The 59,337-nt window shown below is 43.7% G+C and overlaps 1 protein-coding gene across 7 annotated transcripts; it reads left to right on the plus strand.

Annotated features, from left to right (window-relative positions):
• The first annotated feature begins 13,172 nt into the window (after nucleotides 1-13,172).
• On the plus strand, nucleotides 13,173-55,807 carry SEPTIN6 (septin 6). Of its 7 annotated transcripts, XM_073361333.1 has the most exons (11): nucleotides 13,173-13,277; nucleotides 21,007-21,121; nucleotides 31,985-32,180; nucleotides 33,551-33,737; nucleotides 34,027-34,188; nucleotides 42,521-42,617; nucleotides 42,930-43,098; nucleotides 44,510-44,642; nucleotides 45,708-45,898; nucleotides 48,545-48,587; nucleotides 51,661-52,924. In XM_073361333.1, the coding sequence occupies exons 1-10, from the start codon at nucleotides 13,248-13,250 to the stop codon at nucleotides 48,546-48,548; spliced, it is 1,284 nt and encodes a 427-aa protein (XP_073217434.1). In that variant the 5' UTR covers nucleotides 13,173-13,247; the 3' UTR covers nucleotides 48,549-48,587; nucleotides 51,661-52,924. The 7 variants fall into 7 exon arrangements, with proteins under 7 accessions (XP_073217434.1, XP_073217433.1, XP_073217430.1 ...); XM_073361332.1 differs by lacking the exons at nucleotides 48,545-48,587; nucleotides 51,661-52,924 and adding an exon at nucleotides 54,787-55,807; XM_073361329.1 differs by lacking the exons at nucleotides 48,545-48,587; nucleotides 51,661-52,924 and adding an exon at nucleotides 52,931-54,607.
• Nucleotides 55,808-59,337: the final 3,530 nt, after the last annotated feature.

A 59,337-nucleotide genomic window follows, 5' to 3' on the forward strand; every position in this document is an offset into this window, starting at 1 on the left:
TTTGCTGGCTTTTATTCCTGGGGGCATTGCGGTAGCCATGGTGAGATCAGCAGAGTAGTCGCTCTTGCTGCTCTGTGTTGCTTGAAGTAAACATGGCTAATGCATGGCTAATGCATCCGATGAAGTGAGCTGTAGCTCACGAAAGCTTATTGCTCAGATAAATTGGTTAGTCTCTAAGGTGCCACAAGTCCTCCTTTTCTTTTTGCATTTGGTAGTGGGACGAGTGGCTGGTTCAGTCAGCACAGTAGAGAGGCTTCATTTATATGCAAACTTGTTATGCTGTGAGGGCCCCATCCTGTGAGGTGCTAGCTGAATTAGGAGCTCAGGATTTGTCCCACACTGACTCATTCAGTTTGAACTGTCCTGTCAACCTCTCTTGGTTGCAAACTCCTTAGGGCAGACATGGAGTTTTCCTCTGTATTTTGTACAGGGCTGAGCATGCTCTGGGTGCTTAGCAAATAATAAGGATCACCACAGAAACTACACTGGCACATTAAAGGGCTCGTTCTTGCTCCCACTGAAGTCAATGAAAGTTTTGCCCTTTACTTCCCTGAGAGCAAGACAAGCCCAAATTCCATCGTCTCTGAAACGTCACCGCTCCTGTTTTTTCTCCCATAGGTCTTTATTGTTAATTACGTATTAAGTGCTCCTCACCTCAGGATGGCTTTGATTTGCCCTGCCTTCCAGCAACCTTTTTTCCCCTCCCCCATCTCCCCTGCTCCTTGATCATCTCATTTCTCCTCTTCCTTTTTCTGTGCTACAAAAAGGGCATTGTAGGTTGAGCTAATTCAGCCAGTTACCCTTTTTACTTAGGTTACATCTCTAATACAATCTCACTGGGTAACATGCCTTAAAATCCTAAATTTAAAAAATATAAGACTGTTTGACTCGCCTTTTCAGATGGCTGCCAACCCCAGAGCAAGGACATCTATGTGATCTGTCACTTGTGCCAATGGGATCAGATCTGCGGAAGGAATCTGCTGCACAGAGAAAACACACTAACCTCTATACAGCACAGACAGGCAGGTAAATGTGATTGTGGGAGACTGCAGGAGGCAAGTAAGTGCAATGCAACTTGAAGAATTACAACCAATTTTGATCAAAACACACTCGGCTCCTCAAGGGTTTGTCCTGGGGAGAATCGCCTCTTAGCCTCTGTTTGACTCAAAGGCTGCTGGACTGAATTAACAACATGAGCAGTTTTCTTTGGCAGCTGGGCACATGCTAAAGAAATTGGTCAAAAAGGAGGGTTTGTATCTGGAATACTGAACAGCTGAGAAAGCCGTTTTGCAGAGTAGGTTTAAACCACAGCAGCTCCAAAGACAATTAAATCAGGAACCAGACTTTGCGCGATGGGAAGCGAAATGGTGCCCATCCTGGGAATGCCGAAGCACAGTGAACGATGTACGGTGGAACTGTGAAGTACTTCAGAAAGGTGGTACTCTGCCACCAGTCAGACTCCACTGAGGGAGGCTGCCCTTCTTATAGACAACCTCAACTACGTACTTTGGTTGAGCCATTCTGTGCACCCATTTTAGAGGCTAGGTGGGGAAGCCTGGATCACGTCAGGAAGCCAAAGCTAGTGAAGGTTAAAACATAAATGTCCATTGGTTTCCTCTTACGGAGCTGTGTGGTTTAGTCAGTGACCTATGGTGGTTAGAGAGGACACAGGGAGTCAGGAAAATGGGGCTGCTGGAGACTCTGAGCTGTGGGAACTTGGACAAGTTGCTTAACTTCTCCGTACCGCTGTTTTTCCCTACTGTAAAATGGGGCTATGAAGCCCCACCTTTGTAATGTACTTGGCAATCTTCTGCTAGAAGGGGCAGAATGTTATTAATTCTGATTATCGTTCTGTAATGGACACACACAGGTTTCTAGCTTCTGTGTATCTCATCATGCTAGGAAAATCCAGTACCTGGTTTCAAACCTTTCTAAGGTGGCTGGAGTGGCTTACCTCAGAGAATGGGCCAGGTACTCCATGCCTGTTGAGATCCACTGCCAGGCTGGGCCCAGTCTCTAGTTCTTTACTCAAACAAGACTCTCATTGGCTTCAAAGGGAGTTTAGCCTTCAGCGAGTGTGGGAGTTCACCTCCCTCTGGTGTTGTCAGAGAAAGCCCTTTCCATGAGGAAGTCTAAATAGTTCTATTTCCTTAGAGCAGCAAATTTGCAAAATAGTTATCTATGAGATCCTAGTCAGAGATATGACACTGACACAAGGGACAGAGGGACCAAAAGAGGAAGAGAAATGAGTGTTACACAGAACTTCACTTCCTAACAGCTCATTCTTGTTTCCGGTCGTCTCATTACTATCTGCAAAATATTACCCCAGAACAGTGAATGGTTTGATTCCATGCTATGCAGACAACTTGCCAGCAGAATGTGAGCTGGGAAAGTTGAATGGGTAGAGAAAGATGGTAAAAGCTCAATGTGATCTCTGCAAGATCATCAAACTAACAAGCTTCCTCTGGGGCCACATGAATATTAAATCATATTTGCACATGGTTAATCGTCTCTGTACACTTTAAATCCCAGGAAGCTGTTTACTCTGCATGTGAATTCTGAGTCTGCTCCTCCTGTCACACCAGCATAATTCCAGTGACTTCCACTGAATTATTCCTAATTTACACTGGTGTCTGTGGGGAGATGAGACTGGGACACAATCCTGTGAGGTTTTGAATGCCTCCTGGTTTACTCAGATTTATTCATAGATTATAAAGACAGAAGGGGCTGCTGTGATAATCTAATCTGATCTCCGGCCTAACACAGTCCACAGAACTTCCCTGAATTAATTCCTGTTTGAACTACAACATATCTAGAAAAAACATCCAATCTTGATGTCAAAGTTTCCAGTGACAGAGACTATCACAGCCCTGGGTGGGTTGTACCAGTGGTTAATCAGCTGCATTATTATAAATTTACACCTCATTTCCAGTCTGAATTTGTTTAGCATCAACTTCCAGCCATTGGACCTCATGATACTTTTGTCTGCTATTGCCCAGTTCTTTAGTGGTCATTGATTATTATTGATTTCCAATTAATTATTAATTTAAAGAGCTGTGGCTTGTAGGGGTCTAGTCCCAAAATCAAGATTATCCAGTTCAGTATCTGGTTGAGAGCCCGATGTGCACAACAAAGACATACTGAGGACAAAGCAAAACTTTAAGCAATTTTATTAGCACAGTTAATAAAGACACAAATGCTCCAAGCCACATAAAATGATGGCAGTATTATAGTATGAAGCTAATTTTTGTACCATTCCTTACATCTACTGACATCCTTTCTTGGGGATCTGGTGGTAAAATACAAAGGTCCTGCTCTGTCTCTGGCATGCCAAAAAAGTCTAGTGGTACAGATCTCTCCTTTCATGGTTGTCTGGCCTATTAAAGGGCCTATGGACTGTCATGAATATTCATACAAATATCTGGCCTCCTTTGTCCATATCTAACTTCCTCACCTTAATTATGTTGTAGTATCCTTATGCTACAGATTAGTATACTAATGGTCTTGACCTATTATCATATGTACATCAATTCACTGCCCAGGCAAGTTTATGGTTAAGCATCTGCAAACATTTCTGTCCTAAAATAGCCAAGACTAGTATCAGTTCAATGTTCGTGGTATCATTTTGTACACACTCCCCTTCCCTGCCTTCCCAAGCACAATGTTTCCAGTACTTCAAAACTCAGGGTCACTGCTGGGCCACTTATTTATGCTAAAGTTCATAGGCCTCAAAGCCATATGCTAACTGCTTAATGCCTTACAGGTTGTAGGCCTGTAGGTTCCTTGTGTGATTGTTAAATGAAATGCTAAGCTGGCTCTATAGGCTACACTCAAGAGCCTTCTTATTAAACTTCTGTCCCTCTTATAGGTAATTATAGCCTGTGATCAAGTCACTCTTTAACCTTCTCTCTAATAAGCTAAATAGATTGAACTCTTTGAGTCTTTCAGTATAAGGCATGTTTTCTAATCCTCTAATCATTCTTGTGGGTCTCCTAACTTATGTATATGGCTCTCACTAGAAATACTCCCATTCACTAATGATTCCCCATTCACAATTACATTTTGATACCTGTCTGTTATCTAGTTTTCAATCCATTTAATATATGCCTTGTTGATTTTGTATCATTCTATTTTTTAATCAAAATGTCACATGATACTAAGGCAGAAGGCTAAGTATGTTACATCAACACTATGACCTTTATCAACCACACATGTAATCTCATCAAAAAGAGATCAAGTTAGTTTGACAGATCTATTTTCCATAAACCCATCAACACTGATGGTCCAGAGAGCTCCTTGGCTGGGTCTTTTAAAACTCTCAGATGCAAGTTAGCAGGATCTGCTGATTTAACAGTGTCTGACTCTAGTAGTGGCTGTTTAACATTCTCCTGAGTTACTGTTGGAATGGAAAGTATTTCATCAACATACGATAAGAATACATCATCTGACTTTTCCTGAAATACGAAACACAAATATTTATTGAATACTTCTGCCTTTTCTGCATTATTGACAATCTTTTGGGGTTTTTGTTTTTTTAAGCCAGTGTAGCCTTCTTTCTCAGTTGTGGAATTGTGATTTTTTGAGCACCTAGTAAAATATTCTTAAACAGTTTCCAATTAGCATTCATGTTTTTTCTATTTAAATTTTCTCCCAGATGATTTGGCTCATAATTGTTTTCAGCTTTGTGAAACTGGCTCTTTGTAAAATACCAATTATATAGATATTACTGGTTTGGACTTTATTCTGTTTCCACATTACAAACATAACCAAGTCATGATCACTTGCACCAAAGTAACCACTAATTTTTAGTTCTGTGATAAAGATGAATTAATCTGTCAAGATGAGGTCTAATACAGAATTCTTCCGTTGAATGCAACACTTTTTTAATTAGGAAATTGTCATCTATAATTTTTAGAAATCCTGAGCATGCTTTAGTACTGGCAGCATGGGACCTGCAGCTTATATCACTCGGACTGATAAATATGAAGGACCAAATCCTTTCTTCAGATAAACGTGCTCATAAAAGTCAATAAGAGTTGTGCTCTTATGGCAAAGAATTTGGCCCATAGAATGTACTGAGATGGAAAAGGTCTATTTGATTATAGAGGAACTATTGCCCCTTTAAATTAATGAGGTATCTCCACTGATTTAATGGCTGTTGAACCAGGCCCTTAGTCCATCCCCCACAGGGACCAATACATTTCCAAATGTGTTGTCCTGGCTGGTTTTATGATACACTTCATGGGACATAGAAGTAAATAGCAAAACTGCTACTAGTTAGACTGGGGAAAATAAAAGACTTTTCAGTTGTCCACTGAAAAGCCGGGCACGTTTTGCTTTTTCAATCTGATGAATGAGAAATGTGACAAGTGGTTAAATATAAGGTTATGAGGTGCAAAACTGGTTGGAAAACCATTCCCAGAGAGTAGTTGTCAGTGGTTCACAGTCATGCTGGAAGAGCATAATGAATAGGGTCCCGCAGGGATCAGTTCTGGGTCCAGTTCTGTTCAGTATCTTTATCAATGATTTAGATAATGGCATAGAGAGTACACTTATAAAGTTTGCAGATGACACCAAGCTGGGGGGGGTTGGTTGCAAGTGCTTAGGAGGATAGGATTAAAATTCAAAATGATCTGGACAAACTGGAGAAATGGTCTGAAGTAAATAGGATTAAATTTAATAAGGACAAATGCAAAGTACTCCAGTTAGGAAGGAACAATCAGTTGCACACATACAAAAATGGGAAATGACTGCCTAGGAAGGAGCACTGCGGAAAGGGAGCTGGGGGTCATAGTGTACCACAAGCTAAATATGAGTCAACAGTGTAACGCTGTTGCAGAAAAGCAAACATCCTTCTGAGATGTGTTAGCAGGAGTGTTGAAGCAAGACACTAGAAGTAATTCTTCTGCTCTACTCTGCACTGATTAGGCCTCAACTGGAGTATTGTGTCCAGTTCTGGGCGTCACATTTCAGGGAGGATGTGGACAAATTGGAGAAAATCCAGAGAAGAGTGACAAAAATGATTAAAGGTCTAGAAAACATGAACTCTGAGGGAAGATTGAAAAAATTGGGTTTGTTTAGTCTGGAGAAGAGAAGACTGAGGGGGAACATAACAGTTTTCAAGTACATAAAAGGTTGTTACAAGGAGGAGGGAGAAAATTTGTTTTTCTTAACCTCTGAGGATAGGACAAGAAGCAATGGTCTTAAATTGCAGCAAGGGAGGTTTAGGTTGGACATTAGGAAAAACTTCCTAACTGTCAAGGTGGTGAAGCACTGGAATAAATTGCCTAGGTTGGACAAACATCTGGCAAGAATGGTTTAGATAATACTTAGTCCTGCCATGAGAGCAGGGGACTGGAGTAGATGACCTCTTGAGGTCCCTTCCACTTCTGTGATTCTATGATGTGGACTTTATTGCAGATTCAATGTCTGACATTGCTGGCCATGAAATGTATAGACTGAATGTTATGGTCTGGTATTTTCACAGGTGACTAAGGGATTTAGATGTTGAACTCCTCCTTTCTTTAGGAGTTGGGTACATAATCCTTCTAGGCATTTTTGTAAATTCTGGCTGTAATAATTTGCATCAGACTATATTTAAACTTTTTTAAAAAATAAGAAACAGTGAGAGACATTAATCCAGTGCCTAGGAAAGATCAAATCATTTTGATAAACCCTGTGTATGATAATCAAGGTGTGCCATTTCCTGCACATATCCAGGTTCTCTCACCCCCCCACCCCCATACACACACAAACTCACTCTCCTGCTGGTAATAGCTTATCTAAAGTGATCATTAAACTTCCTGAAAAAGCACAAGATCAAATCCGCACAGACACACCCCTGGAACCCTGACCTGGGATATTCTATCTACTACCCAAGATCCATAAACCTGGAAATCCTGGGCGCCCCATCATCTCAGGCATTGGCACCCTGACAGCAGGATTGTCTGGCTATGTAGACTCCCTCCTCAGGCCCTACGCTACCAGCACTCCCAGCTACCTTTGAGACACCACTGACTTCCTGAGGAAACTTCAATCCATCGGCGATCTTCCTGATAACACCATCCTGGCTACTATGGATGTAGAAGCCCTCTACACCAACATTCCACACAAAGATGGACTACAAGCCGTCAAGAACACTATCCCCGATAATGTCACGGCTAAGCTGGTGGCTGAACTTTGTGACTTTGTCCTTACCCATAACTATTTTATATTTGGGGACAATGTATACCTTCAGATCAGCGGCACTGCTATGGGTACCTGCATGGCCCCACAGTATGCCAACATTTTTATGGCTGATTTAGAACAACGCTTCCTCAGCTCTCGTCCCCTAAAGCCCCTACTCTACTTGCGCTATATTGATAACATCTTCATCATCTGGACCCATGGAAAAGAAGCCCTTGAGGAATTCCACCATGATTTCAACAATTTCCATCCCACCATCAACCTCAGCCTGGTCCAGTCCACACAAGAGATCCACTTCCTGGACACTACAGTGCTAATAAACAATGGTCACATAAACACCACCCTATACCGGAAACCTACTGACCGCTATTCCTACCTACATGCCTCCAGCTTTCACCCTCACCACACCACACGATCCATCGTCTACAGCCAAGCTCTGCGATACAACCGCATTTGCTCCAACCCCTCAGACAGAGACAAACACCTACAAGATCTCTATCAAGCTTTCTTACAACTACAATACCCACCTGCGGAAGTGAAGAAACAGATTGATAGAGCCAGAAGAGTTCCCAGAAGTCACCTACTACAGGACAGGCCTAACAAAGAAAATAACAGAATGCCACTAGCCATCACCTTCAGCCCCCAACTAAAACCCCTCCAACGCATTATTAAGGATCTACAACCTATCCTGAAGGATGACCCAACACTCTCACAAATCTTGGGAGACAGGCCAGTCCTTGCCTACAGACAGCCCCGCAACCTGAAGCAAATACTCACCAACAACCACATACCACACAACAGAACCACTAGCCCAGGAACCTATCCTTGCAACAAAGCCCGTTGCCAACTGTGCCCACATATCTATTCAGGGGACACCATCACAGGGCCTAATAACATCAGCCACACTATCAGAGGCTCATTCACCTGCACATCCACCAATGTGATATATGCCATCATGTGCCAGCAATGCCCCTCTGCCATTTACATTGGTCAAACTGGACAGTCTCTACGTAAAAGAATAAATGGACACAAATCAGATGTCAAGAATTATAACATTCATAAACCAGTCGGAGACACTTCAACCTCTCTGGTCACGCAATCACCGACATGAAGGTCACTATCTTACAATAAAAAAACTTCAAATCCAGACTCCAGCGAGAAACTGCTGAATTGGAATTCATTTGCAAATTGGATACTATTAATTTAGGCTTAAATAGAGACTGGGAGTGGCTAAGTCATTATGCAAAGTAGCCTATTTCCCCTTGCTTTTTCCTACTCCCCCCCCCCCCGACCTTCTGGTTAAACTTGGATTTAAACTTGGAGAGTGGTCAGTTTGGATGAGCTATTGCCAGCAGGAGAGTGAGTTTATGTGTGTGTGTGTGTGTGTGTGTGTGTGTTGCCCGGGGTGAGAAAGCCTGGATCTGTGCTGGAAATGACCCACCTTGATTATCATGCACATTGTAGGGAGAGTGGTCACTTTGGATAAGCTATTACCAGCAGGAGAATGAGTTTGTGTGTGTGGTTTTTGGAGGGGGCTGAGGGGGTGAGAGAACCTGGATTTGTGCTGGAAATGACCCACCTTGATTATCATACACATTGTGAAGAGAGTGGATGGGCTTTGGATGGGCTATTACCAGCAGGAGAGTGAGTTTGGGGGGGGGGGGGGCAGAGGGTGAGAAAACCTGGATTTGTGCTGGAAATGGCCCAACTTGATGATCACTTTAGATAAGCTATTACCAGCAGGACAGTGGGGTGGGAGGGGGTATTGTTTCATGGTCTCTGTGTGTATATAATGTCTACTGCAGTTTCCACGGTATACATCCGATGAAGTGAGCTGTAGCTCACGAAAGCTCATGCTCAAATAAATTGGTTAGTCTCTAAGGTGCCACAAGTACTCCTTTTCTTTTTGCAAAGAATTTACTGAGACTCACAGATGTAAAATACTTAAATCCAAGCCCTAAACCATGATCCAGTCCCCGAGAAGTGTTTACAAACACTGCATTAGCATAGGGTGCCATGTGTTATCCAGATTATAAACTGAGAATACACTTTTAACCAATGAAGTGTTTTTTTCCTGCAAAGTCCATAGTTTCTCATTGTGTGTGCATTCTGTTAGTCCCTTGCTCTGCCGTGGGTAGCAACAGCCCACTCTCAGATTAATACGAATTTGATTAAACTTCCAAAAAGAGTGGATTAGGAGTTTTATTTAGAAGTATAAATCAAATATTGGTAGTATTTGTTTACTGAGCTCATTGGTGGAAGTTATGTGTAAAACACAGAATGAAACATGGGATGAAATCTTGGCTCCAGTGAAGTCACTGGAAGTTTTCCATTGACTTCAATCCCACAAAGTTTAGATTAGACCTCCTGCAGTTCTGGTAGGTCACTTGCAGATTTGCATGGGCTTGATGATGCGGATCATTACTTGTGTGAGTTGCCCTTCTGCATTCACATATATTAAGAATTAAGTCCAATTTTAATAGACCAGCCACAAAGTTTTGAAAAAGGAGTTGGAAAATTAGTATCTCCTGCTGCAGGCAATCTGGACAACATCTTTTGGAATGGAACTAGTCACATTATAAGCACATCAGCAGTAGGGAAGGGTGTGTGGTCCCAAAACAATATTGTAAGCACCTGATTGCATTCACTCAAAGGACCCTATGGTTCTATGGGTTAGTGATTCCCACAAGGAGATGAATACTTTCACTTTGCATCAAACTCACTGGGAGTTGAGGGTATTCAAAACATTACTGAATTGGGCCTGATCCTGTACTATTGAAGTTGATGGATACTCAGCTGTTACAAGGTCACACAGGCTCAATCCTGCACTGGGCTCTATTAAGGTGGTCTCTCTTGTGCCCATGTGGAGTCCCACGGAAGCCACTAGGACTCTATATAGGCACAGGCTGAGACAGAGAATCCCAATGGAGGACTGGAACCTCACTTAGTTGCCTAAGTATGGATTTTGGTGCCTAAAGTTTGCCACTCAAATTTGAAAATGCTGGCCCTAGTTCCCAGACTGAGCAGAGCGGTGGCTCCTACTGGCTCCTTTGATGGTCATGAAAATGCCATTTCATGGAAAGCATCAGCTGCTTTGCACAGAGGTCTGGATTTTGCAGGCTGGCAGCTGGAAAGAGTGGCTGATAATAGACGTGACAAATTGCAGGACTCTGACAAAGTAAGGGACTAAATCCATATCCTAGTGAAGTCAGTGTGGGTTTTGCTGTTGAGCTGAGTTGAATCAGGAATTTGCCCATGATCTTTGTTTTTCGGCTGTTCTGTAGGGAAACTGGACTTCATAACTGATGTACTGTGTTAAGACACAAAGCTGATGATGAGAACACATCAACATGTTTAACTTCTGTATCTTTGCCAGTATTATCCAGATCCTTCCTTTCTCTTGGGCAGGGATGGGCAGAGAAGGGTTTCATCAAAACATTCCCCACTTCTTCTGCAATGGAGCCCAAGTAAAAGGGGGGCATGTGCTTGCACTGTGAGTGAGTGACTCACTTTGTTCTCCCATTTAGACAAGAATGTTTGATCTTAACCATAATCAAGGCCAGAGACACCCAGCATACACCAACCTGCATGGTGCTAGCCTTTTTTATATTTTGTCCCTGAAATATGCTGAGTACATGGATAATATTCCCCCCTTTTAGAATACTTGTCAGGTGTTTATTTGTCCTCTCTGGCAGGCAGGGGGCCATGAATGAGGGGATTGCTCCTTCACAGACAGGGAAATCACCCCAACTCTCCCTTCAGAGGGGTGGCAAATTTTTAACAAGGGGGCTGTTCATGGTCCCTCTTATCACATCAGTATTGTGGAGACTCGTTCTCACCATTGGGAATTCTTCTCACCCAGAGCTGCAAGCTGCTTGTTATGTGTTTACAGAATATCTGAGTTTGGCTCAAGAATGTGAGTTACAATTTTGTTTGATATGTAACTATTTATTCCCATCTCTCACACGAGTTTTTATTTGGATCTCTACTCTTTCTTTAAAACATTTCCTTTTGTTTTGTAATGGAACTCCAGTGCTGTGCATAATACAGGAGTGGAGGTCTGATAAAACTGGTAAACTAGGGCACCCTGTTCCTTTGGGAGCAGAGGCTCTCTGGTTTCTGTGGGTATCCAGTGATCATGGGTTCATGTTGAAGGGACTCAGGGATTGGGGTCCATCCATTATCAACCTGCAAGGCAAAGACAGGGCTGGTGTAGCCCAAAGGAGAGTGCTTGAGTGGCTGACAGGCTGGTTGTGCTAGGGAGCTAGCACAGGCAAGGCTCCCTCATGCTGGAGGCAGGTGGTAACAAGGAGGCGACTCAATCCTGGTGCCCTGAGAAGCATCCCAGCCACCACTGTCAATCCAAGCTGTCACCTCCCAGGTGTGCTGCAAGAACTGGTGTGATCTGAATTACAAAATGAGGCTTTGCTCTTGTAATGGACTCCTGCTCATGCGTGGGGCCCCGTGGCTGCGACGCAGCTTTGCACAGGCCCCGGGATCTGCCAGCATGCATTTTGTCACAGGATGGGGGCCTTTAGTAGATGAAAGTAATATAGTTGATGTCATATATTTGAATACAGCATTTATACCGTCTCTCATGGAATCTGAATTGAAAACAATGCATGTTGGCTTGAGTAAGAACACTAGCCTGTGGACTGAAAACTGGCCAAAAGGTGTTAAACCAAAGGTAACGATAAGCAGAAATGTATCCTATTGGCGGAGATCTGTAATGCAGTGTCATTGAGATTGAGGTCAGCACCAGTCATCCTGGGAGCAGCTCCATGCACCAGGCTGGATCCTGGGAGCAGCTCCATGTTGGTGCATTCAGTGCTTAATTTGTAACAAAAGGGGTGCTGGGGCTCAAGCACATGTTTTAATTTCATAATTGATGAGGGGCTAAGAACTGCCACGCCCAGAGGTGCTGGGATTTACAAACTGCCAAATCCAGAGGTTCTGGGATTTACAAACTGCCACGCCCGGAGATGCTGGAGTTATGAATTGCCACGCCCCGAGGAGCGGGGCCTCAGCCCTAACACCAAATAACCCCTGGAGGCTCCACCGACAGGAAACTCAAAGCTGGAGGCCTTATTTAACATCTTAATTAATAACCTGGAAGCCTGGAGTGAATTGTCTGTCACTGAGTTCATCACAGATGATGCTAAATTGGGACTGAAGCAAGTTCAGAGAACAGCAACCAACAATAAGGGGGGGGAGAGACTGAATATTGAGGAAAGATTAAAGGAGCTGACCACCCCTACTGCAGCACATGGCAGCAGCCATCCCAGATTTTAAAGGGAGTAAACACCAAGCTGGGGCAGGAGCTATTTAGTGATGTACACGGGAGAAGGGAGATGAAGGCAGGGAACAAGGCTTGAAATGCAGGAGGACTGAGGAAGAAATGGGGGCAGTGCTGCAGGATCAGCGGGGGGAGGGATGCATCTACTCCCAGCAGCAGGGCAGGGCTGAGATGGGAGTCTGCATGGCCCAGGGCTGCAGGCCGCCGTGTGCATCCCCTGCGGGCAGGTGAAGGAGGAACGCTTCCCCCCCCCGGGGGGCAGGGCGGGGGGTGCTGCAGATGGCGGAGCCTGGCCTGGGGGGGCCCCGGCAGTGGGGCAGAGCTGAAGCTGGCTGTGTGTGTGCGGGGGGGACAGCAGGGGAGCGCATCCCCCCCCCCGCGCCCCCGCGCCCGCCCCCGCCCAGGCTAGCGCAGGGCTCGCGCCAGGCGCTCCGCCGCCCAGACACATTGTAGCCGACAACTCGCCCGGGCTCGGGTCGGACCATTCCGAGCCGGGGGGGGGGGAAGGTTCAGCAGCTCGCATTTCGGGGCGCCCAGCGGGGCGGGAGCCGGCTCGGGGCCGGCCCGTGGCCACGCGGGGAGGAGGGGCGGTGCGGAGGGGCGCGGGCGCCGTGTCGGGGTCGGCCTGCGGGGCGCGGAGGGCGGGGCTGCTGCTCTCACCCCCCCCCCCCCGGGCGCAGTGGGCGGGTCCCGGGGGTAGCTCGGGCTCCCGGCCGCGCGAGGGGGCGTTTCCCCTTCGGCTTCTGGCGGCGGCGGCGGCGGGGCCATGGCGGCGACCGAGATCGCGCGGCAGGTGGTGAGCGCGGGGCCGGGCTGCCCGGGCCGGGAGGGGGCTGCGGGGAGGGAGGCCGGGGCGTTGCCGAGTGAATGGCTGCCCCGAGCGGCTCCGTCCGGCCCCGGAGCCCGGGCTGCGAGCGGGGCTCGTGCCGCCGGGGGGGCCCCGAGCTGCTCCCCGGGCCCCCGCGGAGCCCCCTAGGGGAGGTGGGCGGGACTGGAAATTGGGCGGTGCCCGGGCCCCGCGCGTCCCCCTTGCTCCCGAGGGAAAGTTTGGAGGCGAGCTCTGCCGCCGGGTAGCTCTATCGAGCTCACCCTCTTCCCCCCCCCCACCGGGGGACCCCCGCTTTCACCCCCTTCCTGGATCCCCCTTTTCCCGGGGGACCCCGCCCCCTACTTTGCTTTCCCAGCTCTCCATCGCGGAGAGGGGGGCAAGTGTGGCCCGTGTTCTGTGGCCGCAGGGCTCTGCTGCGTTTGCAGCTCATCTGCTCTCTGTCCTGTGTAGCTCTCTGTGCCTCCGTGAAAGCCAAAGGGACTCATGAACCCGACAGGAAGGATGGGTCCATGGTTAGGATGCTACCCTGGTGCTTGGGAGGCTGGGGTTCAAGTCCAGGCATGGCCACAGGCTTCCCCGTGACAAGTCACTGTGCTTCACGCCCCCCCCCCCCCCGCAAAAATGATAATAGCCCATCCCTGCTTTACAAGGGTGTTGTGATGTTGCACACAGGGCTGGAAGGCTCTCTAAGTGCATGCGGTAGCTGGATGTAAGTGGGGCAGGGTTCCTGGTAAATCCACCCTCTGTTGAGGATGAGAGGAAGTTGTATGCGTGGTTCTAGTGGCGGTGCAACTAGTACATCCTGTCACTTCAGGGTATGTCTGCTCAGCATTTTGGAGCCCGTGGGCGCAAGCCCCGCAGCTCGGACGGACCATCTTGGGCGAAGGGGACTCATGCTGATGCTCTAGAAATAGCTGTGATGTTGCGGCTTGGGCTCTGGCGCCTAGGGAGGGAGATAGCCGTTAGAGCCCAAGCTATACCTTTAAAATGCTGTCTAGACAGCTCTTTTTAAAGTTCTATCGCAAGCCCAAGTCTGTCAACCCAGGCGGGGAGGCTTGTTCCCACAGGCCCCAAAACACTGTGTAGATATCGCTTAGAAGTTAGACATGAAGGGCTTGTGAGGTCCTCTTGCCGTAGGGGGACATTGGAATAGAAGGTTGGTGTAGTATTACCACCAAGGAATATCCCTGGTTGATCCTGAGGTTCTTTTAAAAATAATGTGGCTTTATGAATAAATGTTGGCATTCGTATAGTCGCACTGTCCCTAACTCACTCTGTTATGACGAGATGTTGCGTTTATCTAATCTTGGATCAGAAGGCTTCCCAGGAAAGTGACTTGTGCCAAATCCATCATAAATGCAGTAAGAATTAACTTTTACGTTCGCAGGATTAGGGACGTTAGCCAATTTTCTGTTTATTTCTAATATTAATGGGAAAGTCTTGTGCCTCTTCCATTGCTGTGAATGCTTGTTAACTTGGCATTATTTCCCATCCATAAAGAGCCATACTTTACCATTTTTGTTCTTAGCTTATTAACGGCTCACTTTGCTAATAGACTTTTGAATCTGTCCCGCATTGCAGACATCACTTAGGACGCAAACAAGGCTCTTCCACCCTTGTCGATCTTGGGCTGCTCTTTGCATGTCCCTGTGATATTAAGCACCATACATTTTCTCTTTGTGAGTAGTATTCGATTTAGCTCCTTTTGCATTTTCCTCCAGCTGCTCATGGCACACCTGCTCTGGCTTCATTCTTCGCACATGTCCCAAATATTTCCATTTCCTTTTCTGGATAACTCTAGCTATAAGGGGTTGTGGAACCCAGATGAATCTCGGCATTTGTTATAAATCGATTTCATTTAATACTTAGTGTTTTTCTATGGCATTTACTGTTGAAGGCATTTCGACATTTGTCTGTACTTTTGGCGGATTTCCAGCTTTCGTATCCATATGTTAAGATGGAAATAACAATTGAGTTGAATGTTCAGTTTGGTTTCTAAACTGTAAATTTTCGATGACCACATCTTGGTTAAACTGGTGATTGCAGCCTTTGCCTTGCCAGTTGGTGACATTATTTCCTTCTGGACATCCCCCTTGGCATATTGTCATGGTATGAAAATTGGCACACTTCTTGTATTTCTTTGCCTTCTAAAATAAAATTCAGCACTGCATTCTCGTAAAGGGATGCTCAGAACTGTTAAGCACTCATGTGATGTGGCATGGCTACTGTTGCAAGGCAAGGTAGACAGCTACTTATTCACACTGTGTGATTTAAAAAAAAATATTTTTTCTTTAGACAGATGAAAAAATGAATGTGTCACAAACTGAAAATGTCTTTATCCTGATAGATGACTCATGCTGTCGTGGGCCCAGACTTGAGGCAGTGGTTTGTTGTGCAGTCAGTCGTAGCACAGTGGAGAAGAAGAGCACTGTTATCTTTTGAGAGCAGTTTAAATTGTATAAGAAGGGTGGGGGGTTGGATGGCACCAGGGATTCGTTGCAGGGATACATAACCTTTCATCCCTGTGTTGTCACTTTGATACCAGCCCAGGTCAGTAGTAATGGAAAATTATTACTACTTAATGGCTGTTGAGTGATCTCTAGGAAATAAGTGTGGTATTGATTCAGTTTTCAGGGAACATGTATCCACAGCACAAAAATGATTGCTGTTATTGTCAGCCTTTGCTGAGATGCAAAGAATGAACTCCCCCTTTACCTCTAGAAGGCAGTTCTTTCTGCTCATGGTTGAGGTACCTTAGCAGGGCAGTGTAGATGAGCTTCGGCTACCTTCTCTGTAGATGAATAGGGTGCAAGTCTCAGTGGTTGTGAATCTGACACCTTTCATGAGCAATAAAGTCCTGATCCTGCAAGCTGATCATCATGGGCAGAAGCCTAATGCCCATGTGGGGCCTATTTGAAGTCAGTGGGTCTCTGCTTGGATGAAGGGGTTCATGTTGGGGAGAGGAGGTCACCTTGCAGGATCAGGGTCTAGATTTGGATAGGAAGCTGTCATATGTAATTTATATAGTATAAGATTGAAAGTAATGGGAGGAGGGGTGCTGAATGTTTTTTTATCCAATTTTTTTGGTTGAGGGGAATTTTTCCTGGGAAAATATCCAAATAGTCTGACATCTCTGCAATCTTTGGCAAGGGCATCAAAAAGCGTTAGCAATGGAGCTTGAGTCTGAAATTGCAGAAGCACTTGACTGTTCTTGGATGTTGAATGGATGATCAGTGCAATCAAGTCAAAGAGGAGACGGCCATAATTTTTTCTTGGTGAATTCAAAACCACTTTTTTTTTTTTATAAATTAACCTACTGATTTATTCAGTAATAGCTGGGAAAGAAAAAGAAACATGAAGCCCTTTTCCTCCACAAGTGTAATGCAGGCATCTGAAATATAGATGTTTACACTGCCAACCAGGGATTTCTGTCATTGCATAAAAGAACCACATACTTGTACAATTCAGAAGTAGTCAGTAAAAGTGCTGTTATAGGCTGTCTTCTGATCAGAGCCAACTGGGGTCTAAATTAAGTAGGTATCATAACACAGGATCTTGCTCCCAGCAAGTGAAGTTGCTTGAAAATTCTTCTAGCTTAAAAAGATTTTCACTTCATCTTTATCTGTTAAAAAGTTAGATACTTCCTTCCTAGACATGGTTATCAAAGGACAAACTTCTTAGAAGAAACAGTCAGATAATGGCCTTACCCAGATAAGCTCTTTTTTGTACGAGATTCTGGACAATTTCTTTGTTAACAAACATTAGAAAATGTGTGCCCCAGGTTTTACATCTTGGACTCTACCTTAAAATTCTTATTAAGGGTAAAAAGAAAAGGAGTACTTGTGGCACCTTAGAGACTAACCAATTTATTTGAGCATGAGCTTTCGTGAGCTACAGCTGATGAAGTGAGCTGTAGCTCACGAAAGCTCATGCTCAAATAAATTGGTTAGTCTCTAAGGTGCCACAAGTACTCCTTTTCTTTTTGCGAATACAGACTAACACGGCTGTTCCTCTGAAACCTGTTATTAAGGGTAGTCCATGGTAGAAGCTCTTGAGTGCATCCAAGCAAATGCAGGACAAAATACTGCACCGACTGAAACATTTTCCTTCAGTTTTGAGCAAAATTAATTCAGATCTGCATTGAAGCACTCAGGATGATTTGTCACCCTCACTCATACCTTGTTTATGACCTAGACATTACATGTAGCAATATTCTGAGTATTGAGTCTTCATTTTGTACATTGAGGCTCTGGTCCTGAAAACATGTATTTGCATAAGTAGGCTGTGGGCAAGCAGAACATTTCTGGCCCATGAGTCTCCTCTCCCCACAGATCTTCTCATTTCTGATGATTTTCTGGTATGCCCCAAGCAGCCTGAGTCTAAACCCTTAGTTTCCAATACATTTCACTGCTTCTTATCTCTCAACTTCTGGACTAGAGTGCCAAGGAAAATTAGTGGAGCTTTCTTAGGTGAGCTCCACTATATTTCATAGTGATGGGTTTCATTTTATGGCTGTTCTAATTTCCATATTTCAGGGCTGTTTATTGTTACAACTCTCCTTCTTTAACAGTCTCTAGCAGCCTGATATTCCAAGTTATTTTTACATAGTCTTTGTGTTTTAATGTGGAGGTTAATGTGCTATGATTAAAAAGTTACTTACATGGTATTTGCTGCTTTGTCTGTAACGGATATGCAATGTGGTTTAACAGCATTTTAAAACCACAGGTGACTAGAGAAGACTGAACAGGAAGTGAATGGTAGCTAGAGTTCTACTTGGTGAAATATGCCTTGCCTCTTGTTTTTTATGGGTAAACTTTTTTGTTCCATCTGTAATACATTTATATTTGGGGATGAAGAGAGAAAATGTGTTCTGAATGAGAGCCTGTACTTCCACCCACATTCCCTGTAGCAAATTGGGTTGGATTCTTAGAGTTTCAGTGTTTTAGGTAATATTTCAGCACTGCAGATTTAAGATTTGGTATTGAAAATGCACTTGATATTTCTCCCTGTCTCTAGTTAGAATCCTGTTTGTGATTCCTTCTCTGTTGATTTTGTTAGTGCTCATCAGTGGGGTGTTTCCACCAGGGTACTGAGGTAGTGATGCACACTTAGTGGAGACAAAACAGTGCCTGAGATTATTCTGTTGGTTTTTATTTTACTGTGTGTTAACATATGCTTGCAAAGGCTCTGTGTATTGCAACCTGATTCACCTCTTCTTCCTCCTGTGTATAATGTTGTCTTATTGGTACTCCTTTTTGAATTACTAGAATGCAGAGCTGCATACTCAGAAGGCCTCTGAGATAAAATAAAATCCCTTGGGTGACTAGAACGGATTCCTCTAATAAACATGTGATTTGGAGGCAAGGTGCTTTGGAATTCATCAAGCGCCATATTTGGTGAACATGTTGGCAGGAGGAAGCAGACGCGCACACAAAATATGGCTGGGGGAACATATTTATACATAACAAGGCTGTAAATATGGCTAATGGCTGGAATGTATCATGGAGCCTCAGATTAAAAAAAAAATAGCAACCATGTCGTAGTCTATTCCAGATGCATTTCTTGAGAGCATTTTCCCTGTGCTAAAATATCGTTTAGTTCAATGAAAGAAAAACACATTTTATGGCCTTTTAAAAAAGGATTTTAGATATGCAAAGATATTAATCTGAGAGACTAAAAAAAGAAAAGGACTTGTGACACCTTAGAGACTAACAAATTTATTTGAGCATAAGCTTTCGTGAGCTACAGCTCATTTCATCGAATGCATTCAGTGGAATGAGCTGTAGCTCACGAAAGCTTATGCTCAAATAAATTTGTTAGTCTCTAAGGTGCCACAAGTCCTCCTTTTCTTTTTCCGGATACAGACTAACACGGCTGCTACTCTGAAACTAAAAAAAGTGACATGGATGCATTCTCTCTCACTGGTTTTGGCCACCTGTTTACTGTAATACTAACAAACTAATGATGTGTTTCAAAAGCCAAATGTGAATTTTCTGCACTGGAGATTGAAATGCCTTATTTAGGGAGATGCCTTGAATGAGAGAAATGTCATTGTGGGGGACAAACTGTTCTTGCTATCACATTTGCATGCAAATATATGAGATTAACACTGAAATACAAATTTGGATGAGTTGGGCCTGGAATATGAACCTTTGCAAATAGTTTAGGTATTTTTATGCAGATTTCTAGCTTGTGTCCAGAATGGCTTATCGTAAGTTGACCTTCGTGCAGTAGCCAGGTGAACTTTTCAAAAAGGCAGGCAGTGAGCAGTGAGCTACCTGTTTGCTGCTCTGTGTGTCTGGGATGGGGGGACGGATAAGCCGTTTTGTTTCCAGGCTCATCTCTCTCTTTCATGGGCAGGTGCAGGAGTCGGAGTAAGGACCTGTGTCCTTTCGCTCCTGTCCCTTCTGCTGAAGCTCCTGAGGTGGTGCAGGCATAGCTGTTGGTTTGCGTTTTGTGGTAATGCTGTTTGTGGCCCAGGAATGGATGGAGCCTTGGGGAAGCCCCTCTCCCTGCCTTGTTTCTAGCTGACCCAGTGGAAAACTGGGAGTTGCTGCTGTTTGAAAGTCTCTTCTGGGTTTGAACCAGTGCAGCCCTATGGGGATTTAGCTCCTGGAACCAGGCTGCAAGTGGTTGGGAGTGGGAGAGTGTTGCTGAGGAGCCATTGTTGATGCAAGGCTGTGTGCGACTCCAGGGGTTGGGATTTTCTTTCTCTATGGATCCCCACGATCGAGATGCAGCACTCGTGCATGCCCCAAATCTCTTCCATCTGAGAAGACTCGCATTTCGAAATTTGTTCAACTCATGGAGTTTTTCTGGACCGTCTGTTGCCTCTAGTGGATAAATATGCTGGAAGGTACATGGTCTGCCAACAAACACTAATTATGTATAGTATTGTCTGTAGCTTGGACAGCAGCAATCCCAGAAGTATAAGACGTGGAGATGGAAAAGACCTGTTAGGTCACCTAGTCCATCTATCTGCAGTGTGGGTTTATTCCCTATTGGTCCCTGCAATGATGGCAATTGTGTCTGTTGCTAATTGTCATTATTAGGATTTTACTGAACTCTAATCGGTTAACTAAGATGTTTGCATTTGCAACAATATAGAAAATGTTGCCATATTCAACAGATTTCCATTCAGGTTGTGTTGGCAGCAGCTGTTACAATACTTACACTGTACAGCTGTGTTGTGTTTCAGTTGTCTGATTATTGGGTAAGGTTACAACTTTGTTACTAATTCTTTCTAGTCCTCAAGTTATACTGACATTTTATTACAAAATAGCTATAATTACTGATTAACTTCTGTTTCCCAGGGGAGGGTCATGTGTGTTGCTTCCATTATAGGGAAAGTCTTGAGTGTCCCGCCCATCAAAACTTTAAAAATTATAAATAAACTGTATACACACACAATTGCAGTTGTTTAAACATACTTCTCTAATATATTTCTGTGGCAAAGCAATTTTGCAACACAAATGGAATCAGGTATTTTGTGTGCATTGTCTGGAGCAGTTTATTAAGCAGTGAGGGAAGTATGTTGACAAGAAGCAAAGATTTACAATATGTACAGATCTGTTTTTGGACTGCTCAATAGAAGGAAGAAGTGACACATTCCTCTTGGGAGGTCTTAAAAAGTGTATATCAATGAGTGTGTTGTACTTAGAAGTAACTTTTAAAAATGTGTTTTAAATCATTCCAGGGTGAAGGCTGCCGTACTGTCCCACTTTCTGGACATGTGGGATTTGACAGTTTGCCTGACCAGCTGGTTAATAAGTCAGTTAACCATGGCTTCTGTTTCAACATCCTGTGTGTGGGTGAGTATTTCCATTCTGGGAGATTGTATTGATGAACAAGGCTGCCCTGCAACCAGAAGTCATGTATAGGTAATTGGGTTAACAAGGTAGCTTTAAGAAAAGGAGTACTTGTGGCACCTTAGAGACTAACCAATTTATTTGAGCATAAGCTACAGCTCACTTCATCGGATGCATAAAAGTGGAAAATGCAGTGAGGATGTTTTTATACACACAGACCATGAAAAAATGGGTGTTTATCACTTCAAAAGGTTTTCTCCCCCCACCCCACTCTCCTGCTGGTAATAGCTTATCTAAAGTGACCACTCTCCTTACAGTGTGTATGATCATCAAGGTGGGCCATTTCCAGCACAAATCCAGGTTTTCTCTCCCCCCACCCCACTCTCCTGCTGGTAATAGCTTATCTAAAGTGACCACTCTCCTTACAATGTGTATGATAATCAAGGTGGGCCATTTCCAGCACAAATCCAGGGTTTAACAAGAACGTCTGAGGGGGAAGGGGGGGTAGGAAAAAACAAGGGGAAATAGGTTACCTTGCATAATGACTTAGCCACTCCCAGTCTCTATTCAAGCCTAAGTTAATTGTATCCAATTTGCAAATGAATTCCAATTCAGCAGTCTCTCACTGGACTCTGGTTTTGAAGTAGCTTTGATTTATTCAGAATGCAATTTTTTTTGGTCATCTGATCCATTTTCAGTAACTAAATGAGATTTACTGGCACTCTGAGAAGTCTGCTGCTGAAGTTGTGGGGAAATGTAATGTGCAATTCCACTGAGCAAAAGAACTGTAAAAATAATGTATAAGATCCCTGGTTTTTTATTTTGGGGGGGAGGGATTCCCCCCCATATTTTAATGCAATGCTTTTAGTAGAAAATAAGCTGTTCAAGTCAAATAATTTGATATGAGGCCGCCTTTGGATTGCCAGTTATTTAAACAATAATTGTACAGGTCTTAAAAAGCAAACAATGATTTTTTTTGTTTTGTCTTTCTTTTTCCCTATCCACTTTTTTTTGTACTTGTGTGTGTGTGGGCATGTGTTTGCATGGGAGTTTGTATTGCAGTTTCCACAGTATGCATCCAATGAAGTGAGCTGTAGCTCACGAAAGCTTATGCTCAAATAAATTGATTAGTCTCTAAGGTGCCAAAGTATTCCTTTTCTTTTTGCGAATACAGACTAACACGGCTGTTACTCTGAAACCGGATTTAAGTTAGTGTTTGGACCAGGCTTTGTGTGTGTCTGCATTGTCCAAGCTGCCCTCACACAGCTCTGTCAGGGCACCTCAGTCATGGTATGCTGTTACTGTACGATTTTATATCTTATCAGCATAGTATCTGATGGAGTCCATATTGTCTTTTGTGGGATTACAGCACCAAATGGCCCTTTTTTAGCACAGGTTGAAAACTGTATGAAATTAGGTACTGGTGTCACAGTTTGGATAAACATTCCTTAATAACTAATGGAACAAGACTACCATACTTCCTCTGACTGACCTAAGCCCACCCTCCAGGGGTGAAGAGTGTGTTTGCTGCTTTGCTGCTGCTGTTCCAGGTAGACTGCTCCTGCAGATCTCTGGTTTCAAAGTACTGTTGATAGACGAGCGCAGGGGCAAAGGAAGAGATGATTCTAGTGCTTAATAAGAACAAAATTTCCCCCTCAAATCCTAATGACATGTCTTGATTCTGATAGTTGGTGCTCACTCTGTATGAAGTTCTCTCTTGGTATGTCTACGCCGCAATAGAACACTTGCGGGCCTGTGTCAGCTGATTCGGCCTCGCCAGGCTGTAAATTGCAATATCGATGCTCAGGCGGCTCTAACCCAAGCCTGAATGTCTACACTAGAGTTTTATAGCCCTTCAGCCCAAGCGCTATGAGCCCATGTCAGCTGACACTGCCCAGCTGCAGGTGTCTTATTGCAGTGTAGACAGACCCTCCCTGTCCATGAAAGATCCATGCATGCAATGCAGCGTGTGGCGCTTATCCACTGTGGAGTTCATGAGAAAAATTCAGACAGGAAGAGCAGAATGGTGAGAGGTGAGCTCTGCCAAATGGAGCTCACAGGAAAACTTTCTCTTACAATGGAATTCCTCTGAGAAAATAAACTTCATTAACAAATGGAGTGGTCATTGTCTGGCTCAGCTGTGAGGTGATTCCAGTGCATGTGTTTGACGTACCCTGTTTACATCACAGATAAAGCACTGTTCCCAAAGATGGAACTCTAACAGTATTTTCTTTGCTGTTGTGTTGTTTTACTCTTCTTTCTTTTGCAGTTAAGGTGCAGTGTTTCCTCTAAGATATAGATGTGATGGCAGGTTTCTCTTTAGATTATGTATTCTCCTTGATATGTGGAGAGCAGTTGAATACTACTGCTTGGTTTTTTTTACTGTCTGCAGGACAAAACTTTAGCATACCAATCAAACATTAGTCAATCTGAATAACAAGTATTAATAACAAGATTAATATTATCACAGTGAATATTACAAGTATTAATAACGCTGCTCATATAAATAATCATTACAGAATAGACACTTCTGCTATCTTCATTTTCTGTAATTACAATTTTTTTTAATGAACTTTACTAGGAAAAAATCATGTAGATGGCTTGGCAAAGGGCAGAATATAAACTTTCTTCAGCCTTATTTGAATGGTTCAGGTTGTTAAATGTTTGCTTTTCTTATAAGTGTTTGGGTTAAATTCATTTTAATAAAATCAAACTCCTAAGCATTCTGAAAAAATAACTTTCTCCTCTCCATTTGTCAGGTTTACTTAACATAATGGCATCATCAGTTCTTCTCATCCAGAAAGTGTTCCAGGAAAGCAGTAAAGATGTGACATTTTAATGCAAAAACACAACATGGGAAAGAATAGGCTTAGTTTTGTGCCATTTTGGGACATCTTAAAACATTAAAAAAAGGCACAAACTGAGTTTCCCTCCCCCCCCCCCGTTTTTTGTGTGCTAACCTCTTTAATACACCATACTGATGGAGGGATAATTCTTTTAACAGGAAATAGTTACTCAACTAGTTTATAACAAATTGCATAGTAAGACAGTTAAATATGAAAGAGCAACATTTACTTCAATCACAAGTAACCTTTGATGGAAAAAGGAGACTATGTAGATATTTTTAATAGATACCGCATTGGTTGTAAACCTGTTATTCTGCTCTCACTGAATCCCTTAATGTGATTACATTTTATTAAGGAACGATTTGAAAGTGACTTTTAATGATTAATTCAGATTAAGGGCCATTTTCAGCTGTCTTCTGCTGAAACTGATCTTTGATTTGAGACAAAAGCCAAAAATGGTGAGTGAAAAATAACTGAGCAATGCATTAGAAGCCATGAGGTTCACGAACAGAATCCCTGATAATTATCCCTCAGTGTAACCGTTTCCATTCCATAGCTGTAGTAATAAATGCTGATTGCCTTCCACTTCAGGGTATTACTTGGATAAATATTTTGGTGCCTCAGACTGTTTCCTTTTTGCTGTCAATGTTATTTAGTGACATGAAGCGAGATGATAGAATTGGGTGGCTGCTGAGCTTCAATACAGGCCAGTGCACATTATGGTCATGTTAGACTAGTATTCCACTGTACACAAGTAGTTCCTCCCGCTCAGGGAATCTTTAAAATGAAGATCCTCTTGCATTTGGAGCTGTGAGAAACTGACACAGCCCCCACACTGGTACTTGATCTCCTAGTTTGTGACGCAGCTGCTCTGGGAAAAGAGACCCAGCTCCAGCAGATAAGAATGGTCTCGAATTTTTTCACAAACTGTGTTTCCCAGTTTCGCAAGCCTACGCTTCTCGTTATTTGCATTCAGTGTAGTTCTAGTCTCATTATTTGACTGCTTTATTACTAAGAAGTGAAACTGTATTCATGTTGGTAGCCTAAACTGAGCCCTGTGTTAGAGATTCCAGTCTAGGTATCATTAACCGTTGTGCTGTTTGATGCCGGGGCTGAAGTTGGTTCATGCTCTGTCTAGTGCATTTGGGATGATGTGATCATTACAGTTCTCAATTACACTTTTCCCAAAGAGAACACTTTACTTGTCTGAAGCAGATTTGACAACAAAACTGGGTGGATTCAAAGGCGTCTGGCTGACATGTCAATGAAACATGTCTCTGAAACATGTCAATCTATGGTGCCAAGAGACTGGAATCACCCTAGATGCCTGCAGTGCTTGATGATAACAGAGTAGTAATGTTTGTGAGCTGTGACGTTGAAGGGGCCATTGTAAACTGTAATACTTTAGATCTGTGGTCTTGATTAGAATGGGTTCAAAATAAGGAAGTTGCTTACAATACATGAGTGCTCTTGAGAAGAGGAGAGGGAAGTATATTGTATGGAGTTTTCTGAATTTGGGGTCAAATTCTGCTTTCACATGCATGTATGCAGCTCCAGCTGATTTCAGTGGAGTTGTGTGCTTATGAGTCACAGAATTTGTCTCATTGAATATAAAATTAGCTTTCGAGCCAATAGGAGTACAGTCTTTGTCTCTTTAAGTCACCTGAAAAGCTATTGATAATTGTTTTTTTTGTTTTTCTTCATCATTGTTTCACCTGCCTGGAAATGGCCGCTGCCTGTCACTTGATGGCTTCAAAGTACCTCTTTTGAAATGATTCCCCTTTTGTCCTCAAGCTCCTTAATGAAGCGGAACCAAAACCGCACACAAATTACAAGGGATCTCCCTACAATACGCTGGTATAGAGATTGTCTATGTAGGAAGATTTCCCAGCATAGCTCCACTGTTATTATTTTGTTATAATGGAACTTTGGAAGTGGAGTAAATATTCTAGAATAGTATCAGAGGGGTAGCTGTGTTTAGTCTGGATCTGTAAAAGCGGCAAAGAGTCCTGTGGCACCTTATAGACTAACAGATGTATTGGATGTGTCTGACAAAGTGGGTGTTCACCCACAAAAGCTTCTGCTCCAATACGTGTGTTAGTCTATAAGGTGCCACAGGACTCTTTGCCGCTTATTCTAGAATAAAATCACTTTTATTCTGGAATAGTGGCCAGCTAGATGCTTTATACTAGCATAGCTATAGCAAAATAATTGTACCAAGTTAGCTATGCTGGGAAACTTCCCCATGCAGACAAGCCCTAAGGGAACTATTGTTTCTCTCTCCACAGGGAATGGTTTTATCATGCGGAATTGCCTGGGTGAACCCTTAATGTAGCCTAATCTCTTTAACAGGTAGTGTGTTGTTTAGAGATTGTAGTCTACTTTCCTAGCATACCAGAGTATGTGTGGAGGGGAAGAAGGTGGAGGAAGCAAAGAAGTGCCTGCTTTCACTTTAAAAGACTTTTTTTTATCGGAGGGGAAATGCTCAGCCCCAGTGATTGGGCTTTTTTTTTTTCTTTGATTGCTTGCTGCCGATCAGTGCTTGGAAAAGTGGTGTCCTGGCTCAGAAAACCTTTGTTCTGGTAGGGCAAGGGAGTGCCACCCTTGGGAGGTTGTGAGTTATCATATCTAAAAACTCACTAGTCTCTCGGTCTGGCAGTACTTTGGTACTGGTGCAGGATTGAATCTAGCAGCTCCCAGGTCTTGGGCTAGTTTATTTTTCAGTCCTTGAAAACACTTTGATTTAAAAGCTAAAATTCATTCACCTTTCATGTGCTTCTCATGCTTCTTTGTGCTAGGCTTGCCAATTATCAGGGATATATGTGCTCCTAAAGGGCCTTCTGCTGAAGCTGAATTTGTGAAATGACATTTTTTCACTGAAACTACCAGGATGTCACAGGCACAGCGCTGTGTGTTGCAGGATCAAGGAGAAGGTGGTTTGTCAGGGGAAACTGCTTAAGAAAGCAGAAATATCTGAAATAATTTGCGAAGCAAAATACCAGCCATGGCATGGACTTATGACTCATGCTTGAGACTAGGGATTGGTTCTGTGCCTAATGCTGCCACCCACTCGTCATGTAACCTTGAGCAAATCAGTGCCCCTCTCTGTGCCTCAGTTTACCAATCTGTAAAAAGGGAGCATACACTTGTAAAGCTCTTTGGAAGTCTTTTGTGAAGGTTGCTACGGAAGTGGAAAATAAAAATATTGTTTTATTGCAGTGCAACTGGTCAGTTCAACTGCTTTACCCTTCCCCCACCAAAAAATAAAAATAAAAATTACAATTCAGCCGTGCTCGCTGCTGCTGCTAAGTGATGCATGCAGTGTATTCAAAGTCATGTTGCTTTTGCTTTTCCGTAGGTGTGCAGGCTGTCAGAGCTTCCTGATACAGCAAATTATAACAATGGCAGGTCACCGCTACCTTCTTTTCCTTTCACTAAACAAATTCCCAGGCACGCTTTCGTGGCAGGGGGGCGGCAAAGACTGCTGTAGTATTGCATGATCCTTAGATACATCTTCCAGTACTGAACTCTGTGTGTGTATAATCTTGACATCAGGCAGCAGCTTCTCCGGTAAGGATTCTCTTGTTAGTATTTTCGCCCTGTAACACTCAGAGTAATACATCTCCCTTCATCCCCATCCATTGTTTCTGTTTTCTGTAGAAGATTCTAATGCCGTCAGCTGGAATGAGCCCATACTACTTTGCCTCTTGTCCTTTTTACCATACCATCTGTTCCATCTGGACTTCTCTCTCTGTATAAGAAGCAATTGGCACCATTCACATCAGCTGAAATTTCCCTCCAGGCCGGGCAGGAACTCCTGAGAGATCCAATAATAATCCTTCGCTTTATCCCTTGTTCATTTTAAAATAGCTTTGTTCCCTAGTTTCAGTCAGACGTCTTTTAAAAATAGCAGAGTTCATTAACAACTGAAAATGATTTGAAAATCTCATTTTTCTCATTAATGCTGACCCCTCAGCTCGTCTTTTGTATTTCTCCCATCTTACACCAGGAAATTCATTTCTCTCTTGTTTATAGTCAGTTGTGCTTTCAGTTTCTTAGTGCTACAGTGTTTGGGTTTTTAAACCTGGCAGGGAACTATTTATTATTTTAAAAACTTAAGTCTTCATTTTATTTACACACACGCGCGCGCGCGCACGTTTTTGGTCACAGCATTTCCATTGGTGCTAGTTTTATTGTAAATTTGGGTTAAGTTTTATTTGGTGGGTGTCCCTCTTAAATCAAAATACAAAAAATTGTCTTAATTGGGATTTGAAAAGAAAACCTACGGAAACGGATTTAGTCACTTTCACATTGATAAGATTTTGTTTTTACAAAACCTAAATTTGTGTGGATCTAATCTTACTTATGTTGTCCCTGCTTAAAGCAACTGATATGATTTTATACTGCACCATTGAAGTCAGTGGGAGCTTTCCCATTGACTTTGATGGGTTCAGGATTAGGCCCTGTATTTCTCTTCTCTTTTTTTTTTTATTATTGAAGACACCGGCTTGAAAACATGCTCTTTTTAAGGGGTCACCTGCTTCTTCTCCCACATGAAGTCACACTGACATTGCAGTCCTCTAACTGTGTGTTGTAACCAGATTATATTGATTTTAGGTGAGCAGTAATTAGCAGGTGCAGGCTCTACAGAAGCAAAGTTATTGTTTTTGTGCAAAAGCCCTTACTGCTAGAGTGAGGGAAGGGAGACAGCAAAAAGGGATGACTTAATATCAGAATTATTTCTAAATAGCTTTCCTGGAGCATGGTCAGCTGTTTAAGGTTTACCGAATTTTAGACTTTGACCCCTGCTGGTACACGAATGGGGAAATGCATAGTGGGAAAGTGTGCACTAAAGGGAATAGGGAGTGTGTTGTTTTTCATACACTGTGTTCACTGGGCACAGGTTCTGTCTAGTTCCTCTACTCTCCCGATTCTGAGTCACCTGGTTAAGCATGTTCCCATTAAAGTCAGTGGCAAAATTCCCTTTGATTTCAATGAGAGCAGGATTCAGCCCTTATTAGTTGTACCATGCATGCTTCCTGACTCCTGGATTTCTCAGGGAGGCTGGCATCCATGTGAACATGCATGCTGCTACTTCACCACTCTTATCCCACCAGTAAACGCAGTACAGCTTGGCAGGAATTGCTGGAAATACCACAGCCTTCTCAAAATCTGTTTAGATTTTCTTTTTTTAAACTACCATCTTCCTGGAATCCTTGAGAAAGTCCTTGTGGGGTCATAACAGGCATCTCTTTGTGCTTTCTGCTGTCTTCGCTCTCAGCGGATGGTCTTGAAGTCCTGATCTAAATTCTGGAAATAGCTGCTGGGCTCAGCCATGCTTTACATATTTGCTCTCTGTTTGGCTTCTATATGGGGGCAGGGCAAGCAGGTGCCCACGGAGAAAACATTCTACTGCAGCCTGAGTGAAAATCTCCTGCTGTCTGTTTTCACCCCCATGTGATCCATCCTTTTCATTTGTGTACTCCTGTCCTGCCCTCAGGCTGATGTGATTGTCAAGCAAGCAACTCAGGGAGCAGCTGCACGCTCAGTTGTAGTGCTTTGGTTGCCCAGTGCCCTCTTCCTTTAGGGCAAATGGTCTTTGATCTGCAGTAGAGCAAACTGTGTCAGTGCATTAATGTAGCACAAAAGAGAGTACTAATAAAAATGTGGATGGCTACAACCGGGATGTTGTGTTTTAGCCCATTTTCCTTTTGATTTTTGTACTAATTCTTGTCTAAGGTTAGAGTGTGACTAGCAATCAAATTCATGAGCAATCCTGACACTTACATTTGCATGTACCGGTAGGTAGGTATATGAGGGAAGCTGTTGTTATATCTCTCCTCTCCTCCTCCCCCCTTCCCCCCCCAGTAATATTTATACACACACTGTTTCAATTTTAAAGTTTGTAGTGAATTCGGGTGCTCATGGAAATATGTTAGAGCTGTAACCCTGGAGATCAAAGGCCACTCTGTCCTCAGAACAGGTCGAGTGTGGTCACAGCCGGGAAGGATTTTCCTGTGCTGCCTTGCTAGTATACAGTACTTCAGCTGTGTTCTGGAGGAGTCGCCTTCAGGGCTGCGAAGGTAATCGCAGGACCTTAGTAGGGGGTTGCATACAGAGGTTCTTTAAGAAGGAAAAAACAGACAAGTACTGTAACATTAAATGCAATTCTGGATAACAGGACTGCAACACACTACCTTCCAAAAACGTCACGGCTTTTTAAAAACGAACATGCAGAAATTAGGAAGTCTCTCCTTCTCCTGAAGGTAGTTTGGTTTTTGGCTGGGGGGAGTGTGTGCACCTGCCTGCCCCCCTTCCTCATGGCAAATTCCCCAGCAGCAGAACCTCAGCCTGTCAGGCTCAGCAGTGAGCATTTGTCAGGGTGCCACAAAGTGGGCGGGATCAGTTAGGCTGCTGAATGTCAGCAGATGCCAGCTATCAGGCACAATGACTTTTCAGCTTTCTTGCCCTAAAATCTAGCCAAGTCCCCAGTCCTCAGGAATAAAAGTTCACAGGTGTTAGCATCAACTCTCAATCATCTCACTAACTTTGAAAGCTAACTGCATTGCGAAAATGTAGTCAGAGATGGAAGTACAGTAATGCGTATTTTTTGCCTCTCTCCTCTAATTCTGGAACACCTTAATTTAGTTTCCAATCTACTGTTGGATAGATGCGAACTATAAGGAATTTGGAGGGATGGAGGAGGGAGGGAAACCGCTTTGGACAGAAAGCTGTGTGCATCTAAAAACCAGTGGGAGTGGGGTAATAATGGAAACAGTTTTACCATCAGAAGATGCTTTAGTAGAAGTGTAGGCTACCCTTGGAATTGAATGCACTGTTCTCTTGCTAGAACGTGTGATAGATAAGTTTGGGTTAAACTCTGCACTTCAGCCAACCTATGTACTGGGAGTTGTCTGTGCTATCTGGGTAAGGAAGTGTGCTCAGGTGTTTATAGATTCATAGATACTAAGGTCAGAAGGGACCATTATGATCATCTAGTCCGACCTCCTGCACAACGCAGGCCACAGAATCTCACCCACCCACTCCTGCGAAAAACCTCTCACCTATGTCTGAGCTATTGAAGTCCTCAAATCGTGGTTTAAAGACTTCAAGGAGCAGAGCATCCTCCAGCAAGTGAGCTGTGCCCCATGCTACAGAGGAAGGCGAAAAACCTCCAGAGCCTCTTCGAATCTGCCCTGGAGGAAAATTCCTTCCCAACCCCAAATATGGCTATCAGCTAAACCCTGAGCATATGGGCAAGATTCACCAGCCAGACACCCAGGAAAGAATTTTCTGTAGTAACTCAGATCCCACCCCATCTAACATCCCATGTGTTGGTAGACTGGATCCAAGTAGCAGTTCAGTATTGTTCCAAGAAGCGTGGAAGCGGGTTTCAAAGTATTATTTTTGTAACTTGTACTGCCACCAGTGTTTCAGGACCCAGATACAGCAGGCAAGGTCCCTGGCCAGGCAAGCACCCTGATCCTGCCACTGGATCTGGGTAAATGCATGAGTCTAAGTATGTAAATCACATGTGGACTTTAATTCTACAAGAGGGTGGGTTTCCATACTTCAGTTGTGGATTCTGCAGAGACCTCTACAGGGAAGTGACCAGAGCAGCTGCATGCTGGAGAGGATTCTTTCAACTGGAGAATATTCTTCCTCTGTTTTGGAAATGAAGTTTCTAATGAGCTCTGTGTTTGACAGTGATGGTCTCCTCTCTGCTACAGAAGAGCTCAGTTCAAGGCACAGTGCAGGGTCTGAATGCTGCTTCCCCTTTGCCTTTTCACCTCTTTCATGTCCAGGTTTTAATGATCTAAATGACGCTGTGAAGTCTAGTGGCCAGCGAATACAGGCCTTCCATTGTATGTGACTTTCTGCTCACTGGACAGTTCATTTGGAGCATGGGTTCTGTTTCCATCTGTTGAAGTTTCACCCCTGCTAACTTTTCTGAAACTGAGGGGCTGAACTATCAACTCTGGTAAAATGTTTTACCACTTGTTCTCTTTTTATTTTTAAGGGGAAACTGGCCTTGGTAAGTCCACACTGATGGACACCCTTTTCAATACTAAATTTGAAGGTGAGCCAGCATCTCACTCGCAGCCCGGAGTTCAGCTGAAATCCGGTACCTATGACCTTCAGGAGAGCAATGTTAGTCTGAAACTGACCATTGTGGGCAGCGTGGGCTTTGGGGACCAGATCAACAAAGAAGACAGGTAAGGAAAAAGGGATGATATTTGTTTGTAAATTGGTTAAGTCAGAGAATAAAACACTCGGCACGGGTTCCCCATCTGTTCTCTAGCCTGGCTCCATCCAGGCTGGTCCAGGTGGCTTTGAAATGGAGGTGCCTTCTCACATCTTAGGAATCACGTTTGAAAACCCATCTCTGTCCTGCTGTTCGGAATGGGATGGTGGAGAGCAGGCAGTTGGCCTTCTCGGAAGCCTACAGAACGTCCATGCTGCACGGAGCATTGGCCAAGAGACAGTGCTCATATACTGCAAGCTGTGTCTACCCGACTCAGTATCCCCAGCTGCATCCCATCCATTAGATGCCTGTGCTCCACCTGTCTAAAGAGCAGAGCAAGCTGAGGCATTTCCTCACTTGCTCTCTTGTGCTCAAGCAATGCAAACCACAATTACAGTCCAGTGGTTGCTTGTCTTTGTTGGTTGCTGGCTGTGGTTTTTCAAACAAGATTATGTGATGTGCCCTTAAATACTCTGTGAGAACTGGTCTGGTCCTTGGCAGCTAGCTTCCCAGTGCCTGTAAACAGAGTGGTCCAAGTGTACATCCATTCTTCTCAGTGTGCTGATCACAGAAATACCCTCCTCCTAAATTGTAGCTTTGTACAGAGGCTCTCTGGATGGTTTTACTTTGACATGTTTTTTTTTTTTTTTTTAAAAGCACATCCTTCCGCCATCTTGGCAGTTAAGTGATAGTCACTCTCTTTTTGTAGTGTGTCCAGCACTCAGTATTCCAAATCGCTTTACAGGGTAACTAAATGAGAGCATGTTGCTGGAAATGGACTTTTTGCTGTAGGAGGACTGTCGTGTTGTGTAGGAAGTGGTATTGAAAGCCATCCCAAGAGAGGAGAAGTGCAGTTCAACCCATGGAACTCTTGGCCACATGACAGTAATGAGGCCAAGACCTTACTGGGATTCCAAAAAGGATTAGAGATTTATATGAATAACAATATTATCCAAAGTTATGAGAGATAAGGGTATAAACCCTCATGCTTCAAGGCATAAGTCAACAGACCACTAAGTTCCATGGGTAAGAAAGGAATTTACCTGTAGGCAGGTTATTCCATATTAAGCATGCTTTCATGAGTTTTCTTGCACCTTCCTCTGAAGCATCTGGTATTGGTGTCTGTCAGACAGGGTACTGGACTAAGAGGACCATTTGGTATGGGAGTTCCAATGTCCTAGCACAATGCAAATTGCTTACAAACGAGCAAGTTTCACAGGAGATTAGGTGCTGCACTGTGGGTTAGTAACCAGTGGATGACTTTTCTAATAATGGAGCATAATAAATGGACAATGCTCTGTATTGCAAGGTGTACAGTTCTTTTCTCCCTTCCTCATAAAGCTATAAGCCCATCGTTGAGTTCATTGATGCCCAGTTTGAAGCCTACTTGCAAGAGGAACTGAAGATAAAGAGAGTGTTGCACAACTTCCATGACTCCCGTATCCATGCCTGCTTGTACTTCATTGCACCCACAGGCCATTCCCTGAAATCCCTGGACTTGGTAACGATGAAGAAGCTTGACAGTAAGGTACGGGGCAGATCACCACAATCATCTATTCCTTTTCATCTGGTTACTCTTCAAAACTATGTGAAACCTCATTAATCTGTCACGGGGCTCCTCCCCACCTCTCCATCCCTCATGCTAGTGCAGATTAGTGGGGTCCTGCATAATATTGTGCAGCGTTACTGAGAAGGCTGCATAGTACACACTTGAATTCTATCGTGTACCTAAGTTTTGTTGCTAGACATGGAAATTGCTCCTTTCGTGATTGTGACTGAATGAAGACCAATCCCTTTTATTCCTGTGTTCCTTTCAGGTCAATATCATCCCTATCATTGCCAAATCTGATGCCATCTCCAAGAGTGAGTTGACAAAATTCAAAATTAAAATCACGAGTGAGCTGGTCAGTAACGGGGTGCAGATTTACCAGTTCCCGACAGACGATGAATCAGTGGCTGAGATCAATGGGACGATGAATGTAAGTGACATAGCAGCTGTGATTTGCTCAGCGCAGGGCTGATTTTGATCTCCACTTTCTGTTTTATTCCACTCTAAAGAGCAATAAGAGGATGTTACTTCAATTTTATATTTATAGTTCAGTTCAATCCACAGTGTGTTGAACAGCCAACTCTGCGGCCAGCCTCTTGTGCTGTTCTAATCCACTAGTTCTCCCAGTTGTCCCTGGAGTTGCAAAGTAGACACAGCTTGAATTTCTAATATTAAAAAAACAAGCAGAATCGTCCCTTCCCTCAAAATATCCTTTAAGGCTACCTTCATACTTCCCCTTAATGTCTTCTGTTAGTTTAAAATGTGCTGATACTATGTGTTATTTTAAGAGATGCACTTTTTGGAGGTGGGAAAAGGGGTTGGTTTTGTTCTGAAAGTGACTGTTTGGGCCAATTCATTTGTGGGGGGGATTCCATTGTCTCAATGTAATTTGGCCAGGGATCAATTTAGTGTGTGTGTGTGTGTTGCCTCCTCTTCTGCCTCCCCTCCTCCCCCGGGCTCAGTAGTCTGGTTGCTCCAGATTCAGAGTGTGATGGGCTGAAAGGCTCTCCTATAAATTCTAGCAAGGGGAGGTGTTAAAATCTACCCCTCCACCCTGCCCCTCTGATCTTAGTCAGCTGTCCCTGCATTCTGCTAACATGGCTGTATTGGTATATGCTCCCCATAGATGTGGGGTCAAGGGCTTTGTTGGCTTCAGGCAGCTGGTTCCCTGAGGGCGGGCGTACCTCTGCAGGAATTGGGGTGGGGTGTGTCACTGGATGTTAAGGGAAGACCAGAGGGTCCTCAGTCTTTTCAAAACAAATCCTCTCCCAAGTTATGTAAACTCATCCCAGGCCGGCAGAGTCTCATGCTTTATTTACCACCTCTCTGACTGGCCGGTCACTGTTGGAAATAATGCATCCTTTTAGCCACTTCGCGGCTGTCTTGACGTCCATGTGCTGCAGCTGCTGACAAACGAATGGAAGATCAGGGCAGATGAGTAAGTCTGGCCCTACTACAGGAGTTCTGGGATATGCTTTATTCAGATTAGCATTGCCTGTGTTAGACACAGTGATGCATTCATACCCCTCTGCTGTTCTCCACACCCCCTCCCACCCCATCTCCTGGGTCTTTCGCCCAAGTGGTTGGTACTTCTGCATTCTTGTTTCTTGCAGAGTCATACGTTTCCTTGGGTCTTCCTTCTCATGTAGCCACGTCTTTGCACAGCAATAACTCCCCTTGCTGGCTCTGATCGCTCTGTGCTCTGCCTCGATGCTTTCACAGCCAGACGCTCATCTGGCTGGGTGGTCTAGCTGCCCTGTGGTGGAGATACTCTGAGGACGGTGGCATGTTTTTGGCCATAACAAGAAGGCAGAGGGACTGTTGCCGGGACTAATAGTCATAACGGTTCCCCTCCCCAAAAGGGCATGTGGCATTAGCTTTGTCCAAGTAACAGCTGTTTCCCTAGGGCTCAGAGAGATTCTCCTGTGCAGGTCTGGGTTTCCAGTGTAAAACACCATAATGCAAAGAGGGGCCAAACTTTCAAAAAGGCAGCCCTACCCTGCCTCTCATGGGCACCTCTTGCACCACAAAGCTTGTGTTAGCAGTTTTTGAAGTGTGGCTCAGACACCAGAACCCGTGCTACTCTGTCTGAACTCAGGGCAAACTGTCCTTGTAAATACCTTGGCCCTCTTGAAAACTGACACCCTCATGTTCTTGTCTCCTCACATCTCAGTCATTTTCTGAAGACTTTTGATGGAAAAGGCATTTTCTCTCTAAAGGTATTTGGACAATATTTTCTCTGACTTTATCTAAGGAGAGCATGTAAAAGGGAGCCAGCACTGTGAAGGGTTGGAACACAGGGCAGGACGTTGGGGAAACCTGAGTTGTGGTCTAGGCTCTGACATTGGCTGCTTCATTATGTTGGGCGTGTCACTTAATGTCTGCCTCACTTTCCCATCTGGGTAATGTCTACCTGGAAAAATGTGGTGTGAAGTGCTAAGAATCTTTATTAGATGGGTATGCTACCTACTGTGGCTGCTTTCTGTATTTTCCGTTGTGGTTTGATCTTGCCATTTGAATGGTTTTGCTGTTGCATCTCACTCTATGCATGGATCCTCTTGCTATTTTAAGATTTGAAATAATGTTGGGAAAAGGTAGACTCTGAGAATCTGGTGATTGACAGAGGAATAGCCACCACTTTCTTAGTAATGCTAAGGTCCATGGTAAATATTCATCCATCTGTCCCTTGGTCATTTCTGTTTCTCTTGAATGGGAGTTGCCATCACAGATTTTAAATACACTGTAAATTGCCAGCGGCTGAACAGAGAGAGAGAGAATCCCATTTAAATCCTCACATTTAACTGATAGAAATCATAATTGCCAGGTTTATGAGGACTAATGATTATACAGGAAAGAATCCAAATTTGATTCAGGTATTTTATCAAACCTGGGGAAAACGCATTCTAGTAATCTGTTTTATTAATTGCATAAAATGAATCTGCTTAGACTTCAGGTGCTGGAGATAACCTGGCAGAGCGATTGAAACCCATAATAATAGTGCGTAAGGCAAAAGCAGAGAGATTTTTTACTTTCTAAATTACATTTAGAGCAGAAGACGATGAGCCTATTTGAAAGACTTCTCTAAAAGAAAGGGAGGCTTTCCATTCCTTTTCTCATTTCTTCCCAGATCTACATACCAAGGGCAGAATTAAGTTTCTCTTGAACTATCAGATCATTCATATCTGTGCAAATCAAAACCCTCCTGAACTGGGAGAATCAATCCTTATATCGATGCTGTTGCTGGGTTACTTGATTTGATCTGGAGGAACTGACAGGGCTGTTTGCTTGTTTAGTGTATTTAAAAGTGTATTGCTTGTTTTTAAAAGATTGTGTCAAGAGTGCCAGGAGCATTGCATGGGCCACTCTGTTATGACAGTTTGTAAAAATCCAAATAAACTAAAATTAGAATAGCGAAGGAAGCTACTTTGCTCCCAAGATTAAAATAACAGCCAGATGATAAAATAGTTCAAACAGATGGTGTTCTGTCTTGTGGGCAGAGCACAGGATTTTGAGCCAGAACTCTTGGATTGTATTCCTCCTTCCATCACACACTTGTTTGACTTTAGAAAAGCTACTTCAGTTTACTCATGTGTGAAATCAGGGTAACAATTGTATACTTCATAGGGGTGTTCTGAGGCTTGATTGTTTGTAAAGTGCTCTGGGTTACTCAGATGAGAGAGAAGTTCAAACGATTTTAGTAAGGGTCTGAGCATCCAGATTTGGTAGTAGGCAAACATATAAAGCCTGCGGGTTGTTATCAGAAAGCAAAGAGCTGAGAAGTTAAATGTAAAGCACTACTGTGGTGAGAGAACATTAAATCTGAAAGGTCCAGGGTATAATCAGAATGTCCTTGTAAAACACATCTGAAGGCTCATTAGATGAATATTAAAATCTTTCTGAACTGACTCTTTCCAAGAAGCTCAGTGAAAAGCTGGAAGCCAGCTCTGAGACTTCCCAGGCTTGTAAAGGGCTAGCACTGTGCAGTAGTTGCGGATTATAAACGGGGCATTGTGAAAGAACAACTCTGACTGGTGGCTGAAGAGTCTGTGTGTTTCCAGCACAATTGCACAAACTGGCACCCAAAAAACTTCCTCAACTCCGTAATGTACCTCGAGCATTTGCAGCTTGAGATAAACGCACTTCTCAGGTGGCTGATGGCCCTTGGTCCTCAGCCTGGTGCTGCTCAGAATGCCCCAATTGTCCTGGAACTCATAGGAACCATGTGCTGCTGCTCACGTGAATGGCAAGTTTTAAACAGGACTTGGGGAATTAATAGAGGTCAAAGTCATGTTAGAGCAAAAATAACCACCGTAGCCTGTGCTACCCCTGTGAAGAGCATTTAATTGGCAGACATTTATAGAACTATCGTATTAGCCACACTGGTCTCCTTCAGTTATCCAAGTCTCTGTAAGTATTGAGACATCCAGCTTAAGTTTTTCAATCAACTATTGAATTGGAAGCTACGGATCTAATGCAGTTTCACACATACTATGCCACAGAAGCACAGGAATTCAGACAGAAACTTGGTATGCTGGCGCTCCCAAGCAAGGTTCTCAAAACAGTAGGAGACTGTTCTAAAAACAGCCAAGCCAACTGGTCATCAGAAGATTGAACCTGCTTCAGAAAGGGTGACCAACATCCAGCAATGCAACCGCTGGACTGTAAACATGTCCTGCGTGGTGCCTAGCCAGACCTGCTTGATATCTGAACGTCAAGCAAATCAATCGCAAAAACAAAGGGATGAAAATAGGCCAAGTGAATGGTGGCTATGAAGGTGCTAAAAAGCCAAGAGCACAGTCCGGAAATTCTTGTGTGACATGCACCATCCTGGGAACCACAGAAATGGAAGAAAGAACTCAAGATGGGAGCCAACAGACAGTCACTACCTACAGTAACTAGTGGGTTATTGAAGGGAAAGGGTCAGCAGCAGGAAGCACATCAACTGTAATTACACACACAGACACAGACACACACACAGACAGAGAGAATAACCATAAGAATGACACCAGCATGAGAATCCACCATGTCTTTGTGGCTAAATGCAGGCCAGCTGTCTAGTGGAAGGCTCTCAACTAAACGATGGTGTCACAGTCTCTGGAAGGAGTATTTTCTAGTCCTGGAAAGACACCTGTAGTCTCTGCACTTTAAGTACCTGAATTTTCTTTGACAATTTCTAACGGTTGTACTTGAACATAGACTGACGATGACTGATACCATGTTGACAAACACAGTATAAATGCCTAGATAGGCTAAATGCCACATTCTGTTCTTAGTTATGCCACTTACATATCTGCAGCAACATCGTCAAAGTTATTCCTGATTTATGCCAGTCTAACTGAAGGCAGAGTTTGGCCCTTGATCTACCTTGTTAATCTTTTAGTCTGGTTACATTTTTCTTTTCTTTCAAATATTTGTTTTCTGAAAGCTGTGTTCTGCTCTTCCTACACCCTGCTGTGGGAAACAAATTTCCCATTCATAACCTTGTAGGTGGTAATATCCTGTTTTTCTGGGCAGTTGCTAATATGAATTCATTCCACTTCCGTGAGTAGATGTTTCCCCTTTAGGTCTCTGGACTGTGTGTGTGTGTGGGTGTTTGTAATTTTTCTGTCTGAAAAACCAAATACATTTTAAATGAGGACACAAAATGTTTCCAATTCAGTAACTGTTCAGTTGTTTTCTTTAAATGTACAGCACTGTATTTCCAGCCCTTCATAGTTAGCTGATTTCCAGCAGATATCTGCTTTCCAGCTGAGAGGCCGGATCCTTCCCTTTGGCCACTTTGCTTCCTAAAGCTCTCTGTACCCTCAGGCAGAGGGAGTTAAACCTAAACATAATGGGCCCAAATCTGTGCTGACTTATTCACAGCCGGTTGGTTTCAGGGGGAGTGTAGAGGTGTCTGTCCACGCAGAACGTAGCCCAGAACAGCCTCAGGGTGTTGAACGATTGCATGGTCCAGCAGAGCTGAGAGTCTATCTCTGCACTAAGCCCTTTTCTTTTTATACAGTATATTCATATCTTCACTATTCTGACCATCAGAATGAGAGCAGTAGGGCCCAGGAGAAGGCCACATGGCTCATCTGAGTCTGTCGTGGATGCTCTCAGGCAGTTTCATAGTGTTTGTTTGTTTGTTTTGTTTAGTTAGTAGCCTGATTTAAAGCCAAGGGTTGTATTTCCTATATCACTGACATGTGCAGGTGGAAAATAGCTTCTAATGCTTTGTTTGAAGCTCACAGCATTAAAATTACTAGGAACTCAGTCCTGCTCCACTCAAGTCAACAGGCGAACTCCCATGGCAGGATCAGTCACTAGCTGTTCTCTGTGCACCACTGCTCCCACCCCCACCTTTCCTGATTCCCCCTTCCCCCATCCCTACTCACTTTCAAAACCCTGTGTCATGTCTGACCATCCTTCAAGTTGACTGGGGCTGCCTCTGGTTCCCTTTGGGACTGACATATGATTCAAGGATGATGCCAGAGTGGTGCCTACAAAATGGCGGGCTGGTGCTTCCTCCCCTTTTCTAGGAACTCCACCTGCTGCACCCCCACGATGCTCGTATCTCACGTCTGCTCAAGGATTGAGGGGCAGATCCCTGGTCTCAGGCTCTGTGTGTCAGTGAGTGGGATGAGCTGGCTCTAATACAACCCTATCAACTTAAAACCAAATCTCTCCACATTCCCCGTCTTGACTCTTGTCACTAATCCAACAAATTTGTGATCTTAAACCTACTTGTGATCTTAAATCCTTATTCTTTATTCCTGTGAGCAAAGACAAGGTCATTGATCTTACTGGTGTAATTGGTATCCCACGGCTACATTAATTACTCAGAATTCAGTGCAGCTTAATGGCTCTTACTAGCAAATGTCAATGCATGCTATCCAGCATATGGGGCTGTGGTGGGGAGAGGGGGCAGAGGAGCTGGCTGCTTATTTTAAATGATGAAACCCAGAGTGTGATTTGTTCACTTCTGTGCAGAATGTACTATAATCCTCTGCCCACCCCCCGCCCACCTTTCAGATCTAGTTTTTCACATGGCCAACAGAATAACCTACCAAGAGCAGCATTTTTAGTTCAGCTGCAGAAGTTTTTCTGAAAGATTTTAGAGAGAGGGGTGGAGTGTACCCACAAGCCCCTGACTGCTGACTTTTAACGTTTATAGAGCTCTTTAGGTTTTTCAAGCTTTCATCCACACGGTGACCCTTTGAGGTTGCTAAGTATGGTCCCTATTTTACAATGGGAAGCTGAGACTGAGAGGTTATGTGGCTTGTGCAGGGTCACCGAAGGAATTGGTAGCAGAGCTGGGGTTAGACCCTGGAAGTGCCTAGCTTCGAACCCTACACTCAGTCTACTAGGCCATGCTGTGTTCTATTACTTGTGGGATGCCAATATCCCAGAACGGAAAGTTGGGTGAAATTCTCAAATCTCTCAGGCTTACTGCCTTGGGGTGGAAAGCAGCCTCCATTAACCTTTCTTCACATCTGGGCAGTGAGGGGAAAAACCGTGCTCCAAAGCCTGAAAACTGGCATAGCAAAGACAAATGGCAGAGAGGATCACTCTGAAGTTTACAAGATGTGCAAGTGCAGGGAAAAATGTGCATTCTTTGAAGGATCACCAGGCAAGCTGGTGGATGCCGTTTAGGATTGCTTTAGCTGGATTAATCCCTGTATTTTTCCAAGCCAAGCCCCAGAGTCCATGTGCTTATAGGAAAATTGAGTTAATACATCCCAGCTAATCAGAGCACCACTTCGGTTCTCCCACCTTTGTGCTATTCCAAAATGTATCTTTTTGGTTTGTCCCCCTAACTTGACCTGGGAATCTCTCCTTCCCTCTAGTGTGGAGTGAGTCACTTGCTGCTGTTGAGTTCATGAGGTGTGTTTATGAGGCAGCCAACGGCTCAGTGAACAGATCAAAAGCTGTTGGAGAATCTAGTTTGATCAAAAGGCTCTTGTGCAAGACTGGACCACTCTGAGGATTGGTGGTGGGCAGAGCCTTTTATTTCTAGATTGCAGGTTCAAATGCAATGCAGGCCATGGTAACTGCAGGTGGTGGCCATCTTGCTGGTTTTACGTACGCTCCCAATAGTTACTTGCCCACATCGAGACAAACCACCACAACTGGCATCTTGGCTAGTAGGCTCGGTGCAGAGGCCAAGGTACGAACGGGAATGGAGACTGACCTACCCCATAGACACGAGGGTCCCTTCTGGTCAGGGCTGAGACATGTCGGCAGGGAAGGCTGCTTCTGTTCTATGGCTAATGCTCCACAGAACAGCCTCCAGGACTATTAAGATGGTCACGTTCACGAGTACTGAGTTCTCTCTCTCATGTCACTCATGTGAGTGTCTTAAAGAGGGGAAATGTGTGAGAGCTGAAAAAAGCAAAGGAGGCTCCGAGAGGGGTCTTGCTGCTTCCACACCCCCGCAGGATTAGCTCCTCAGGCCTGTTAGGACAAAAGCAGAGTTGGTCACAATGCAGCTAGTTCAGCTTGCTTGAGACTTGGGGAGTGTATGTCTGGCAGGAGGAGCCAGGTAATGAGTAGAGAGCAGTCACATTAGTAACAGAGGTCCCCAAAGCCCTTCTTTGTCTTGGCCTGGGGCCACTGCCCCACCCCACTTTAGTGACTGGGCTTATGGGATGGAGGGGAGACTGAACTGGTGTCTTGGGGCCTGTGTTCAACAACGTCTCATTTGGTAGCTGTGGGTAATCCAGACGGTTTAAGTAGCCATAGTAAAAGGTGACTAATACAGACCTGTTGAAATGTTTCAGGCCCACCTGCCGTTCGCAGTGATTGGCAGCACAGAGGAACTGAAAATAGGAAACAAAATGATGAGAGCCCGTCAGTATCCATGGGGCACGGTGCAAGGTGAGTGCTGCTAGCCGGTGTTTCCTGGGTGTGCTGGGACCATTCTCGTAGGTGGAAGCACCACTGAGTCCCAGTCAGTCCGCTGCTATAGCTCTGCTGCTGACTTGGGTACTTCCGTGCTGTAGTTTTCCTGTTAGGGATTACCGTCCATATTCTTCATTGTGATTGCTGTGGGCTCTTCTTAAGAGAAGCTGCTTGCAGTGCCAGAAAGGGTTACTGACGTCCCTTCATGGGGTTGGGTAAGGCTGAGGAGTATCTGGAGAAGATTGATATCTCTCTCTCTGTGTAACTCCTTCTCACAACTCTGTACAGTTGAAAATGAAACTCACTGCGACTTTGTGAAGCTGAGAGAGATGCTGATCCGCGTGAACATGGAGGATCTTCGCGAGCAGACCCACACCCGCCACTACGAGCTGTACCGGCGATGCAAACTGGAGGAAATGGGATTTAAAGACACTGACCCAGACAGCAAACCATTCAGGTGTGATCCCTGGAGCACTGATTGTAGGAGAGTGAGGAGCTGGAGAGAGACTTGGTGGGCCCTGGTAGGAGGTTGGGTACTGTATAGCACCGTGTGACTGCTCTGTGACCTGGTTCTGCAGAAAACGCCAACCTCCTGAAGTGTTTGATCTTGGGGATCTTAATTGGGCTCTGTGCAGCCCGGCTGATTTACCTCCCTCCTGGTCAGTAATGAGTGGGAGACCAGCCACCACAGCTAGTTAACCCCTCAGTGTGGGCCCAACCGAAGTGAGAGAAAAGTGGAGGAAGGAGAAGTAAACAGATGAAGGGAGGATGTAGATGGGGTGTGAGTGAAATGGGGATTGGGGAGGAGAATGCTAGAAGCAGAGAGAACTATGGGAAATCTCTTTATGAAACACAGAAGCCTCTTGCCCCATGGGAGCCCCTGCTAGGCATAATGTGGTGGTTTCCCTTTGAACAAATGTCCATCTTGAAACACTTTGGCTGACTGATTTTCCAGCCTGCTCACGCCAGTGTCCAGAGGTGGTCTCTGCTGTTCTTTTCCACCCAGTCACGACTAAGCTAGACCTCTTCTATAGGAACTGCAGAGACCTGGGGTGAGGCTAAAACAATCAGAGGGTGGTTCTTGGAGGTAGTGGGCTAGCCAACTGCTGCATCAGACAGGATCACTGTGACTTGTTAGTCAAACCATGAGGCTGGAGAGCCCATCCATTCAAGCCCTTTTAATATATGGCAGTAGTGTGATATTGCGCAGAGCTAATAATGACCTGGCAGAAAGGACCCTTGGAGACATATGGATTAGCGAGCAGCATGTGAAGGATCTGATGGTGAAGTTCTGAGCCAAAGTTGATTGAAATAAATTGAAAGCCTTCCATTGATCTCAAAGGGCTATGGATGTGGACCTGAATGGAGAAGTGGGAGAAGGAAAATGGGCTGGGTGAGGAAGAAGGTGGGGCGGGGGGGAAAGCAGCATAAGGAAAAAGCTTGACTTATAATGGGGATGTGAGGTTCTCATAGAGTTGGGGTGTCTGAAGCACTCCATCTTTTCTGAAGCAAAGTCAGTGCTCCTCCCAGCAGGAGGCCTAAGGATGGTGTGGTACCTGGTACATTCATTGGCAAATGACTGACCTTTAACAGTCACTCAGATTGCAAAATGATGGAGACCTAATTTGCCAAGTTTGGATCCAGAGTCAGACTTCCCCAGAGTCCTATGGGTGTTGGGATGTGGGTTTTGAGTTGGCCCCTTCTGTTAAGATGATTAATGGCATTAGAGCAGCATGGTCAAATTCTGCACTGTCATGTGCATTCACCCCAGCCATCACCCTCCTGGATTTTAATGGAGATACACAAAATAAGAGCAGAATTTAGACCACTGATGATTACTGGGTTTTTTTTTTTTTTTCCCTCCTTAGCTTACAAGAGACTTATGAGGCCAAGAGGAATGAGTTTCTGGGGGAACTGCACAAAAAGGAAGAGGAGATGAGGCAAATGTTCGTCCAGAGAGTCAAGGAGAAAGAAGCTGAACTTAAAGAGGCCGAAAAAGAGGTAAAGGCAGCTCTGTCTCCAATCTCATCTGTGGCTGGGAGCATTAAATTCACCTCAAAAAAGTTGGCACTGCAATTGCCATTGTGTAGAGAACACGGCCTGGCTTCATGGTGACACTCAGTAAAGAGAGAAGGGTCCAAATTTGGGCTCAGGAATGGAGTGTGTTGTGTCTGTTTTATGAGGGGAAGAAATCAGATTGTTACATTTGCATGCCATAGGAAAATGCAACATTCTTCCATTGTGATGGCTACCAGACAATATCGCAGTACCATAAATAAATGCACCACTTTCACTGTGCTATGTCTGCATGCCTGGCCTAGGGAGAACTCGGACCCCCCTAGTTCAGTTGTGATCCCTGGTCCGTTGTCCCATTTGCTTTACTGAATTCCCCTCCACGCTGCGTGAGTGTGCCGAGATGCAAGGAGTGGAACTGAGGCCTTGAAAGAAGCCGAATCCTCAGTCTGTTTTCTTCACGTGCAGGGAATTTAAATACACAATTTCCTGAGAATCATAAGGGGAATAAATCCTGTAGTGTGATGGCCTGTGAGAATAAACTCTATGGCATGAAATAGCTGTAATCCATTTAGGCTAGAGCCTAAAGCCTATAATTTACTAACCTCTGTCGTTAATTAGGTACTTAAGAAGAATTTAAGAAATAACTAAGAGGTCCCATTAGAAAGTAAAATAAATGGATTAAAATAAATTAAAAAACAAAAGTTGACTGCTACCTTTTGTAACTAAACAGCACCTACCACTTGTCCCATCCCATCCATACCTTTCTCAATGATATATTAATACAATAATGTCTAGATTGTAAACATTTTGGGGTAAGGACTGTTTACCACGCTGTTTGTGTAGCACAATGGGGTAATAAGCATGTGATTTCCTGGGCTGTATAGCATGTTGTTATGAACCTATGATGACAGTCTCATAGGATCCTAATCAGTTCCCCCAGGGAGAGTCAGGTGAAGGAAGAATCAATACAGTACCTCGGTGTTCTCTGGAATAGAATGGCTGCTAATGCCTTGTTCTCCTTTGATGATCTGTCCCTTTTTGTCACTCTAGCTGCATGAAAAGTTTGATCGTCTCAAGAAGCTGCATCAGGATGAAAAAAAGAAGCTGGAGGACAAGAAGAAATCTCTGGACGATGAAATCAATGCATTTAAACAGAGGAAGACGGCAGCTGAATTGCTCCAGTCTCAGGCCCAACAGGCTGGAGGATCACAGACTCTTAAAAGAGATAAGGAGAGAAAAAAGTAAGTGGCTAACCTGGTGGTGTTTGCTTCCTGGAAGTGATTTTCCTTTATTAGTTTCGAGAGGTGAACTGGGTTCTTTTCATTTAAACCTCTCCAGTACCATTTCTCACTCAGTAGAACTCGGCATCCCTAAGGGCCGACTTTTCAATGAGACAAACCTTCAGCCCCTAGTATGGCTGAATAATAGCCTGAAGCACTTGACCATCACATTTCTTCTTGAAGAGCAAAGAACCAAGTGCTAACTAGGCGAGGTAATGTTGTGATTGCCACTAGCCAATGGGTGCCTTAAACCAGGCCTAGTCAGGTCTTTCTTTTTTGGGGGCTAGGATTCAGCCATCTTTCCCTCTGTCTATGCCATGTCATTCAAAAAAACCCAACCTGATGTGATGCTTGTTCAGGGACCTTCCATGTTGTCCTGTGGACAACATGTGAGTAACATGATGGGGAATGATCTCATGTAGTCTAGAGAGGTGCAAGATGATGGTTCTCAGACGGAGCTCAGTTTGCCATAGTTAAGTATAAAAGCAAGGAGAGCCCTGTAGCCACTTGGAGGTACCATGCATCTAGAGCAGGGTTTGAGCAGTGGATGTATCAAAAGATGAACAGAGGAGCTTTTCTTCTCCCATTAACCTGTTTATTTAAGTCAGTGATACTCAGACTGAGGCTGGGGAGCCGCAAATGGCTCTTGAATGTGTCTCCTGTGGCTCTTTGCAGCACATGATATTAACACACTGTGTGATTTAATAATTAACCACTCTGGTTAATAACTTAATCAGGGTGCTTTTACTGTGTTGTCAACCAATTGTAGACGACTTGGTCAGTCATTTTACTGGTAGAATAATAGATGGTAAATGAAACAATGAATTCACACAACTGTGGCTCTTTTGCGTAATGTTGATCGCTAATTTAGCTCCTGAGGTCTGAGTATCCCTGATGTAAGCGAAGAGAGAGCTGAGTTTTTCCCTTGTCTGAGCTCTTCCTATAGCTCCTGGTTACATTGTGGACATTTTCCATTGAAGCTAATCACCTTAGATACATACATGCAGATCCTAGGACTAGTAGTTGTTACTTAATGAATTCCAGCTGCTTCATAACAACATAAGCCAAGTAATATTTTCTCATGGGAAAATGTAAGAACCTGGTGTGTGACTCAAACTAGGTGAAGAGATTAAGAGTGAAAAGAGGATTTCAGTGGTATTACTTTGGTGGGAAAACTAGTGTAACAGAGTGTAGAATTTGAGTCCATAACCTTTAGTCTGCAACCACTAGAGAGCAACATAGTCATGCTTACTTAAACAGCCTGTCATTCCACCTGGAAGTGGGCAGTTATCGTTTCTCTGTGATGGTACATTACCTGAAACAGAGTTTCATTGCCATCTTGTGTGTGTACTAGTAGCATTGTGCGTATAACTGATGTGATACATTTTTATAGTTTCCATGATTGACACCTGTCTAGACCACCTGTGCAAATGCAGAGTAAATCTTGCATGCAGTCAGCTAGTCCTAAATAAACCAATTAGTCCTGTTAATATGAAGAGTACGGGAGATGCCTGAGGAGCCTGATGAAAATTCTTGTCAGAACAGGATGGCCCCTTTTTGTTTGGATTTTATTTTTTGTAGCTGTTTCCTCACTAGTTCAGCAGTTAAGAATCAGGTGCAGCATTTAAAATGCTATTTTAGGTTTCATCTAAGTTCTTCTAATCTGCTACAGTCTCAGTATTTCTCTGGGCTGCACAAATCTTGCAAAGCTGTGGCTACTGACTAATTAGCTTTTCTGTCCTTTCCTCATATGTTGGTTCCTTCAGCCTGCTAGTCATTTTTATCTCTGTTTTGAGTTCCCTTCAGTTCCTCAACAGCTTTGTTACTGAGGTGACCAGGACTGAATTCAGTGATCTAGAGGGCAAAAGTCTGTCCTCCAACCTGAATCGCACCTTGCTGCATGTTCTGCACATGTTCCACATTTAGAGCTCACTGACATCCATAGAAATGTTACTTGCCAAACAGGAACAGTGATCTGCTCTGTGGATTGAAGATCTTTTGCCCTAAGATTGATCTTGCCAGAGCTGTATAGGAAGAGAGATTTTTATTCCATGACATGATGTGTCTCTACAGTATAAACAGCTCCAGAAGCACCCAAGCGTGCTCTGTGTACCTGAGTTCAGACACCCTCTTCCCCCCATGTATCGTTTGTAGAATTCAGCTTGATTAGGCCAAAATGGGCTAGTATGATCTTCAGTGAAAAGTTTAGGGGCCCAGAAAACCACCATCAAGAGTTGATATTGAGCACTGAAGCCAACATAGGGATCAGAGTGATTAAGAGGGTTCTCTGCTCGCAAATACAATAGCTGTCTTTAAAATGTGATATTGTGCTTTGCTGTCTACCTAAATATTACAGTTGATATTGTCCTATATGTTCCGTTACAGTATTTTAGATCGGAAATCTCTATAACAAGCCATGGATTATATACACAGTACTTTAACTCTTTCATTTCATAGTGGGTGAACATAAACTAGCCCTTCTCTTTCCCAGCACGTCTCACTTCTTTGTTTAGTTCAAACTTCATTAATTGCGCTAATTCATGACTTGATTTCTTTTTTTATTGTCATTCCATCATCAGTAGTTCTTACTTGTGTGCTGTTTTACAGTTAACTGCTGTTTGCTGCATGGTGCATGAGGTACATTGTCCTGGTAAGCTTTATTAACTAAAATAGACCTTGCAGTGGGGTGAATTACAGTTCTTAAAAACAACAAAAAAACAAACCTAAAGCCAGTAAATTTTCTCACCTCCTTGCCCCGCTGTGGATGTATTACCAGTCTGTTGTTATGCATACACTGATACAAAATTACAATGCATAGGTGAAGTGTGTGTGTGTGTTCTTTGAAGATGCTGCAAAGTAATGTGCATGGTTATTCCTATAGAACTGTTTTGATTTGTAATACTAAAAGACAGGACATTTCCTTTTGAACTTCACAGCCATTTAGCTCGTGTCACTAATTTAAAAGTTGTGTTCTTTTCTTTTAGCCCTGTAGAGATAAAGTATATTCTTTAAGCTTGTAGGCCTCTCAGATACTATGGTAACAGTTGCTATAGAAATGCATAAGGTGATAATAGAATCAAGCTAGCTGTTGAAAATTGGCTTTGTTTTAATCTAGGATGGAGTGGGCAAACGTTTTGCCCTGAGGGCCACATTGGGGTTCTGAAATGGTATGGAGGGCCAGGTAGGGAAGGCTGTGCCTCCCCAAACAGCCTGGCCCCCTCCCACTTCCCGCCCCCCAACTGCACCCCCCAGAACCTCCGACCCATCCAATCCCCCCCTCCCCCCACCCGTCGCTTCTTGTCCCCTGACTGCCCCAACCCCTATCCACACCCGCACCCCCTGACAGGCTCCCCGGGACTCCCACACCTATCCAACTGCTCCCTGTCCCCTGACTGCCCCCCGGGATTCCCTGCCCCTTATCCAACCTCCCTGCCCCCTTAACATGCTGCTCAGAGCACCAGGATTGGCAGCCACACTGCCCGGCCGGAACCAGCCACGCCACTGCGCTGCCTGGCAGGAACTCACAGCCCCGCCACTTAGAGCGCTGGTGGCACGGTGAGCTGAGGCTGCAGGGGAGGGGAGACACTGGGGAGGGGCTGGGGGCTAGCCTCCCCGGCCGGGAGCTCAAGGGCCAAGCAGGACGGTCCTGCGGGCCGGATGTGGCCTGCGGGCTGCAGTTTGCCCACTTCTGATCTAGGGTGTAGTATTCTCGTGGTTAGAGCGCAAGACTTGGTTTCAAAACTTTTATTCTTGATTCTACCACTGGTTTACCTGTTACTTGGGGCAAGTCAATGAACTTCTCTGAGCCTCCATTCACCTCTAGGCACCATATAATCACAAAGCACTGATTTATTTTTTAAATCAGCTATTGTCAAATAAGACAAAATCCAATTCAGGTTGATTATCTAAAGCGATCCAGGATCACAGGCTGCAGGTTTCCATAAGTCAGATTGAGAGATCAGAAACATTATTTATGCTTTGTATATCGAGCAAGAGGTGCCAATAGTCTTCAATATTAAACATGGGATTTTTGGCAAAAAAGATTAGCACCCCAGATACAGTCAATCTTCTAAAACCATCCCCTGTAAATATGCACTGACACATGCCTCTCTGGGCCATGCCATGCGCACTCAGGATTAAGGTAGTTGCTGCAGCCTTATGGAAGAGATTGGTCCTGCAGAGAGGCTACAAAAATGCTTCTTCCTTAAATGGGTCAGTACATTAGTCCTCAAGGAATTTTAACCAGCCTTGCAAAACTATTCACCCTGTATAGGTAGGTTTGTCTTGACTGCAATATCATTGGATCATGGGTCTCTTCTGCCTCTAACGACTATTCTTGCCACATGCATAGCATGGAAATGTTGTGGGCTGCATAGCGTTAGGGAAACTTCATTGTCTACATGAGGAGCTATGTCCTCCAACGCCAAACAGGGTAAATGTAACTTGCAGTCAGCATTCAGGGTCTGTGTTGTAAAGGGGAGGATAATTTATATAATAACTTTTGAGAAATGCACTCGTCTGGCTGAAGGAGACAGGGAAAGCCACCCACATCTCTATGGGATGGATGAAGAATAAACTGATGATTACAGCTGTCTATTACTTTTCTTAGAGCTGGAATGAATAAGTGTATATGTGAGTTTTTCAATTTCCTACTAAATAAATAGATGGTGGGGCATCAGCCCTGTCAACATTAATAGAGGCTGCATGCACTGCCGTAAGAACATGCTCTTAAAGTCATATTTACCCACCTTTTATAAAGAGAATCGGAATCATATCCATTTGGACCATCACACACACACTTACTATAATCTAGTTAAAAGAAGTTCTCTCTTTAGGATCTAGCTATTAACAAACCCACAGTCTGTTCTTAAACAGGGAAGTAAAAGCCAGTTCTAGTTTTATTCAGAGAGGGAGGAAACAATCCAAATTAGAATAGGAAGTAAGTGTTTGATTGTAAGTGAGGCATTTGAATTGAAGTTAACGCGTTTACCAAGCTCCACTTAATGGTAAGATCTCCAGAAGTGTCCTATACTGATTGAAATAAACCAAAGAAATCTCTCGAGCTGTCTGACCAGATGAGTGTTCTTGCTGCTGATGAGAAGTGTAGAACAAAGAAAAGAACAATTCTTTGCTTTTCAGGATCTGAACATGAAAAATAAGCTCAAAGAACAGCTATGTTCATTCTCGTGCAGAGTACAAAGCTTCAGTGCTAAAATGCAATTGGAGTGAACATTACTGATTCTTGTTGGTTTTGGATTACTTTTGGCAGTCCTTGTAACTGGATGCTGTTGTGCGCTGGGCTCTGAATCCAATAAAGTGCTTTTGTTCAAAATACACAATTGCAAGACAGTGCCTTTTGAATGGATATTTGTCCTTACTGAGCTTAATATGTATATCTGGTACTTTTTCAGCAATTCAAAAAATACTCGCAATACTTACTGATCCCTACAGTACTCCAGGGTGTCACTGTTTTGCAAGGGTATAAATGATCCACAGATGATAGATCCTGCAATCTGCAGAGATCCAAAAGGATTGTTTTAAATAGAAGCCTGGTTTATCCCACTGCTTTGTGTGCCTGTGTGAAAAGCATGTCTTGTAATCAGTCAAATTAAACTTTATTAACACGTAGCAACATTTTCATTTGTTTTGTATGTTAGGAACCATATTGATTTTTATTTTTAAATCCATAAAAACATTAATCTGCCTTTTTCTTTCATTTTCAGTTCGGGTTTCCTGTAGAACCTTTCCCTTCGCACCAGAACCGAATGCTCTCACATTCAGTTAACATGCAGTTACGCCACTGTGACTGTTTGCCCACCTTTACCCCCCCACTCCCTTCCTCTTCTCATCACTCTTAAAAAAGCAAAAGAGTCTGCATCCTTGGCTGTCTTTTTGGTGAAGAACCCAGCAATAACCTGTGTGGAACTGATGAGATGCTAAACGCTGCTATCTGTTCCCTGGATCAGTAGCACGTTTGCCAAACGCTTTCAGAACTAATGTTCTCTGTCCTAAATTGTTATGATTATTTCTCTCTCATGTTTGTTTCACGGCTGCATGGTAAGAGAGCACGGCTGCTTGTTGGTTGCATTTAGTGCCATGACTCCTGAGCCTTATCACAGATTGCCTGTGAATGCTGTAGTCATGCATTTTGGTGAAATGTGGCTGCCTATAGATTGAGGCTTTTCTCTTTTTGTTTTCATTTCATGTATAAACATCTAATCCCATCATTATTTAGATGTGCTATTGTTTAATTTGAGTAATTTAAGTGACTGTTACAAAACTTGCCATGCTAGCAGGGATGGGCCTGAGCCAAAACCCAGAGGATGGAACAACCTTCCGCCCAAACTTTGGGAAAACTCAAATCAGGATCCAATCTTTGCAGCAAAATCCCTGTGATTTCTTCCCTTTCCCAATGGTGGACAGAACCAAAATGCCAGATCCAAACATCTCCCTTGCCACCCTGTCTGGGAGATTCAGATCTGATCTAGGCTGCCCTCTTAATTTTATTGCCCTATCACTACGATGGGTTGAAACAAACTCTGGATCCAAACTCAGGGAACGTTGATGGCTAGGGCCCATATTGACTTGCTAGAACAAGCTGGTGTTTATGAAGAAAGATATGTTGCAATGTTTCCATGTGACTTGTTCTTCAGGACCTGTCAATTTTTTTTATTTTTAATATACAAAGTATTGCCTAGAAAAGTTCAGCATGTGCGTTCCTAAGCAGATGCTGCCAAGTTGCTTAAGTTTTCTATTCAGCAAAAGATTTTTTTAATGCGAGATTTGCACAGAAAGAGTGGGACTCTTGCCACTGACTTCAGTGGGGCCAGTATTTCACCCCATGGCCAGGTACACTTCGATCACTAAATATACATCTTACCACAGTCTGCATGTAAGTGTCTTGTATGTTTCTTGATGGGGAAATGTTTAAAATAGTCTTCCTCAGACAGTGAATTCTGGTTAACATTACATTTTTTTGCCCTTCTTTTACAGTAATCCATGGCTCTGTACTGAATAGTAATCCCTGAATACAATGGGCTGGAATGGACCTTCATTTACTTGTTAAATTGGGGGTTCTAATATAAACTGACAGCTTCTCATAATATTTCAGTCCTGGCGTTCCTATGCAAAACTGCTCTCTTAGGTATCTTCATCATGAATCTGTCTTTACTGTGTTCTGATGATTATTGCTTTTATTAAAACATGTAACGTAAGTCAGTAATGAGGTTTTTGGACATTGTAACTTTAAATCTCTAATTTTTTCTTCTACATTTAATGGATTTCCCCCCCCCCCCAATATTAAGGGATGTGAAAATGAGTTCTGTGCTTCTTTTTTGTGCTGTCAAAATAACAGTACAGATTAAAATATATTTATTGGTGAGTTTAAGAAGACAACAGCACCTAGGTTTGATTATGGTATGACTGAGAGGTTAAGAACTTCCCTTGTATCTTGGATGCTTTGTATAATAGCTGTAAAAGATTAATTCTTTCTCATTTGATTGATTTCCCAAGTCACATTGCCTGAAAATGGACATTTTAATACTCATTTGAAATTCCTACTGGCTCTGATCCTGCAGTCGGATCTGTGTGTGCTGGGCTCTGCCTGGTTGCGGGGTCTGCAGGCACAGATCCCATTGCAGGATCAGGGTCTGTGTTGGCAAATATCGCCTTTTATAACACATTTAAACTTCTTAAAACTCTGTGTAAGATAAGCACACTTACATTGTCATTCTGGGTGTAAAATGATCTTTCAATGCAGAGTTATACGCCGAGAGATAATTTTACCTAGAAGGATCTGAAGTGTGCACATCTTACAAAGTTTGAAACAAAACTCCCTCCTACACCGCCCCTCCCCCCCTTCCCACCCAAATACCCTTCTGGTTAAATGGTAGCTGGTAACTTCAATGTGTGACAGTTTTGCTGTTGCCAGAAGATTAATCAGTTGTCTGCACATGCTCATCTTCAAATTAAGTACTGATCGACATTGATAGATACCACTCAGGTAAACTTTTCATTGTTTCTACTGGATATCATGATTTTTATATTCAGGGAAAATCTTTTGGGACACACACTGCCCCAAATCTTCTGGCAAACTCCTGGCTCTGGGGCTGTACATAGTCCTACATTCTGAATTAGTTAAGCATACGCTGATACAAGGTGTTCCAAATAGTATCATTCTAAGGCTGGCATATAATCTGTTCTCTGTGATGTGCATTGATGTTAAGGGGGAGTTGAGTTTAAAGTATTAGAGTGGTGTGTGTATTTAGTCCCCTTTCTATCCATATAGTCACTCAAGTGGTCAGTTAACCTCGTGCAGTAATCCATAACTGAAACTAAGGTGTGGCCTCGTTTTAGAAATCGGGACTATTAAAACTCTGTATTGCAATTTATTTATATTGTCTCAGGTATCCTGTTTCACTGTAAAGACAATTTTTTCCCCAAAAAAAGCATTGGTTTCTTTTTTAAGAAGTTGAAATATTTTAAGCTTTTGCTTCTTTCAGCTATGTGGAATGTAAGCATGTTTTCCAAAATCGGTCAGTTTCACTTTGTCAGGGGTTCCAGGGATTAGCTGAAAGGGGCTTTTCATCTTGCTTTCACTTGCTGCATTGCTGGTTGTTTTAGATCATTTGACTTTTTTTACAATGCTATTAAAAGTATTTTTTAAACAAGTTTTAACTTGTCTGGTTTTCTTCAAGCACTTTGAGCAGCCCCTGCGGGATCCATAATTGCCTAGAAATGATGCATGTGCCCATCTCTCTTCTATTGTTTTCATGTTGAGTTTCTATTTCTTGCTTTTTTGAATGTCCTTCTCCTTTTTGATAATCTCCTGTTTTTCTCTCTTTCTGTAGCTTTTTTTAAGTCTGTCTTCGCCAGCTGCACAGTGTCTGAGGGAGAAGACTGCCACTTGTAGAAGAGTTTAGGGATCCTATAATGTCTGGGGGGAAACAAATCTTCAGTGTTAGTGTCTTGGAAAGAAGCTCTTTTCTGACATGCATGGTATTTAAAATTGAAGTGTCTTGTATTTTGTGTGACAAGACCGCACAATATTGGGGAAAGTTGATCATGTACAAAAAACTTGGAGGAGCAACAGAAATGTGATGATTAGATTAATGAGTAGTGAAATTTTCAAAACGTTAGGTTACAACCATGTTTTTTCCTCTAATTTGGCCTAATAGAAAGGTCATGGACTCCCCTAAGGATCTGTTGAAGCCTGACAGGGTGTTTTCAGTATGTGAGTTCATTGGTTTGTTCTGTAAATTGTTGCGTTTGATGAAGGAGATACAAACAAGGGGTGATTTGCCACATTGACAGCCACAAAATACTTAATTTTAACAAGGAAGTAAAGCAAAACGAAATGTTTTCTTATTCATTACTGTCATTTGGTGCCTCCACCACATTATTAAACTGCATCACCTGATTGACCACAGGTTGAGTGAGATTTTTTTTAACATGAAATCATTTATTGTGTAAAACACTCCAAATAGTGTGACCTCCCCCTGTGCGCTTTAGTTAGAGAATGATCTTGCACTTAGTGTTATTGAGATGGGAGGGGCGGAGCTGTCAGTGGCTGGTAATGCTCTGTCCAAATACCATGTGAGTAGAGTGCAGTGTCCTTAAAATGCATTTGATGCCTGTCGTAGAACTTTTTGCTTGTCTCGTTCTCTCTTGGAACATTCACTGCATGTTTCTCCAAACTGTATTCTGCTGTCTCTCTCCTTTATTTTTTGTTTCCTTTTTACAAATGGAAGTGTGAATAACTGCACTGCATCTCTATATTTACATGACAAACATTAAAGAACCAGCACTGTTAAGCGTGATACCTTTCTAACTTTAATGTAAATTTTCAATTAAAAAAAATGCAAAAACCCAGCCGTGTCCTGCTGTTGTTTGTGTTGTGGGACTCCCTTAAATCAAACAATCCGCCAGTCATGTTTTCTCTTCGAAGGAAATGTATGCAGCTCAGTAGATGAGCCACTTTGCATTGTAGCCAGGATACTGGGATTAACAAGTTTGTCAGAAGTATCACAGGTTTTTTAATGGAAAACACATTGAGAGGCTGGGGGGAGGGGGTATTGGTGATGCAGGGGAGGTTGTGTGATTTTTACATTTCATCCCAAGTACTTCATCTCTAGACAACACCCTTAACTCTGTGCTGAAGCTTTAGAGCAGTCCTGACTTGATGGAAAGTGCCCCCCACTAAATTGCCAGCACCACTTCCTGCAGCACACTCTGGGTTGTCTTGGAGATCTTGCATATGATTCTTTCCCAGGTCTGTGTCTGCTTAGTTTAGGAGATCAGAGCCTGAGATATTTTAAGTGCAGGTGAAAATACAGAACTATCTTAAGTATCAGGGGGTAGCCGTGTTAGTCTGTATCCACAAAAACAAGGAATCCTGTGGCACCTTAAACACTAACAGATTTATTGGGGCATAAACTTTCGTGAGTAAAAAACCACTTCTTCAGATGCAACTACCTTAGAGTCCAAAATGTACGGTGGATGAAAGCTCTATAAATTCAACATGGATTTTCTCTTAGCCCGTTGCACTTTAAGATAAAGAATTGTTTAGCTGACTTTTTTCAGAAGGCAGTGTCAGGCTAGTAACATTTCCTTGTGTGTTACTAACACTGCAGATTATTAAAACTGAAAATGTAAATATTTAGTTTGCTCTTTGCCTTTTATGGGATGTTTGCTTTTTGCACTGTGAGGGTGGCTGATTAAACTAGACTGGTCTGAACCTTAAAAATGTTTGTTTGGGTTTGTGTGAAACCTCAAATTGATAGAACCGTTGCCCAAAATGAGCAATGAAATATTGTATTTAAAGTATCCAGAACACAATGAAATACTGTATTTAAAGTGTCCAGAACAACCTGTCATGTACTTACTGTGTATTTCATCTTTATAACACAGTTTATATTTGTCTGCTTTTATATACAGCTAACTAAAGCAGTACTCTCAAATGGGAAAAAATTCCAGTTTAAACTAGGAGATACTCAGTTGGTTGAGGGAAGACTGTTTCTGTCAAAGTTATGAAACGGTAGGTGAGCTCTCTGAACTGCAGACTAAAAGTACAGTGAGATCTCTAAGGGCCTCTTCTCAAGGGCCTAACAAACTGGTTGCTTAAGAGGTGGCTTTAGATACAGTTGGAGCAGAATTGCATTCAATGCGCTACAATTTTGGCATATTCTCGTGGGGTCCCAGAGCCCAGGCTGCACCCCGAGCCCAGACATCCGCACTGCAGTTTTATAGCCCCACACTCTGAGCCCTCCGACCCTGAGTCAGCTGACATGGGCCAGCCAGGGGTGTTTTATTGCAGGATAGACATACTCTGAATGGGCCTACCATTGCAGTTAGCATTTTCAAGCCTGCAGCATGTAGTTGGAAACAGAGCTGCCCTATCACTCTAAAATGTCCATTTCCTTTGATTGTTGCTCCCTGATTGATTTCACCTGTGAATTGCTCTGTTGCAGGAGGGCCTCAGCCATTGTATAGCTTTATTGCAAAGGACTTGATACTGCTTTATTGAACTATATCCAGGCCTCCTAGCTTGAGGAGCTGGACTTGGGGTCACAGATGAAAGGGACCAAGGATGCCTCATGCATTCTCTAATTGCTGTGTGTAGTCTATAATAACCCTTGAGTATCACACAATGGGGCCTGATCCTGCAATCAGTCATATTAGCAAGTGGGTGTTATTTAGGCACCTATTTCCATTTATGCAAATGGAATTTATTGCAGAAGGGATGCGTGGCCCTGACTCACTGTATTATCAGTTGCCTGTATCTCTTTTGGAGGTACTGTTCTCTTTCCTATACATATGGGATCCAATTTGATGGCTATCTATAGTAACAACAGTGTAGGCATTGGCTCTTTCATACACAGGGCAACATTAGCCACCTGCCTATTCTCTGGAACCCCAGAAGTTTGCTCCTAGGGCAAATTTGAGACTCTTGAGTTTTCAGGTCTTTTGTCTCCCCACAAGTTGGTGTTTAATCAAGGTATTTGGGCCAGCAAGTCTGACCCCCACTCCAGTTTATCAATGTGCATCACTGCCTTCAACCCACATCTCAACAGTGATGCAGTTTCTGCTACCACCATCTCTCTCCAGGCTCTTGGGATGCTTTGTATTTTATCTTTTTTCAGAGATGACAGTCGCTCATTGCATAAACATAATGTCCCTGAGACATGGCAACTGAGAGGCAGAAGGTACGGGAATTGCAAGATGGTGCTCAGCATGCTGGTCATTGGGTCTGTGCCTGGGGCATGAAGGAATCCTCCTTTCCTCTGTGCTTTCTCTGTCTTTGCCGTTATTACCATGGTTTAGTGTGTCTCAACCATCCAGCACCAGTCAGAGGTAAGTGCAGAAACAAATGGCTTCTGGTCTCCAAATGTAAAAGTAGGGTTTTCCCCAACGCAGCCAGAACTCTTCACTTCTTGCTGTCCTCTCTCCAGGGTTAATTTTGTTTCTACTCTGTGTCCCTTTCTGGTTCTCATGCACTGGTACAACACTGCAATGTTTAGACTGCAACTGGGCGGTGGTTACACTGAAATTGCAATGAGAAACGTTTGACAGTCAGGAAAATCATTTCCTCTGATGTAGTTAAGATTTTACATTTTAAAAATATACTGTCCAATAATTTAAAAGTACCTTGTTAGTGTGTGTGCATGTACACATCTGCCTGCATCCACCCACCCAGCCTTGAGTCCCCAGGGCTATACAGACCCAGGCCTGATCCTGCCAACAGTTACACCCATTAATACCACTGACTAGTCGCACAAAATAGGTCTGTGGGGTCTAATATTAGTCAGTGAGTAGGAGGTAAATTCTTATTTGTGCTCAGTTGGGTGCTCTAAAAATGTACACGGGCTATATGCCTCCATGCTGAGCCTCTTCCTTTCCCTTCATTTGGTAATTCCAGAGCTAGCCAGATTCTAAATAACCCTAAAATCTACTCAGCTAAAAGAGGGGCGGGGGAGCGCTAATGTTGGTCTTACTGCAATGGGTGGCTTATGAGCCCTGATGCTTGTCTCGTCATCACGCAGGTCCCGGTTGACAATAGTGGGCGTTAGACCAGCCAGGCCATAAACAAGCCTTGGCTCTGCCGGGACTTACAGGAGACTTATTGCTGTTGTGCGATGCGGGGAGGGAGGGAGGGAGGGAAACAGCAGCTCTTTTTGGCCTGCTGGCTCTGGGCACCTGGGACAGTAAGTGCCCCCCCGCCCACCCCGGGCCCTGGGCAAGCTGGCCCCTCTCGCTCCAGCCCCCGCGTCTGTGCCTATACAAGGAGCCAGGTTAACTTCTGAAGAGCCGCACCGGACTCCCCAGCCACGCCTTGGCCACCCCGCTTTACGCTTCAGAGCACGTTCGTGCGGGTGCAGCCGGGCTGAGCCTGCAGGTAGTGC

Source organism: Lepidochelys kempii, chromosome 9, assembly GCF_965140265.1.
Source record: "Lepidochelys kempii isolate rLepKem1 chromosome 9, rLepKem1.hap2, whole genome shotgun sequence".
In the NCBI taxonomy this organism is placed as follows: domain Eukaryota; kingdom Metazoa; phylum Chordata; order Testudines; family Cheloniidae; genus Lepidochelys; species Lepidochelys kempii.

What these genes read in the sequence shown, in the direction of transcription:
- SEPTIN6 (XM_073361329.1), top strand. Translation starts at nt 13,248, where the DNA reads ATGGCGGCGACCGAGATCGCGCGGCAGGTG. An exon ending in TTTCAACATCCTGTGTGTGG is followed by an intron (nt 21,122 to 31,984) that starts GTGAGTATTTCC and finishes TTTATTTTTAAG; the next exon opens with GGGAAACTGGCCTTGGTAAG. An exon ending in TGAAGAAGCTTGACAGTAAG is followed by an intron (nt 33,738 to 34,026) that starts GTACGGGGCAGA and finishes TGTTCCTTTCAG; the next exon opens with GTCAATATCATCCCTATCAT.